Source organism: Rattus rattus, chromosome 7 (assembly GCF_011064425.1).
Source record: "Rattus rattus isolate New Zealand chromosome 7, Rrattus_CSIRO_v1, whole genome shotgun sequence".
Classification (NCBI taxonomy): domain Eukaryota; kingdom Metazoa; phylum Chordata; class Mammalia; order Rodentia; family Muridae; genus Rattus; species Rattus rattus.
Window position 1 is genome coordinate 74092463 of NC_046160.1, and position 72089 is coordinate 74164551.

A 72089-nucleotide genomic window follows, 5' to 3' on the forward strand; every position below is an offset into this window, starting at 1 on the left:
TCCCAGACTCAAAAGGGAAGGGAACTGAAATTTCAAAAATAAAACACACTTTTTGAAAGAAGCAAATTAGGAAAATAGGTTATCGTGTTTATTATCAAGTTTAGAAAGAAGTTAGTTTAAAATTCCTAAGAGAGAATATATAATCCCAGGAATTGAATTTATATTTTACTATACTTCTGCATTCAGGCTGCAAACAAAATTAGGTCCAAAGTAAATTAATATTAAAATTTTATAAAAACCTTCTGCTTAGTGATGAGTACAAGAAATAAAGTATCTTACATAATTAAAAATTGAATAAGAAAAATTGGCAAGTGGCTTAATGAAGAAAATACTTTGAGTCAATTCTCTAACTATCTTACACTGATTTAAATCTGCAGTAATGGAAATTCAGAAGTGTCTCAGCCTGTTTATAATAATACAAATAAATGCAAACTAAATCTTTTGCTTCATTAGGATGTGAAAATTGATTTTGTAAGATCACAGAAGAGGGAATGTCCTGGGAATTTCAATTTCAGAAACGTTATAATTGAATATGAAATCAATTTTATCATGTAACCTTTAAGTGTATAAACATTTGTAGTAATCTTACAAGGTGTTATGAAATAAGTACAAAACGAGAAACGATGAGTCTGGAGAAATGTTAGAATTTTCTTTTAAAGTGAAAGAAAGGACATATATTTAACTTATCCGTGTGATAATCAATGCTTGTGAATCATTTCTTTTTCTCTGGGCTCCAGTTCTGTTGCTCTTTGTTGGCTTCTACCTCATAGCATCTAGTAAAGGGCACAAGCTATAAAAGTGGTTTCAGGTTTTCTAAAAATTATGATAATGTATACAAAGTAGAAAATCACTATTTTATCTGTTTTAAGTTTGTATGATTACATTCCTATAGTGTAACCATCGACACTATCCATCTCTAGAGCTCGTCCATGTTCCCTTCCCATTATGGCAATACCAATGTTACCTCTGTACCCATTTGATCTTAATGCTCAACCATCCTTCAACCATTTTTAAGTATAGCTTTTATAAGAATCATAACTGGATATATGCCTTAAAATTCAATCATTTGGGAGTTGTTGTAATGGCTCCATGGTTAAGAACTGTAGCTGGTCTTGCTATAGGACACTGGTTCAGATTCCAATACCTGTACAGGACTTACAAACATCTGTAATTCTGGTCCCAGGGTGATTCAGTATCTTCACATAGGCTCTGTGATTAGCAGGCACACTCACAGTGTATTTTTATGCATGCAGGAAAAACATTCATGCACATAAAATACAAATAAATTAATTGTTAAAAAGTCCTTTTCGTGTCTTTCTCTCTTATTACTAGAACTCCTCGTGTGGTCTTCCTCTTCTCAAATTCAAAACTTTTAATTATTGCTATACATGTACATACATACATACATACATACACACACACACACACACACACACACTTATCCTACTGAGTCCATTTAGTGTTGTTTATATTTTGTTTATAAATCTTAAAAAATAAATTAAAGTTAAAATTTTAATTTAAAAATCAAATGAATTCAACATACGATCAAATGAACAGTAGCTTATATTGCTTATATTATTGTTATAAATTGGGTTAAATAATGAAATCAGTCATGGATTCAAAATGATCATTGTAACTATGACAACAAAAGGAAATAAACATGAATATGTATGTATGTTTATGTGGGTATTCTTACACATGTTCATGTACATATTACTTATTTGATATTTGCATAAATATCAAAGCAATATAAATATGACTTAAATATTAATATCTCCTTTTTGCAATAGTGAAACTTTATGGGAAATTCATTGACTAAGGAACAGTTTTGGATTAATTATACATTGGGAACATTATTCTTTCAGATTTAAAAAGACTGAAGTTATGTTCTATATGCTCATTTGTTAATTGCCTGTTTTTAGAAACAGCAAAATCATCTTTCTTTAATGTATATAGATTAAGCCTTCTTTTTCAGATTTAAACTATTAAAACACATTTATCATTTTGGCAGTTTATTAAAATTACAGAGTAGTGTGAAGTTCATAAACATCTGAACAATTCACTCATAAATTATGTTCATTTTAAATATTAAAGTACTGAACAAATAGGTGGACTTCTATAGAAATACTTTTTGCTTAAAAATGAACAACAGCATATGTTATTCTTTTATCGGGCTTATTTCCTTTAACAGAATGAGTTTCAAGTTCATTTGTCAAATGCATTAATTCACATCATCAAATAATTAAATTATTATCCTTCCTTATTTTTTAATATGATGGATCGCATTTACAGGTTTTAAACTTTAATCTCTGGGCTAGCATCATTAGTGATGATGGTAGTGACTCCAATGCTGTACTTGATGTCTTCATGAAAGTGGAGACCACAGTAGACCTGAGAGATACCCTTCTGCCTGTGGCTTTCCTAGAGCATCCGGGCTTCCCAAGTTTTGGTTGGTAATGCAGCTGGAAACTTATCCAGATGAAGTCACACCATGAAATATAAAAATCTCTCTCTCTCTCTCTCTCTCTCTCTCTCTCTCTCTCTCTCTCTCTCTCTCTCTCTGTCACACACACACACACACACAGTTCTTATTCATAATCATAAACTTAACTCTGCAATACATTTAGACTTGGAGAGAAATGAAAATATAAAACCCAAAGAACTTCAGTAAGAGCAGAAATTATGGGTTTTGTGAGCAGATGGGGTGGGAGCACTCTATGCCAGCAACTCAAAAGAATTACAATTCTCCTCAGTTAGAAATGGTGATTTTCTTGCTGGTCTTGTCATTCCTAGACCCAAAACACTCTATGGTTTCCACAATGCTCATTCCTTCTTTCTACCTCCCAAATTCCTCATGTTTCTCATCTAGCCACTCAGTCTTGGCAGTACAAATAAAAAATGGGAACCATTTGATTTTGTTCCAGCATTTGCCATTTGCAAGATGACAGGACCTGTATGCTTCAGAAGGATGTTCTCATCTTCAAATTTCTACCCATAGATTGACCTTCCACCAAGGTCATTATGGTGTGTGAAGTCACCCACTCCGACCCCAGGCACATGGTTCCTAGAATAATTCTGTAAAAGGAGGAACCTTTATATCTAGATCCTTTTCCTCAAGTACTCAGAGCACCAAAGTTTTCTGCTGTCTTTGGAACGTTTTATGAAAAAAATGTAAGCAGATTTGGCCCAAGCACTTGCCATTGACCAAGATGTCAAAGAACCAGTGAGATTGACCATGGCAGAAGCAAGCAACAAGAGCAAGACAGCAGTGTTTGAAAAGCTGAAAAGTATCTCTTAAGCTAGTAAAAACTCACTGCTCTGTGCCTACATTTTCGGTTTGAATTGTCATGTTACAATGTCTCCAGTATATTAGCTGAGCTCCATAAAGGAAAGCTTTTAAAATTGCAACCCTTAGAATATGGTACAAGTATCTTTTCCAATGTATTCAAATAATAAATAAATAAAAGATGAAGATACATTGCTAGGATGCTGTCATTTGAAGTTAACCTGTGAAAGATAAAAAAAGATGATTTTTGTTATTTCTATCCATTCAAGACAGAAATTTATTTTGAATTATCAAGTATAAAAAATTTCAGCTTGGGAATGAAGTTTGGATCCAAAATACATGTGCATTATAGATTTTATTGCTAGTAATATTATTAAAATATAATGCTATCATTTTCTAGCCAATTTATTTGATTTCAAAAAATAACACATAAAAAAACAAATAAAAGTTCTAAAACCCCAATGTTGCTGATATTTTCTATTTTTCTGATATGCTTTCTCTACATTGTCATAAATAATCTGTCTTTTCCATAACCTATTTTGAAGATGCAATGGATAAATGGGCCAGGGTACTGTACTGCCTTAGACAAGGCTTTTCCTCAGAATGAATGAGGTATATATGAATTATTCTTCAGTGAAATAAATCGTTTATGTAACTTTGTCTTTCATGATATATAGAGCTCCTACAGAGAAGAGATATGACTTTTGTCAGAATTTACTCTGGTTTAATTAACGGAAATTATGTGGAGAATATTGGCTAAACAATGATTGCAAAAAATTGAATTAATTAAAATATGACACCATATTTCTGAATATTATAATTAGCTATAGCTGGTATACATATCTTGACATTTAAATCAAGTATTGACTGCTGGAAAATTACTGAAATTATGAAAAATGAATTTAATTAATTTTTCTTCTTTAGGTTTACAAACAAGGAAAGTCGTGGGTATGCCACTGCTTAGTTTTCTGTAGGGCAGTGGACTGTGTCACCAGACAGAAAACTGATAAAGTGCAGCAGATTCAGGAACTCCAGCAATTCTTATTATTGAGTATGAAAGGTGTTTAAATCTACTCCCTACCAAAACAAATGACCAAGACACCCCACTGAGAGGACTGGAATGAACACTGGCAAAAGGGACAACACCTGAATTCCTTCCTCCTGCAGATGAGGCATCCCTAACATCTCAGACTAAGCCAATAGAAGGCATCTGCTTCTAGATCCCACCAAACCCCAAAATGTTTATGAGGTTCTATCCACAGAAATAAAGTGCATGAATTATTTCACCAAAGATCTGAAGGTGCCTCTCTTATTGAGCAGCAACACTCCAGGGAAGAATTTTCTCTTCTGAAGCTTTCATTGATGGACCTTGACCTGGCCCACCAGGCTTGTGAGCCTGGAGCTCGCACTTGACCACAACCACTTTCTGCTCTGTGGCCCTGATTTCGGAGTCTAGCTGTCTGCGGTTTTCTGGCCACCTGTCACCAATACTGGGCCAGAGGAGACCATGGAAAAGGCCCGTCAGCTTGTCTTGCTCCTGTCTTTCTCTTGTCTTCACCTAGGAGAGCTGTAACACTTTGGTCATTTGGGCCACTTTCTAGCCCAGAGAGATATTTTGTTCCCAAAAGCTGGGCAAAGCATTCCCTGTTAGCTGTGGCCCAGAAAGCAGACCTATGCAGACTGGCAGACCAATGGGCAGACACATTCATATCTTTTTGTAAAAAAATAAGAAAGAAAAAAACTTGTATATAGGAAACATTTTGATCATGCTTTTCTCTTTCTCCATCTCTTCCCAGATCTTCCTAAATCTAGACTTCCCTAAATCTATGCCTTTTTTCTGTCTTTGTTAAAAAAACAACCAAAAATATATCAAATAAATAAACAAATAAATAAAAATCTAAAAATCAAGAATCACACGAGCACAGAAATAAAACTCACATAAATAACATACAAACAAGAAATCATTAGACAAAAATGTCAAAAAGGCAGTATGAGACAAAATGTCTACAAAATCACCACTGAGTCCATTCTGTGTTGGTCATTTACTTCTGGGCATTGGATGGGGTCCATGTGATATGAATACCCAATGAGAATTCATTGGAGAAAAAACTAATTTTTCTTTTACAAGTGTGTATCAGTGGGTGATAGCTTCTTGGCCAGGGTTTGGGTTCGTGTCTGCTTCCTCCTCTCAGCACTAGGACTCCATTTGTGTTGAAGTTCTTCTGGCCCTGTGCATGCTGCTGAATTTCAAGGGAGTTCATATATTGATCACTCCTGCTGTGCCTGAAGCACATTGTTTCCTTGGCGTCATTCATCCCCTCTGGCTCTTACAATAGTCTGCCTCCTCTTCTACATAGCTCCCTGACTCTTCAGGGGAAAAGTTTGACAAAGACATCCCATTTAGGACTGACTGTTTCAAGGACTCTCATTTTTTATACATTGTCCAGTTATGGGTCTCTGTGTTAGATCCCATATATTCTAGAAGAAAACTTTATTTTGATGGTACCTGAATCAGAAACTAATTCACAGGCATAAGAGAATATTAGGAAATGTCATCCTGAGTGAGGTAACTCAGACCCAAAGGACATGCATAGTATGTTCTCACTAATAAGTGGATATTAGCATAAATAAATGAATGAATGAATTAACTAATAAATAAATAAATAAATAAACAAACAAACACACAAACAAATGAATGTACAGAATACCCAAGATACAGTACACAGAACTCAAAAATGTCAGCAAATTGTAAGGCCCTAGTGAGGATACCTTAGTTCTTCCACTTGGAAAGGAGAAGAAAGCAACCACAAGGGAGGAGGGGGAAGGGACAAGGAGGGAAAAGGGATGAGGGTGTGGGAGAGGGGAACATGATCTGGTATTGGGTGGGGGAAAAGAACTAAAGCTCTGAGGGCCAGCAGAAAGAATGGAAACAGGTGACCTCCGGAGAAGGTAGGTTGGGAAGACCTGGAAAGTGAGAGACTTTCAGGAATCGGGGGGGGGAGGCCCTAAATCAAAGGGCCTACAGTAGGGAGAGAGATCTTACTGAATCCACCTCCAGCATAAAGACAGGGCATCACGTGAGGGATGGGGTTGCTAGCCCACAGCCAAAGCTCTGACCCATAATTGGTCCTGTCTGAAAGAAATGCAGGTATGGAAATGGAGAAGAACATGAGGAAAAGAAGGTCCAGAGACAGGACCAAAGTAGGTTCCAGCTCAAGCGAAGACTGCAAGACCTAACATCATTACTGAAACTATGGGGCATTCACAAAAAGGGACCTATCATGAATGTTCCCTGAAATGCTCAACCAGCAGCTGAGTCAGATGCAGATATGTGCACCTACCCCATGAACAGAAGCTGCTGACTCCTCTGGTTGAATTAGGGAAAAGCTGGAGGAAGCTGAGGAGGAGGGCAACCCTGTAGGAGAACCAGCAGTCTCAATTAACCTGGACCTCTGTGATCTCTCAGACACTGGATCACCAACCAGGCAGCATACACCATCTGAGATGAGGCCTCCAACACATATACATACAGCAAATAGCTCCTGTGTCTGGGTTCAGTCAGCGAAGATGCACCTAATCCTCAAGGGATTGGATGCCCCAGGAAGTTTAGAGGTGTGGTGTGGTGGGTGGGGTGAGGACATCCTTGTGAAGAAGAGGTGGGGAGTGCAGGGGGGCGGAGATAAGGTATGGTATGTTGGACCAGGAGGGGAATAAAAATCTAGAGTGTAAAAATAAATAAATAAACACATAAATTAAAAAAAAATCTCATTGCTCTACATCCCTCAAGCAAAAACCAGTATTTGGTTTTACTTCGGTTCCAAGAACCATGTAGTGTCAGGTTCTTGGCCTCCTGAACGGTGTTATACAATCAAACTTGTGATGTGAGCCTTAAATCCAATTAGAGGTTGGCTGATAATTCTCATAATGTACATTCCTCTATTGCATGAGTATATTTTGGAGGTCACGGTTGTGGATCACTGGACTTGTAGCTGCATGGTAGTTATCTTTTTCCTTTGGTTTTATGCAGACTTGCTTGCAGTTTCACAAACAGACAGTAGGGGTGAAAACTCTCTCTGGTTAGGCATTTGCCCAAATTCTTCATGTTTAGTGAGATACTTAAGTGTTTGCTTTAGCAATAGCATATTGCCATCAGTTTGTGGAGAATAATCAATACCCTGTGTGATAGCATGAAATTTTAGGGGTTGTCCATGAGTTTCCTTTGGCCAACAACTCAACTAGATGTAACTCTTCTTTGATATTTAAGCTTTTTCTTGGTGGCATAAAACATCGGGTTGAGTCATTATCTTCCTTGTTATTTGGTCACTATGTTTAGTTGAGTTCAGATTTTAAAGTATGTCCTTTTGATTCTATAGGTTTCTTCAATGTTTATTTCGACGTTCCCTCTTTCATCTTTAATTTTATTATTTTAGATCTTCTGTCTCTTGTGAATCCAGTTTATATTTTGTCAATCTTACTGATTTTCTCAACTATTGGTTTCCATGATTTTTGTTTTGTTTTGTTTGTTATTTATTTGTTTCTACTTCATTCATTTCAGCCATGAGCTTGATTATTTCTTACTATCTACATAGTTTTTGGGTGTTATTTCTTTTTCTATTTGTAGAAATTTTAAGCCAACTTTTAGATTAAGTTTCAGATATGAGATTTTTCCAATTTTTTTTTAATGTAGGAGTCTTCCCTTTTAAAACTCCATTTCTTGAATCTTATGTTTGATATTTTTCATGGCTCATGTTGTGATCTATTTTTTTCATCCAGTAATAAGGTTTTCTGGATTCTATTTGTTTATATACTTTCTGTTGCTTCTGTTATCTAGCTTTAATTCATACTGGACAAATTGGATGCAGGATTCCAGTTTTCTTATATCTGTTGAGTCTTGCTTTATATTTAGTCAATTTTGTTGAAGGTCCCTCTGCCTACTGAGGAAAAGGATACTCGTTTTTGCTTGGGTAAAATCTTTTGTAATTATCTAATTGATCTATGATGCTATATAACTCTGGATTTTCTCTATTTAGTTTTGTCTGAATGAACTGTCTATTGGCAAGGTGTGTATATTTAAGATACCCATTAGCACAAGTGTGAGAATCAACATGTGGTTTTAGCTATATTTGTGTTTGTTTTATGAACTTAGTTGCCAGTATGTTTGGTACATTTTTGTTTAGAATTACAGTATACTACTGGGAAATTTTTGCTTTGATGAGTATTGCAATGACTTTTTCTACTTTTTCTGATTAGTCATGGTTTGAAGTCTATTATTTCAGATATAAAGTGACTATACCTGCCTATTGGATATATTTGCTCAGTCTATCTTTTTCTGTCCTCTTACCTGATATGTTATCTATCAGTCATGTTAAAATGGGGTTTTAGTTAGAGCAGAAAAATGGATTGGATATGCTCATTCAATATGTTGGCCTCTGTTTGGTTGGGGAATCGTGACAACTGACATGGAGAGTCAAATTATTACATACTTATTACATATTTATATAAATATTACATATTTATTGATCCTTTGTGATTTGCTATGGTATATATTTTATTCCTTCTCTTTTTAATTACTATCTTGATACTATTCCTTGTATCTTGTGTATGGTTAACGTCTTCAGACTGAAGTTTTTCTTCTCGTGTCATCTTTAGATCTAGCCTGTTGTGTAGACATTGTCTAAATGTTATTTCATTGTGGAATATTTTTCTTTCTCAGTCAATTATAATTGATAGTTTTTTCCAGGTATGTTAGTCTGGGCTGATATTTGCTGGTATCTGAGAATTTGTAGACAATCCATCCAGGACCTTCTGACTTTCAGAATTTCCATTGAGGAATCAGGTGCTATTCTAATGAACCAGTCTTTTTATGTTACTTGAGCTTATTCCGTTTCTACTTTTAATACCCTTTTTTTGTTCCGTGTACTTAGTGTTTTGTTTTGTTTGGTTTTGGTTTTGTTTTTTTTTTTTTTTGCACAGCTATTTGGTGTCTCTATGCTTCTTGACCCTTGACAAATATGTCATTGTTGGATTAGGCAGATTTTTCTTTATGATTGTGTTAAAGGAGCTGAAGGGGTTTGTAACCCTATAGGAAGAATAACAATATCAACCAACCAGACACCCCCAGAGCTCCCAGGGACTAAACCACCATTCAAGGTGTACACATGGAGCAACCCATGGCTCCAGCTGCATATGTAATAGAGGACGGCCTTGTGGGGAATCAATTGGAGGGCCTTTGGTCCTGTGAAGGCTCAATGCCCCAGTGTATCTGAATGCCAGGGTGGGGAGGCAGGAGGATGGGGGAGCATCCTCACTGAAGCAGGGGGAGGCAGATTGGATAGGGGATTTCTGGAGGGGAAACCAGGAATGGGGATAACATTTGAAATGCAAATAAAGAAAATATCCAATAAAAGAAAAATATTTTCTATGATTTTGACCTTTGTTTCTTCTGCTTCCCCCATACTTATTACTCATAGATTTTTTTATCTTATCATAGTATCCCAGTGTGATGGTTTGTATATGCTTGGCCCAAGGAGTAGCACTATTGGAATGTGTGACTTTGTGGAATAGGTATGTCACTGTGGGGCTGGGCTTAAGATCTTCATCTTAGTTGCCTGGAAGTCATTCTTCAACCAGCAGCCTTCACATGAAGATGTAGAACTCTCAGTTCTGCCTGCACCATGCCTGTCTAGATGCTGCCATGTTCTTGCCTTGACAATTATGGACTGAACCTCTGAACCTGTAAGCCAGCCACAAATATATGTTGTCCTTGGTCATGGTGTCTGTTCACAGGAGTAAAATCCTAATTAAGACACCCAGATTTTATGGATGTATTATATCTGGATGATTTACAAATAACAATTTTCTTTGACTGAAGTATCCATTTATTCTACCATCTTGAAATCCTAAAATTGTCTTTCATACCATGAACCCTTGGTGCAGCTTACCTCTGAAATTTCTTTGATAATTCTATTTCCACTTTCATGTCCACTTTCATTTTCTCACTCAACTGTTTCTTTATACTTTCATAGGGGTTAATGCTTATCTTTAAGATGCTCGAATATGTATAAAACTGCTACTTTGAAATTCTTGTCCCCTGTTTCATCTAAACTGCATTTCTTAGAACCTACTATCATAGGACTATTGGTTCCTTGTAGAGGTTATTGATTGTTCATACTTATATTTTGTGTCTAGGCATTTGGGGTTACAATGTTCAATGTATACTGAGATCTGGTCTTGACTTTGCTGGTTTGGCATTTAATTTTCCATTTTCGTTGTTTTTGTTGTTGCTGCTGCTGTTGCTGATCACCCTTCTTCATCTTAGACAAGTATGGATGCTGTGCTATCTTTGACACTAAGATTTTTTGAGTCCCAGCCGAGTGTGCTCTTTATGAAAGCCTGTTAGAAACCAAAATGCGAATGCTTCACTCCTTCTTTTAAAGGGGAACAAAAATACCCTTGGGAGGGAATAGGGAGGCAAAGTTTAGAACAGAGGCTGAAGAAATGCCCATTCAGAGCCTGCTCCACATGTGGCCCATAATTATACAGCCACCCCATTAGATAAGATGGATGAAGCAAAGAAGTGCAGGCCGACAGGAACTGGATGTAGATCTCTCCTGAGAGACACAGCCAGAATACAGCAAATACATAGGCTAATGCCAGCAGCAAACCACTGAACTGAGGACGGGACCCCCATTGAAGGAATCTTAGAAAGGACTGAAAGAGCTTGAAGTGGCTTGAGACCCCGTATGAACAACAATGCCAACCAACCAGAGCTTCCAGGGACTAAGCCACTACCCAAAGACTATACATGGACTGACCCTGGGCTCATAGGTAGTAATGAATAGCCTAGTAAGGGCACCAGTGGAAGGGGAAGCCCTTGGTCCTGCCAAGACTGAACCCCCAGTGAATGTGATTATTGGGGGGAGGTCAGTAATGGAAGAAGAATGGGGAAGGGAACACCCATATAGAAGGGGAGGGGAAGTGATTAGGGGGATGTTGGCCGAGAAACAGGGAAAGGTAATAACAATTGAAATGTAAATAAGAAATACCCAGTTTACTAAAGATGGAGCAAAAAAAGAAATAGTTTCTATATATCAGTGACTGAAATAAAGGAATAAAGATGAGCTAGATGGAAAAGACAAAATACCCCCCCCAAAAGAATCTTCACAATTTTTGTGTTATTGGCCTAAACATTGGTTTCCTGTTCCCTATTTTACACTGTGTACAATAGCATTTGCTACCTTAAAAAACATTAACTGATATTTTACTTCCCTTTCTTTTTACAATTTAAGATATAACTGTACAGGGTTCATTCTCTGATTATCTGGGTAGTTGGGTTGATTGCTGGTACTGGTCACAATTTCCCTATTGTTGAGCAGGCATGAAGTCATTCAGAGATCTGTTAGTTAATGCCAGGGTATGCATGTGACTACTTCACCATTAGGATTATTATGTCATGCTGTTCACTGCTGTGCATACAGGTGTCATGACAGGGTAGAACTACACTTTTTTCCCTTATAAAGCTTGTTTTGCATGTTCTAGTACCACAGAAGTTTATCCTCGAGAAGAAGGCATTGTAAACCTACATACAGATAATACTCTGCAGGCTCAGTATATTGTGTTTGTCTGTTTAGAAAGATATACACATACACATATAAAACAATTAATTAAAAAAGAGATCATGAATTTGAAATAGGGTAGAGAGGAATATATAGGAGGATTTAGAGTGATAAAATGAAAGGGGAAATGATGTAAATATAATCTCCCAAAGTTATATCAATAATTTTGAAAATATTGTATTATATTCACCGTTTAAAAGTTTTATGGATAACAAAATGACACAAAATATCCCCTACTAGTATTTTATTTAGCTAAATGTTTTCCGTGTATATTTTTAACACTGCTTAGACAAAATTGACAACCAATGAGTGTTTTTTTCCTTTTTTTTTACATTGAAAAACAGTACAAATTAGCAATAATTTGGTTAGTTTAGATGACATAATTATAATTACTTGGTTAAACTGTATATTCATTTAAATGTTTTATCCGTGTGTTCATTTTCCTTAAGAATATTTATATTTTAATTAGTCCACAAAAGAGTAGTCAGAAGACAATTTTATGTTATGTTTATTTGTCCATTTAATACATGACATAAAACGTTTCAGTCACATAGAACCTTAGATTTTGCCACACATAAGACTGAACCAAATGTTTTCATGAAGATGATTCAATAGGTAAGAAAATATCTATATTGTTTACTGATTCTTCTTTATCCCCTTAGATTATATTCTGCTATCAATGGCTGCTAATGTCTTGCATGAAGTAGTTTCTCAGTAACCTCATTGAATGATTGAAATGTGTCATTCATCTTAAGAATAATGCTCCATGGATAACTGCCATCAAACATACTGGCTGGATGATAGAACATTTTGTAAAATTTCCTTTGTATCAAGCTTACAGGCTTTGAGTGTCTTTTTTTATGCTGAAGTGCTAATATTTTACATGAGATATTTTCTGTGATCCTAACATATATGAATTATACAGTGTTTTTAAAAATATTTAATTTTTATAAACATGTCATGTTTCTTGTACTTCAAATATAAACTGTTTCTAGGACACTTTGTCAAAATATTTCAAGGGTCATTTTTTTCATGTCACACATTTATCATTAAAATTACTTTGGCACTGGAAAATATTTAAAGTCATCAATGGGAAGGATCCATGATAGATGGCCCCTTGTGATGGCAATGTACATATTTAGCTAGGTTTTAAAATACTGAGAATTGACAATTTCTGACTTATCTGGGGAAGAAATATGTCAAACCCATCAGAGGAGTAGTGTCACAAAGCACATCTTTATATTTGTTAATTAGTAGTGAAGGAAATAGTGACTAGTTCATTACTAAGATGTTATTTATGAGATGAAGCCTGGGGTTAGTTAATTCATAGCCAAAAAGACAAGAATTTCTGGAACCGATTGACTATATAAAAATATATATATTATAAAGTACTCATGAATAAAATTTCCTCCAAGTTCTTGTGTGACGTAAGCAAAGTTTCCGTAATAATTTATTCAGTGTGACACTGGATGCCTGAAAATTATTTTAATCTCATTTCCCCAAATTAGTGATATTATGTGGAAATTGACTTTCTAAGATAGACAGAACAATTAAGCTGTTTTGAAAGGCAAGCATAGTTATGATTTATTTAGAAACACTGTGAAGTTAAACTTTTCAGAAGCTAAAATCCCATATTCTGCAAACCTGTTGGAACCCAAAAACTACAGGTGCTTCTTTGAAAAGTGACATTTCCATCACTTACCTGACAAACTCAGTTAAAATACCAAAGTTATAACATTCTGCTTCACATTGCCAGTCGCTGTTTCCATGGAAACAACCTAAGTGACAAAAGTGAGGTACATGCACTTAAAATTGTGAGGTTTTGAGTATTTTACAGGGAGTGCTTAAATAGCTTTGATATTATTGAAGATGACTAGTTTTATTTTATTTGTGCATATTAGTTTATATGAGGCCATATAAATAGCACATGTGTTATATAAAATTAGGCATAATCATCTTTTTAATTTATAAAGTGATAGAATTTTTTACAAATTATTTAGCATATTCAAAAAGACAAGATCCATGCTTAATATGATTAACAAAGCCAAATACAGACCAAATATCTTATAAATCCAGGGGGTGGACTCTAATAGTATTATTTGTTTAAATGTACATATCAACAAATTGTCCTATAATTTTTTATCTTTGTATAAGTAAGTTAATATGTCTCTCAATCTTTGTCAGAAAAGCAACTTTTAAAAAATTGAAATCCATTTATTATAGAATTTACAACTACTAAACAAGTAGAGAACAAGTAATGATGGCATTTTCAACTCCAAGTGAGACAACTGTATCACACCCCTTCTCTCAACAATGAAAGATCATTGTGGAAGATGGTATGCAAAGGTTGTAAGAACTAGAAGTATGGAAAGTTTTCAAAGAAACAGTATGTGTTAAAAAAAAAAACTCATGACTATTATGTACACAAAATCACAGGGACTAAACATATGGGTCATAAAGACTTCATGGGATAATGCCAGCCCAAGTCCCAAAAGGGATAGGGCAAGGACTCTTGAAGTCACCTCTGCCCCTATAGATGAGAAGGAACTGACAATTCATGGTTGTTTGGAAAGACAATGTCAACACTGCTCAAAGATGTCACCTTTGGCATACTTTAGTATATATTTCTATGTGCAGGTACATACAGGGAGCACTAAGTAAACTCAGTGGGTTTTTAAAAGCCCAGGGCTCCAACTGCATATGTAGCAGAGAATAGCCTTGTTGGGGCACCAGTGGAAGTGAAGCCCTTAGTGCTGCCAAGGATGGACCCCCAGTGCAGGGGAATGTCGGGGGTAGGGGAATGAATAGAGGGAAACATCCTTATGGGGAAGGGGAGGGGATGATGGCTTATGGACAGGAAACTGGGAAGGAAATAATATTTGAAATGTAAATAAAGAAATATATCTATTAAAAATAAAAAAAAATTATAAAATGAGTACATGAAGTTTTGAAAGAAAAGTGGTAGAGGGGCTAGGAAATGAACTAGAGCATATTGAAGAGAGAATCAATTTCATTCAAATACATGTATTATGGAATTATCAAAAATTAAAAAGATTAAATAATATACATGCATTCACACAGTGTGTAAGCAATAAAGTTTCTTTTTAACTTTTCAAATTCCTCTTAAACATACCCAGAGATGAATTTACTTTTTGTATAATTTTAAATATAACATAATTAAAATCCTGTAATTCACTCTAGATTATAATAAAACTTTATCATTAACAATAAATAAAGTCACATAAGTTTGATACAGTTTCTATACTTGGAACTCATAAAACAATAGTAATTTTAAAGCCAAGAAATATTACAATATAATTTTATCTTGTACTTTTATTATCAGATTCTATTGTGTCTAAAATAGACATTTATTTGACTCTAGTGATATTAGATTATGCTATTGTGTTTATTTCTAAAGAAATAAGACAACTGAAAGGATCAAGGTGATTTTTTTATTCCCTCCCGCCCCATTACTAGGACCAAGGTGATTTATCTTGGAATGAAAAGTCCAAATATTTTTATTTTTAAAAATATATGATAGTATAAATAAGTAACACCTAAATTCTAACAGGGAAATCCTACCACTAATAAACACTTTCAGGGAAGTCAAGAAAAGACAGGAGTTGTATGATAAAAAACTTCAAGTATTGGAAGAAAGAAATTGAAGAAAATATCAGAAGATGGAAAGATATTCCATGCTTATGGATTGGTACATATATGAATGGAAGCATATAGTAATAAAGGACATCCTACCAAGAGCAACAGATTCAATGAGATTCTCATAAAATTCCACCACAACTCTTCACAACTTGAAAGCACAATTCTTAACCTCAAAACACAAATAACCAAAATAGCTCAATCAATCTTGAACAATAAAGGACCTCATGAAGGAATCACCACTCTCAATATTACATGTCACTGCAGAGCTGTCATAATAAAAATGCTAGGTATCGGCATGTTTATTTTTGCAATTGAAGTGAAGACCCAGGCTCAGATAAACAAGCAATGTCCAGACAGCTATGGACACCTAATTTTTTTAAAAAAATAAAATAGAAATGCATATCAGAACAAAGACAGGATCTTCAAAAAATGGTATTTGTCAAAAAGGATGTCTACATATAGTAGAAAACAAATAGACACAAAGCTCAACTCCAAATAGATAAACATAAAACCATGTATACTGGACTTAATAGAGAGAAGACAGGAAGTAATCTTGAACTCATTGGCACAGAAAAAAGCTTCCTTAACATTGTTAGTTCAGTGACGAACAGCAACAATTAATCAGTGGGACCTCATGAAAAGGAAAGGCTTCCTTCAACAAAGGACACTGACAATTGAAGAAAAAAGAAAGCCTATAGAAAAGATTTTTATCAACTCGACATCTGATAGAGCATTTATATCTAAAGTATACAAAGATTCAAAAACTGGATACAAAATTATTCCAATAAAAATAGGAAAGACACCTAAATATAATTTTCAATAGAGAAAATGCAAGTGCTTGAGAAACAATTAAAGAAATTTTTTTAGTTTTCAGAAAATTCAATAAAAGTTATTTGATTTTTCATCTTTTTCTGTTATAATGGCTAAGATCATTAACACAAATAACAGCTTATGATGGTGAAGATGTGGAGTAAAGTGATTATTCCTCCATTCCAAGTGGGAATGTCAACATGTACAGACACAATGAAAATTAATATTCTGCAAGAGAATAGAAATTGAACTACGTAAAAATGCAGCTATACCACTACTGGGATTATACCCAAAGAACCTTCATACTATCACTAGAATACATGCTCAAAAATGTCCATAGTTGCTATACTCATAATAAACAGGAATACAAACAACCTAGATGTCCTTCAAAAGATGAGTAGATGAAGAATATTTGGAACATTTCCAAAATAGAATAATATTCACCTCCTTAAAAAAAATTGACCTCAGAGGACATTTTCAGTTTCTGCCTGTATCTAGAGCTGAACCACTCCCACAACTCTTTGTACCCAAATGCTGTAGGGGAGAAAGATGGACTCTCAAAAGTGCAGACAATCCTGAAAGCTCAGTGGAGACTACCACATGGGCTCACATTTGTGGGCAAAGAGGAACATGCCTAATACCCTCTAGATACAGGAACCTGTGAGCAGTCAGGGGCAGTCCCTTCCCAGTTTCTGCCTGAGCCCAGAACTGAAAGCCTGTTGCCCAGAGCTCTGCCACACCTAAGAGTAGAGGTAAGACTAACTCTTCTACTCCAAACGACCTGCCTGGAAGCTTCAGGACACACAAACCCAGAAGCAGCTCTCTGTTCCCAGATCCATTAGAAAGAAAAGAAAGTTCTACAGGAGTGCTGACACAGGCTCACACAGAGGTCAAGCCACTGTCAGAGATAGCAAGACAAGCTATGAGAAACAACCTGATGGTAAGAGGCAAGTGCAGGAACCTAAGCAACAGAAACCAAGACTACTTAGTATCCATCATCAGAGTTCAGTTCTCCCATCAAAGCAAATACTAGATATGAAAATACACCAGAAAAGCAAGATTTGGATTTAAATTTGCATCTCATAATGATGATAGAAGATTTTAAAAAGGACATAAATAACTCCCATAGAGAAATACAGGGCAACACAGGTAAAAAAGTAGAAGCCCTTAAAGAGGAAAGACAAAAATCCCTTAAAGAATGACAGGAAAACACATCCAAACAGATGAAGGAATTGAACAAAACCATCCAGGATTTAAAGATGGAAATAGAAACAATACAGAAATCACAAAGGGAGACAACCTCTGGGGATGGAAAACCTAGGAAAGAAATCAAAGGTTATAGACATAAATATCACCAACAGAATAGAAGAGATAGAAAACAAAATTTCATGGGCAGTAGATACCATAGAAAGCATTGACACAACCATCAAAAAATGTAAAATGTAAAAAGCTCATAACACAAAACATCCAGGAAATCCAGGACACAATGAGAAGATCAAACCTAATGATAATAGGTATAGAAGACAGCAAAGACTCCCAACTTAAAGGGCCAGTAAATATCTTCAACAAAATCATAGAAGAAAACTTCCTTAACTTAAAGAAAGAGAAGCCCATATACCTGTAAGAAGCCTAGAGAACTCCAAATAGATTGGACCAGCAAAGAAATTCTTCCCATCACATAATAGTCAAAAATTCAAATGCACAAAACAAAGAAAGATTATTAAAAGCAGTAAGGGAAAAAAAGGTAAAGTAAAATATAAAGGAAAACCTATAAGTAGTACAACAGATTTCTCATCAGAGACTATGAAAGCCAGAAGGTCCTGTGCAGATGTCATACAGACCCTAAAATAACACAAATGCCATCCCAGGCTATTATATCCAACAGAACTCTCAATTAACATAGCTGGAGAAACCAAGATATTCCATGACAAAACCAAATTTACACAATATATTTTCATAAATCCAGCCCCACAAAGGATAATAGATAGAAAACTTCAACCCAAAGAGGGAAACTATACCCTAGAAAGAGCAAGAAAATAATCTCTATGCAGCAAAACCAAAAGAAGATAGCCACACAAACATAATTCCACCTTTAACAACAAAAATAAGAGGAAACAACAATCCCTAATCCTTAATATCTCTTAGCATCAATGGACTCGATTCCCCAATAAGAAGAGAAAAACTAACAGACTGTATATATATAGAAGACCCAGCATTTTGGTGCATACAGGAAACGTACCTCAGTGACAAAGAAAGACACTACCTCAGAGTAAAGAGCTGGAAAACAATTTTCCAAGCAAATTGTTCTAAGAAACAAGCTAGTGTAGCCATTGTAATATTGAATAAATTGATTTTCAACCAAAGGTAATCAAAAAAGATAAGGAAGGACACTTCATATTTATCAAAGGAAAAATCCACCAAGATGAACTCTCAATCCTGAATAACTATGTTCCAAATGCAAAAAGAAACCTTACTAAAACTCAAAGCACACATTATACCTCACACAGTAAAAGTGGGAGTTTTTATCATCTGTAAAATAGTACATTCAAATCAAGGCTTCCATCGGCACAATAAGAGAAAGAAGAATCTAACTTTTCATTGTTTAGAGAATGATCATTGCAGATTTTAATGACATAATTCTTGTGTTCATTCTTGAGGTAATATGAATTATCTCAGCTAATATTTTCTGCAGAGTATATTTAACAACAAAAGTCTGCTAAAATGTGCCAGAGTATGCTTCACGTTGTTTTCCTTTGGTGAGAATTTCTGTATCTTGTTTTCTGTACATGACTCAAGACTGTTTCAGAAAATTAAAAGTGGTATAATTTTCCTATTGTTAATGAATAGAATCAGGTTAGTATAAAACGTAGCAAAGTTATTTTTTCTCACTCACATAATAATGTCTATAAATCAAGCCTATGAGATTTCAAGTGTTTAACCCACTAAGTACCACTGACACCTGACTTGGTGACTTGGATCCTGGTATCACTGGTGAAAGGAAAGGAATCACTCTCCAGAGTTGGCCTCTGACTGCCATACATGTCATGTGAAGGCCTACACTCATATATATTATATTCCCTTATAATAATTAATTAAGAAATCTGAGAAGGAGAATCAGTTTCTTCTAGGGGAAAAGTCTTATATTGGTTGTCTAAACCCAACCATTTGTCAGTCTTGAAATCATTTGCATATAGCACTGTTAAATTGCCTGAGTATGCTGCATGTACACACACACACACACACATATGTATACACACATACAAGAATATGTACACATACATATACACAAATGTGTGTGACAATAACAAGACAAAAAGAGGTCACAGATTTGGCATGGGAAGGAGAGACCACGGAGTAGTTCGAGGTATGACAGAAGTGAAAGTTATGAAAACGTAGTACACATTTAGATATGGCATTCTCAAAACAAAATTAAATTAATGTTAAGTCTGCAAATGCATGCATTTTAAGTACAATTAATATAAAACGTGACAGTATGCAGAAGAGATAAATATATGAGCTTAAGAAATTTCAGAAAAATGTCACTGTTTAGGCCTGAGGGTGCATTTTAAAATTAAAGTTGTAAATATAAACTTCTTACACAAATTTCTAATAGCATGGATATGCTAAATCAAGAGTGAGCAAAGTAGACAAGAACCATAATATGGATTTCAATAGACAGCATACCAACTATCTAGCCATTTAGATGGAAAAGTCAGTCAAACATCACATAAACACAAGTATAAAATGACACTATTTATGAGATTACCATAAAATAAAAGATAGTTGGAAAAATACTTTTGTCATCCCCTTCCTCTGTTTATTTACAACTCTTGCTTATATAGGAAGCTGAAAAAGAGAACAACAATGTTTCATTATTCAACAGAAAAGACACATAATATTTTCTACTAAAGACTCTTCCCTTAACATTAAATTAATTAAAAATAGATAATTGATAGTGTCCTGAAAAACATGTCAATGGATATATAAACATTGGGCTTTTTCTTAGGGGACACAGTTTCAATTCCCAGTACCTATATGGGCTTTAACCTCTGTAGGTGGAGTTGTAGGGACTCCTATGAGCTTTTCCTGCCTCCTCTGGACACAGTGCATAGGAGATACACAGATATACATGTAAGCAATGCACATACAGGTAATCTCATATATATATATATACATATATATAATGAAAAAATTAAACCTGTTTAAAAGGAACATATAGGTATAGTTTTCCTTTACATTTAGAAGTTTAAGGTGAAAAAAATCTCTTTAAAGATTTCTAGAACATTAAATTTATTACCATATTGATTATAAGCAAAAGCAGGCTAGACTGCTAATTTTTTTCTAAGTAATAAAGTATGTTTGAAATCAATTTATCACTATAATTAGAAATGTATTTTCTCATCTATAATTTAATATGTAGACAAAATATTTCAAATATAAAGAGAAACATAATTAGATAGACTATCTAGTAACATGGAAAGTGTATGATTGGCCATTAAGTACATGAGGAAAGCCCACTAGTATACATAATGAAATAATTAGTCAACAAAATAAGCAGAAAAAGAAAGATGGGTGTATAGGAAAACGAAAGATTAAAAATATTAAAAGTTATTGTCATATTTATTTGTGTATAATTGTCTTTTTACTGTATAAAAAAGTACATAAAAAATCCATGAAATAACTCTGAACCTCTATAACATCTGAATCGAGTCTTCCCCTACTTCAGTCTTTGTGTCTTTATGGGTGGGAAAAAGAGCAAGAAGAAAATAACTGGAAAATAGGTATGCAGAAAATTTCACAGCTGAATGTCAGAGTAAAATAGAAATAAAAATAATATCAATAGTAAAATATTAATTTAGAATGCATCTCAGATAAAAGGTAAAATATGAAGCTAAAACTTCTCAAAAATATATATAGGAAAATATTCATAGATGTGTATGTTTGGTGAAGTATCAGATAAAATAACTATTTGATTCTATGAAGTTTTGCTAAAAATTTTTCAATAATATTTTAGCTCTGAAAAGGACTAAGAGAATAAAAGTCATATCATAAATTGAAAAAATATTAGTAAAATATTAAAAACATACTGGGAATATATAGAAAAATTAGATGTCTAAATTCTCATAGCTCAAATCAAAATAGAATAGGAGATCAGAATATATATGTGTGTATATATATATATATATATATGCACACAGAAAGCAATTAAGCACATGACTACTGTTTAGATGATGATTGACATCAGAGAGACACAAATTTAAACAAGACACTACCACATATACTTTAGAATATCTAAATAACTTTAATTAAAAATACTGTTTACCTGTACGTTTGTAAAGTCAAAGAAACTCTTATTACTTTCTAGTAAGAATGAGAAAGCTGACATTACTTAAGAGTATCACTTAACAATCCATCAGAAAGTAAATCATATATATTCCATGTGGAGCAAAAAAAAATGTATACTTAGTTTCTACTCAACTGATTTGAAAACTTGCCTGTAAGTGTATTTATCACTTTTGTTTTAATTGTCAAAATCATAAATAATCAAGGTTCCCCTTGAGAAGTGAATGAATATAAAGTTAATAATATTTTTGATACTTTTACAAAGTAATCCCATGACCATACATAAATAAGGTTTAAAGGATTTTCCCCAAATTAATTAGTTCCCTATAAATCATACATTGTTAAAAATGTTGCATACTGCAATAGTCTATATAATATCCTGGAAGGGGAACTATAAAGATAAAAGACAGAACGTTGTTGAAAGGCATTTAGTTGGTAAAGAACATTAGTTTCACTGTGTGGTGAAAAGATTTCATAAATCTATAATGCTAGACACAAACCACTTTTGTCAAAATCCATTTAATTATATAGCAAAAATAATGAGTCAGTTATTTAAATGAAACACAGGCTGAGTTATCTATCATAAGGTAATCATTGTTTTACTATATTACATACTCATACTATTACCTGTTTTACAAGGATTTGGATAAAAGTTCCTTTTCTTAACAACTTCAGAATTAAGTGGAAACTAAGAACAAAAGAAAATTTAAAAGCCAACGAACTCTTGGTAGAGTTGTACTCTATGGAAGCTAGCATATCCAAGATCAAGGTGCTATTATAAATATCTTGGTCAGATATAGGAACAAATGCAAAAGATGCAGTATAGGAACAAATACACAGACTCACAGCTGTACCATGTGCAGAGATTCGGAGACTTTGGAAGATACAGACCTAAGTGGGATGTCATCACCAAATCCCTCCAATCAGAGATCAGGGGACACTTCAGAAGAGGCAGAAGGCCTCCACATAAAACCAGACACGTTGAAACTAATAAAAGAGGAAGTGGGGAAGAGCCTTGAACACATAGGCAGACAGGAAAATTTCCTGAACAGAATACTAATGACTTATGCGCTAAGATCAAGAATTTACAAATGGGACCTCATAAAATTACAAAGCTTCTGTATGGCAAAGGACACTGACAATAGGACAAAACTGCAACCAAAAGATTGGGAAGAGATCTTTACCAATCTTGCATCTGGTAGAGGACTAATATCTAATATAAAGAAAGAACTCAAGAAGTTAGATTCCATAGAATCAAATAACACTATTAAATATGGGCTACAGAACGAAACAAAAGATTCTCAAATGAGGAATAATAAATGGCTGAGAATCACCCAAAGAAATGTTCGACATCCTTAGTCATCAGGGAAATGCAAATCAAAACAGCCCTGAGATTCCACCTCATACCAGTAAGAATGGCTAAGATAAAATCTCAGATGACGGCAGATGCTGGCGAGGATGTGGAGAAAGAGGAACACTCCTCCATTGTTGGGATTGCAGACTGGTACAACTGCTTTGGAAATCAGTCTGGTAATTTCTCAGAAAATTAGACATATTACTCTTTGAAGACCAAGCTATACCACTCTTGGGCATATACCCAAAAGATGCTTCATCATATAATAAGGAAATATGCTACACTATGTTCATAGCAACTTTATTCATAATAGCCAGAAGCTGGAAAGAACCCAGATGTCCTTCGATGGAGAAATGGCTACAGATAATGTGGTACATCTACACAATAAGTACTACTCACCTACTAAAAACAATGACTTCATGAATTTTTTTTAGAGAAATGGATGGAACTAGAAAATATCCAAATTGAGGTAACCTAGTCACAAAAGACCATACACATATTATATGTACTTAAAGAATAATGGATTTTAGCCCAAAAGCTCGGAATACCCCAAATACAATTCACAGACCACATGAAGCTCAAGAAGAAGGAAGACAAAGATGTGGATCTTTAGTTCTTCTTAGAAGGGGGAACAAAATATTCTTTGAAGGAAATACAGGTAAAAAGGGGTAGAGCAGGGACTGAAGGAAAGGCCATCCAGAGACTGTCCTACCTGGGGATCTATCCCATATGCAGCCACCAAACACAGTCACTATTGCTGATGCGAAGAAGTGCTTGCTGACAGGAACTTGATATAACTGGCTCCTGAGAGCCAGACCCTGAAGTATACAGAGGTGGATGTTCACAAGCAACCATTGGAGTGAGACCAGGGTCTGTACTGGAGGATTTAGAGAAAGAACAAAAGGAGCTGAAGGAGTTGGCAACCCTAAAGGATAAACAACAGCATCAACCAAGCAGACACCTCAGAGCTCCCGGGGACCAAATCACCAACAAAAGAGTACATATGGAGCAACCTATGGCTCCAGCCATATATGTAGCGGAGGATGGACTTGTTGGGCATCAATGGGAGAAGAAGCCCTGTTCCTGTGTATGCTTGATGCGCCACTGTAGGGAAATGTCAGAGGGGGTGACGGGGGATGGGTAGGGTGGGGGGAAGCACCCTTATAGAAGCAGTGGGAGGGGGATGGGATAGGGGGTTTCCAGAGAGGAAACCTGGAAAATGGATAACATTTGAAATGTAAATAAAGAAAATATCCAATAAAAGAAAAAAAGAAAAGGCAGTAGAAAGCATGTAAGAGGAGACAGAATGGAAGTCACCAAGGAAATGAGGCCTTAGACAGCCTGGGACTGACTGATGCACATATGAGCCCACGGAGACCCAGCAGCAAGCATGGGCACTGACAGATCCGTGCAAGGTAAGGTCCCAGTGCTGTGAGAGGAAGTGAACACAAGGTCCAGTTCCCGGCATAGAAGCTGCCTCCTACTAATACCAGCTCACCCAGGAGAAACATTTCCTCCAGCAGAGTCTCACTGAGTATTCAAATCACACTTAAGGGCAGGCTCCGTGCCAGCAATACATGGCCAACACAGATCTAACTCAATGCTACATTTGGCACAGTTTTCATCTCACAATAATTCACCGGCCTTTTATTTTCCCCTATAGATGTTTTGCCTATATATTATGCTATCCAATTTTGTTTTTAATGGTTTTTCTCTGGGCGTGAATGTGTGTGCCTCAGTCCCCTGCATGTGTATTCTGTGGTTTTTCTGTGGCTTGTTTGATCTATTTGTTTATCTTGTCTTATTCTGGACTGTTTGGTATTTATTTCATCTTATTTTACTTTCTTATTAATGTGTTTTAGGTGCTGGTTAGTATTACTGTGAACAGTGGGAAGGGGAAGGAAGGAAGGAAGGAGGGAAGGAGGGAGGGGTAGAGGAAGGAAGGAAGGAGGATGGGAAGGAGGAAGAATTTGAGTGGTTGGGGAAGTGGGGAGGATCTAAGGAGACTGAAGAGGGAAAACTTTAATCAGAATATGTGAATGAAAAGTCAGTTTCTAATAAAAAAGATAAAAAAATCATATTACTTGCTGGGGCCTATTATGCTGCAGAATAAGAGAAAAGTTAATGGAGAGAAATAGAGACTTCTATCATTTTCCTATATGTTTCTCTCTGCCTTTTTTAACATTCTGTCTCACTTTGAGAAAAGTGAATTCTTTGGCAAAAGCCAATAATGATGCAGTGGTCAAAGCAATAATGTACACAACATCTTCATGAGACTTAAACATTTAGTCAATGTATGGATAATTTCCTTTCCCTTTTCAGAAATTTAAGCCATTAGAGAAACCGTGAACTCCAAAGCATTTTCTATTTCAGCGAGCACTAATCACTTTCTCTTTGTTGTTCAGCTTATGTGTAACTCCCATGACCAAGCAAAAGCATGGCTGAGAGAGAGGCTGACCTTCAGACACCCTGTCATTTCGGCCCCTGTTTAAGAGTGATCTCTTCAGTTCCACTATTCTTTTGAAGTATTGTCATAAGGCACAGGCATACTTAATATAAATGTGGGTCAGTACACCACATTCTTAAGCCTAACCAAGAATTTTATAATAACATTCTCTCTGTATTGTGAGTCTTAACTCTAGCACTTCCCCACTGTTTAAGAAGCAATGTAGTTACAGAATTGTTATTATTTGTCTTTCTAAGCAAAATGGCAAGACTGATGATTGCCTGGAAAGTTTTTCTGTAAGAATGTTGATTTAGAGTTTTCCCTGTGAGGGGCATTAGTATTGCTCATGTCCACTACCGTGTTTTTCCAAATTATTCATCTTGAATTATTTATAAATCAGGTTAAATCTTATCTTCGGTGTAGTAGCTATGAAGAAAATCTCCATGGACCATAAATGATGAGAGAAAGAGACGGTAGTGCAAAGGTACTACAAATCAGAGAAACCTGGGGGCTTTCAAATGCAATTCGTGCTTTCAGCAAATGAGCTTATACAAACTCCTATTGAAGACTGAAAAGTATAGCTAGCAAACACAAATGGAACTCGGTGGTATTTCTGAAGACAGGTCTCATATTGCTGTGCCTGTTTACCTTTTCACCTTACCAGGTTTTTTTTTTTTTTTTTGCTTTTATGTTATGGTTTCTCACTTTGTGTTTTTATGAGTTTTGTGTGGGTGTGAGTAATGTTTCGTATGATGTTTTTTCTTTGTTTTCACTTTTCAAGTGATTTTATTTTTGTTTTTGTTTGTTTATACATATGGTCTGCCTGTTTTTTAAATAGAAAAATTAAATAGGTTTTGAGTTGCAAATGTGGAAAGATGGGGGGGAGGAATAGAAACTGTGGAAGGAGAAATGTTTTAACTAAAGGGATACGAACAGAAACTAAAGACATTACACAGTGCTGTTAGAGTATGTTGTGAATCTGAAGAAATGTTTTAAACTAAAAAGTGGATAAGTTTTTTTCTAAGTTCACAAAGAAGCATATTTGAATTCTAAATTCCCTTCCTGCTTTCCGGCAAACATCTCCTCCAGTATGGAAATTCCCTCCCACCCTCCCCCCATTGCTGCCCATTCCCCAACAGTCTAGTTCAGGGGTTCAGTTGTAATGTTTTAGATGAATCTAAAACTGCCAAGAATAGAAGAGAAATATTTAAATGGCAGCTAAATTAGTGGCCAAATATCAAGTTTCATCTTCTAAGAAGTTCACAAAGAAGCAGGGTGATATTTGATTTTTTAATAGGACAAAACTATGCAAAAAAAAAGGATGATGTAAACCTCCTCTCAAATTACAAGTCTGGACTATGATTTACCTGTGGGTCTTTGACCTCATTCCTCTTCATGTACTACATCAATAACACTGTGTCCTCTTTTTCAAATGGGCAAATGGCAGAGGACCTGCATAGCAGCCTGGAGTCAATGTAGAACTAATTTTTGCATTGAAATTAAAGCTGGCACACCAGGAGCTTTATATGGACTGAGTAGATTATAATTAGAAATGTGTATGTGCATATTTACATTTATATATGCATGTAATAACATATAAATATCAATGGATAAAAGATACCACAAATTTGAAAGTGAGCAGGAATGGGTATCAGGAGGGTTTGGAAGAGGAGGGGGAAAGGAGAAAAGTTGTGATCATATTATAATCTCAAAAATGAAATGATTCCTTTAAAGAAAGGGAAATAATTCAAAGCTAAAACGAATTTAGCTTGCTAGGCAAATGGATGGAATTTTATATTCAAATGAAATATATATTTATTATAAAATGGTATTTCCTGTTTAAGAGTGAGGAATATTATCAAATATGTAATCTTAGCATGTGATTTATTTTGAAAACAATACTAAAAAGTATACAAAATAAGTCATCTCTTTTTACCAATAAAAATGCCCTAATTTTATAATTAGTCCCCACTGATATTCTTCGTAATGGCCTTACTGATATTCTCTTTAATGTCCTTCCAGCTTATATCCAATAACTGACTGACAGTTGATGGCATATATCCATACCTGTGTCATCATATTGGCCTGTTTCTCTGTTGTTATCTGTTGAAGTCATTAACACTCACGGTATAGCCCATTCCAGAACTTACTAAATCAAATAGCAATGACTTTATTTTATAGAGTACTTCTGTTTGTTATTAGAATTCAGTTGGAGAATTCTTTTCTTTCCTGTCTTTGCCATCTATTAACTATAATCCATGGAATAGTGAAGATATTTTTTAGATATTTCTAGTCATTTTGGATGTTGCTTGATTGACAATTTGGGAGTTGAAAGGACCAGGAGCTCTCATCAATGCTTCCTTTTCTTATGGTTTGGTTTTAGTGCTTAGATGACAAGGGAGTATCAGAGACAAGTGAGTGGAGCTTCAGTTCCTCTAAGGACCGTGTCTGGCGGTTGCACAGTGCTTTCAGCTTTATTAAACAAGTGCTGCTGTTCAGTAAGTAGGGGGAGATTCAATAGGAAGGGTGGAAACAATATGTGTGGTTATGGTTGTCATTCATATAAAACCCTGCATGTCAAAATGTCTTCCTTGAGGATATGTATCCTTAGCACTACTAGATTCCTCACCTTCAAAGCTGCAACATGTTCTGATTATCATTTTTTGAGTTCTTATTTTAAATAGCTTCTAGAACACTCTGTATAAACACAAAGCATGCATGTTTCCACTGCTTAATATATTTCACTGGCTATCCTCAGATTTTAAAATAAAATAAACTCATCATATCTGAAAGTGCTTTATAAATGCAGCCATTGCCATGGGAGTGCGCACATCCTTCATAAGGCAGTTTCGTGAATCAAAGAATTAAATAACCTGTAGTGCATCTCATCTGTAAATTAATTTTTAAATTTTTTTTCAATTTAATGGTTGACTCAATGCTTTTTTTATTGGTATTTTTATTTGCATTTTAAATGTTATCCTCTTTCCCAGTTTCACATCCATAAACCCCTATCCCATTCCCCCTCCCCCTTCTTCTATGAGAAATTTCCATCCTCTAAAATAAATAAGCATAGTCAGAATGGTCAAAACATTCAAAATACTGTGGATATATCATAGAAAGCACGTTTCAAAACTTATATTGCATATTTTTCCATACAATTCTGGTTTTGGTTTTTATTCACACAGCTTCTCCAAGATTCCCCCCATCCCCTCTCCCTTCTGAATCTGCACCCTTCTTGCCTCTTCTTAGGAAACAAGCAGACATGTTAAAAGTAAGAAAATTAGAGAAAAGACAAACAAACAAACAAACAAACAAGCAAACAGAATGGGACAAAGCCAAAGAAAAATAGCCAAAGAAAAAGTAAGAGACAACAAAAACAGGTCAAAAAGATAAAAAATGTAAAGGAAGAAGACAAAATATCACTATTTGCAGATGATATGATAGTATGTTTAAGTGGCCACAAAAATTCCACAAGAGAACTCCTAATACTAACAAACAACTTCAGCAAAGTAGCTGGATATAAGATTAATTCAAACAAATCAGTAACCTTCCTCTACTCAAAGGATAAGCAGCCTGAAAAAAAATTAGGTAAATGACATTCTTCATGATAGTCACAAATAATATAAAATACATTGGTGCTACTCTAACCAAGCAAATGAGAGATCTGTAGGATAAAAATTTCAAGTCTCCGAAGAAAGAAACTGAAGATCCTAAAAGATGGATAGATCTCCTATGCTCATGGATTGGCAGGATTGATGTAGTAAAAGTGGTCATCTTACTGAAAGCAATCTACAGAGTCAACGCAATCCCCATCAAAATACCAACTCCATACAGTTTTCAGGACTATTCCTCTGTAATACTGCTTGAAGTCAGGGATGGAGATTCCCCCAGAAGATATTTTATTGTTGAGGATAGTGTTTGCTATTCTGGTTTTTTGTTGTTCCAAGTGAATTTGCAAATTGCTTTTTCTATCACTATAAATAATTGAGTAGGAATTTTGAAGGGGATTGCATTGACTCTGTAGATTGCTTTTGGCAAAATGGCCATCTTTACTATATTAATCGTGCCAATCCATGAGCATGGAAGATCTTTCCATCTTCTGAGATCTTCCCCAATTTCTTTCTTCACATATTTGAAGTTCTTGTCATACAGATCTTTCACTTCCTTAGTTAAAGTCACACCAAGATATTTTATATTAGTTGGGACTACTATGAAGGGTGTCATTTCCCTAATTTCTTTCTCACCCTGTTTAGCATTTGAGTAGAGGTAGGATACGGATTTGTTTGAGTTAATTTTATACCCCGAAACTTTGCTGAAGTTATTTATCGGGTTAAGTAGTTCTTTGGGATCACTTAAGTACACTATCATATCATCTGCAAATAGTGATATTTTGATTTCTTCTCTTCCAATTTGTATCCCTTTGACCTCTTTTCACTGTCTGAATGCACTGGCTAGAACTTCGAGTACTATATTGAATAAGTAGGAAGAGAGCGGGCAGCCTTGTCTAGTCCCTGATTTTAGCGGGATTGCGTTAAATTTCTCTCCATTTAGTTTGATGTTAGCTACTGGATTGCTGCATATTGCTTTTACTATGTTTAGATATGGACCTTAAATTCCTGATCTTTCCAGGACTTTTATCATGAAGGGCTGTTGAATTTTGTCAAATGCTTTCTTAGCATCTAACAAAATGATCATGTGGTTCTTATCTTGGAGTTTGTTTATATAGTGGACTACATTGATGGATTTTAATATATTAAACCATCCCTGCATCCCTGGGATGAAGCCCACTTGATCATGATGGGTGATAGTTTTGATGTGTTCTTGAATTTGGTTTGCAAGAATTTTACTGAGTATTTTTATATCAATGTTATTCATAAGGGAAATTGGTTTGAAGTTCTCTTTCTTTGTTGGGTCTTTGTGTGGTTTTGGTATAAGAGTAATTGTGGCTACGTAGAAGCAATTTGGTAGTGCTCCATTTGTTTCTATTCTGTGGAATAGTTTGGACAGGATTGGTATGAGGTCTTCTATGAAGGATTGGTAGAATTCTGCACTAAACCCATCTGGTTCTGGGCTCTTTTTGGTTGAGAGACTTTTAATAACTATGTCTATTTCTTCCTAATTTAACTTTGTTACCTGGTATCTTTCTAGAAAATTGTCCATTTCCTCCAGATTTTCCAGTTTTGTTGAATATAGGTTTTTGTAGTAGGGTCTGATGATTTTTTAAATGTCTTAAGATTCTGTTGCTATATCTCCCTTTTCATGAACCTACACACCTATGGTCACTTGATCTTTGACAAAGGAGCTAAAACAATCCAATGGCATTTTCAACAAATGCTGCTGGTTTAACAGGAGGTCAGCATGTAGAAGAATGCAAATCGACCTATTCTTATCACCATGTAGAAAGCTTAAGTCCAAGTGGATCAAGGACCTCCACATCAAACCAGATACACTCAAACTAATAGAAGAAACAGTGGGGAAGATTTTTGAACACATGGGCACTGGGGAAAATTTCCTGAACAAAAGATCAACGGTTTATGCTCTACTATCAAGAATCAACAAATGGGACCTCATGAAGCTGCAAAGCTTCTGTAAGGCAAAAGACACTGTCATTAGGAAAAAAATGGCAACCAACAGATTGGAAGAAGATCTTTACCAATCCTATATCTGATAGAGGGCTAATATCCAAAATATACAAAGAACTCAAGTAGTTTGACTCCAGAGAGCCAAATAACCTTATTAAAAATGGGGTACAGAGCTAAATAAAACATTCTCAGCTGAGGATCATCGATCGGCCAAAAAGCACCTAAAGAAATGTTCAACATCCTTACTCATCAGAGAAATGCAAATCAACACAACCCTGAGATTCCACCTCACACCAGTCAGAATGGCTAAGATAAAAAATTCAGGTGACAGCAGATGCTGGCAAAGATGTGGAGAAAGAAAAACACTCCTTTATTGTTGGTGGGATTGCAAACTGGTACAACCACTCTGGAAATCAGTCTGGAGGCTCCTCAGAAAATTGGACATTGAACTACCTTAGGACCCAGCTATACCTCTCTTGGGCATATACCCAAAAGATGCCCCAACATATCAAAAAGACACATGCTCCACTATGTTCATAGCAGCCTTATTTATAATAGCCAGAAGCTGGAAAGAACCCAGATCCCCTTCAACAGAGGAATGGATTAAAAAACTGTGGTACACCTACACAATGGAGTACTACTCAGCTATTGAAAACAATGACTTCAAGAAATTTATAGGCAAATGGAATGAACTAGAAAATATCATCCTGAGTGAGGTAACTCTGTCCGAGAAAAACACACTTGGTATGCATTCATTGATAAGTTGATATTAGCCAAAAAACTCAAATAACCCAAGAGGCAGTCCATAGACCACAGGAGGCTCAAGAAGAAGGATGACCAAAATGTGGATGCTCCCACCCCTTCTTAAAAGGGAAAAAAATATCCATAGGAGGGGATATGGAAGCAAAGTTTAGAAAACAGGAATGAAGGAAACAGCATTAAGAGCCTGCCCCACATGTGGCCCATATATATACAGCCACCAAAACTAGATAAGATTGATGAAGCTAAAAAATGCATGCTGAAGGGACCAGATATAGGTCTCTACTGAGAGACACATCAAGAGCATGTCCAATAGAGTGATCAATCCTAGCAGCAAACCACTGAACTGAGAACAGGACCCCCTTGGGCAGAATTAGAGGAAGATTAAAAGAGTTGAAGAAGCTTGCAACCCCATAAGAACAACAATGCCTATGAACCAGAGCTTCCAGGGACTAAACAAATACTGAAAAGACTATACATGGACTGACCCAGGTTCCAAACTGTATGTAGCAGAGAATAGCCTTTGTTGGTGCCAGTGGGAAAGGGAAGTCCTTGTTCCCAAGCAAGGTTGGACCACCAGTACAGAGGATATATGGGGGGAATACCCGTATCAGAGCAATAGATGGGAGGGGATGGGGGCTTATGGACAGGAAACCATGAAAGGGAATAACTTTTGAAATGTAAGTAAAGAAATATACCTAATAAAAAATACAAAAAACAAAATGATAACTCAATTCTTCATAGCTTTAGGAAAAGAAATTTTCAAATCCATTTGCAATAACAAAAAACCCAGGATAGGGAAAACTCTTTTCAATAAGAAAAGAACTTCTAGGGAAATCACCATCCCTGACCTCAAGTCGCATTATAGAAATAGTGATAAAAACTTTATGATATGTTACAGAGGTAGGCAGGTAGATCAATAGAATAGAATTGGAGACTCAGAAATTAACCTACATATCTATGATCACTTGATATTTGACAAGGGATCTTAGGCCATCCTGTTGAAGAAAGACAGTAGTAGTTTTAACAAATGCTGCTGGTTCAACTGGTGGTCAGTATATATGGCAAAGGACACTGTCAATAGGACAAAATGGCAACCAACATACTGGGAAAAGATCTTTACCAATCCTATATCCAACAGAGGTTAATATCCAATATATACAAAGGACTCAAGAAGAGAATTACACAATCCTAAGATCTCAGGGGAGATCAATACTTCTGCTCACATTCCTGGCCCAAGAGGCACCTGCCTGCTGCCCTCTGGACACAGGAAATGAGGAGCAGTAAGGACAGAAAACTTCTGTTCTCTACCTGTGCACAGAACTGAAAGACAGTTGCCAGGAGCACTGACATACCTGAGAGCATAGTTAAAACCAGCACTTCTGCTCCACGACACTCTCATGGAGCCCTCAGAATACAGGAACACAGGAGCAGTCTGGGACAGAATTCTTCTGACTTCCGCTTGCGCCTGGAGCTGACCAGTTGCACAGATCTCTGTACAAAGATCCGCTGAGGAGAGAGCTGGACTCTCAGAAGTGCAGACAATCCTGAGAATTCAGGGAAGACCACCACTTCTGCTTACAATCCTGACCCAAGAGCAACCCTGATGGAGCCATCTGGACACTGTAACCGAGGAGCAGTCAGGGACAGAATCCTTCCAGTTTCCACCTGCGCCCAGAGCTGACCCTGTGGCACAGCTTTCTGTACCCAGATCCTACTGGGAGAATGCCAGTCTACAGGAGTGCTGACACAGAGGCTTTAAAGGAGTCACTGTAAGGGACAGCAAGACTAAATAACACCAGAGAAAACCAGATGGCGAGAGGGAAGGGCAGTAACTTAAGCAATAGAAACCAAGACTACTTGGAATCATCAGAGCCCAGTTCTCCCAAAAAAGCAAATAATGGATATACCAACATAACAGAAAGGCAATATTTGGAATTAAAATCACATCTCATGATGGTGATAGAAGATATTATAAGAAGGACATAAATAACTCCCTCAAAAAATACAGGACAAGACAGGTAAATGAGTAGAAGCCGTTAAAGAGGAAACACAAAAATCCCTTAAAGAATTACATGAAAACACAACTAAACAGGTGAAGGAATTGAACAAAACCACGCAGGATCTAAAAATTGAAATAGAAACAATAAAGAAAGCACACAGGGGGACAACACTAGAGAGAGTAAATCTAGAAAAGAGATCAGGAGATATAGATGCAAGTATCACCAACAGAATATAAGAGATAGAAGAGAGAGTCTCAGGCTCAGAAGACACCATGAAAACCTTGACATAATAGAAAAAGATTATACAAAAGCAAAAAAGCTCCTAATGCAAACATCCAGGTAATCCAGAACAATGTGAAGGCCAAAACCTAAGGATAATAGGTATAGAACACATCAAAGATTCCCAACCTAAACGGCCAGTAAATATCTTCAACAAAATTTTAGAAAAAAAATTTTCCTAACCTAAATAAAAAGATGCCCATATATATGCAAGAAGCCTACAGAACTCGAAATAGATTGGCCCAGAAAAGAATTTCTTACCATCACAAAATAATTAAAACACCAAATGAACAAAACAAAGAAAGAATATTAAAAGCAGTAAGGGAAAATGGTCAAATAACATATAAAGGCAAACCTATAATAATAATACCAGACTTCTCACCAGAGACTATGAAAGTCAGAAGATCCTGGGCAGATGTCATACAGACCCTAAAAGAACAGAAATGCCAGCCCGGACTATTATATCCAGCAAAACTCTCAATTAGCATAGATTGAGAAAACAAGATATTCCATAAAGAACCCAAATTTGTGCAAATATCTTTCCACAAATCCAGCATTACAAAGGGTAATAGATGGGAAACTCCAACAGAAGGAGGGAAACTGCACCCTAGAAAAAACAAGAAAGTAATGCTCTTGTGAAAAAAAAAAACAAAAACAAAAGAAGAGACCCACAGAAACATAATTCCACCTCTAACAACAAAAATAACAGGAAACAATAATCACTATTCCTCAATATCCCTTAACATCAATGAACTCAATTCCACAATAAAAAGACATAGAATAACAGACTGAATACAGAAAGAGGACCCAGGATTTTGTTGCATATAGGAAACATATCTCAGTGACAAAGACAGACACTACCTCCGAGTAAAGTGTTGGAAAACAATTTTCTAAGCAAATGGCTGAAGGAACAAGCTGAACTAGTCTTTCTAATATTGAATAAAATCAAATTTCAACTAAAAGTTATGAAAAATAGGGAAAGACACCATATTCATCAAAGGAAAAATCCACCAAGATGAACTCTTAATCCTGATTATCTATGGTCCAAATGCAAGGGCACCTACATTCATAAAAGAAACCTTAGTAAAGCTCAAAGCACCATTGCATCTTACACAATAATAGTGGGAGAATTAAATACCACATTGGCAGCAATGGAAATATCATACAAACAGAAACTAAACAGAGACACTGGGAAACTAACAGAAGTTATGCACAAATTAGATTTAACAGATATCTATGGAATAAATCATCTTAAAACAAAAAAATATACCATTCTCTCAGCACCTCATAGTACCTTCTCCAAAACTGACCATATAATTGGTCACAAAACAGGCCACAACTGATATAAGAAGATTGATATAACCCCATGTATCCTATCAGATCACCACAGACTAAGGGTGATCTTCAATAACAACAAAAATGACAGAAACCCCACAAACACATGGAAGTTGAACAATGCTCCACTGAATGATAACTTAGTCAAGAAAAAAATAAAGAAAGATAGTAAAGACTTTTTAGAATTCAATGAAAATGAAGGCACAACATACACAAACTTATGGGAAACAATGAAAGCAATGATAAGAGGAAAACTCCTAGCTCTGAGTGCCTCCAATGGAGAGCACATACACTAACAGCTTGACACTATGCCTAAAAGCTCTAGAACAAAAAGCAGCAAATACACCCAAAAGGAGTAGATGGCAGGAAATAATTAAACTCAGAACTGAAATCAATCAAGTAGAAACAAAAATATCTATACAAAGATTCAAAAATACCAGGAACTGGTACTTTGACAAAATAAACAAGACTGATAAACACTCACAGACTAACCAGAGGGCACAAGGAGAGTATCCAAATCAACAAAATCAGAAATGAAAAAGGAGACATAACGACAGAATCTGAGGAAGATCAAAAAATAATCAGATACTACTATAAAACCCTATGTCCAACAAAATTGAAAAATGTTTATGAAACAAACAAATTTCAACACAGATACAAGGTATCAAAATTAAATCAGGATCAGATAAACCATCTAAACAGTCCCATAACTCCTAAAGAAATAGAAGCAGTTCTTCAAAGTCTCACAACCAAAAAAGGCCTAGGAACAGATGTGTTTCATAGAGATTTCTACCAGAACTTCATAGAAGACCTAATACCAACACTGTTCAAACTATTCCACAAAATAGAAACAGTAGGAACACTATCCAATTCCTTCTATGAAGTCACAATTAGGTTTATACCACAGAAAGACCCAACATAGTAAGAACCTCAGAACAATTTCTTTTATGAAAATAGGCACAAAAATGTTCAATAAATTTCTCACACCAAATGCAAGAACACAGCAAACAACCATCTATCATGGTCAAGAAGACTTCATTCTATAGATGTAGGAATTCAATATATGTAAATCCATCTATGTAATGCACTATATAAACAAACTCAAAGAAACTCCCACATGATCATCTCATTAGATGCTGAGAAAGCATTTGGCAAAATTCAACACTCCTTCATGTTAAAAATCTTGAAAAGATCAGGAATTCAAGGCCCTTGCCTAAATATAGTAAAAGCAACATACAACAAACCATTAGCAAACATCAAACTAAATGGAGATAAACTTGAAGCAATCCCATTAATATCATGGACTAGAAGACAGTCCACTCTCTCCATACCTATTCAATACAGTACTTGAATACTAGCCAGAACATTTAGACAACAAAAGGAGGTCACAGGAATACAAATAGAAAAAGGAAGAAGTCAAAATATTACCATTTGATGATGATATGTTAATATACTTAGTGACCACAAAGTTCTACCAAGGAACTGCTAAGCCTGATAAAGAACTTTAGCACAGTGACTGGGTATAAAACTAACTCACTGGGTATAAAATTAACTCAAATAAATCAGTAGTCTTCCTCTACTCAAAATATAAACAGGCTGAGAAACAAATAAGAGACATGACACCCTTCACAATAGTCACAAATAATATAAAATACCCAAGCAAGTGAAAGATCTGTATGACAAGAACTTCAAGTCTCTGAATAAAGAAATTGAAGAAGATCTCAGAAGATGGAAAGAACTCCTATGCTCATGTTTTAGTAGGATTAATTTTGTAAAAATTGCCATCTTGCCAAAAACAATTTACAGATTCAATGCAATCACCATCAAATTTCTAACTCAATTCTTCAAAGAATTAGAAAGAGTAATTTGTAAATTCATTTGGAATAACAAAAAATCCAGAATAATGAAAGCTATCCTCAACAATAAACAATCTTCTGAATCACCGTCCCTGACCTCAAGCTGTATTACAGAGAGATAAGGATAAAAAACTGTATGGTATTGGTACAGAGACAGGCAGGTAGATCAATGGAATAGAACTGAAGTCCCAAAAGTACAACCACACACCTATGGTCCATTGACCTTTGACAAAGGAGCTAAAACCATCCAGTGGAAGAAAGATAGCAGTTTGAACAAAAAAGTGCTGGTTCAAGTGGAGGTCAGCATGTAGAAGAATGCAAATCGATTCATTCTTATTGCCCTGTACAAAGCTAAAGTTCAAGTGGTTCAAGGACCTCCACATCAAACCAGATAAACTCAAACTAATAGAAGAAAAATAGGGAAAAGTCTCAAACACATGGGCACTTGAGGAAATTTCCTGAACAAAACACCAATGGCTTATGTTCTAAGATCAAGAGGCAAATGGGACCTCAGTAAACTGTAAAGCTTCTGTAAGACAAAAGAAACTGTCATTAGAACATAATGACATCCATTAGATTGGGAAAAGATCTTTACAAATCCTACATCCAATAAAGGGATAATATCAAATATATACAAAGAACTCAAGAAGTTTGACTCCAGAGAATCAAATTAACCCTATTGAAAATTTGGGTCCAGAGCTAAACAAAGAATTCTCAGTTGTGGAATATCTAAAGGTTTTGAAGTACCTAAAGAAATGTTCAACATCCTTTGTCATCAGGGAAATACAAAGCAAAACAAATCTGAGATTCCACCTGACACCAATCAAAATGGTTAAGATAAAAATCTCAGGTGACAATAGATGCTGGTGAGGATGTGGAAAGAGAGGAATACTCCTCCATTTCTTGTGGAATTGCATGCTGGCTCAACCACTCTGGAAGACTGTCTGGAGGTTCCTTAGAAAATTGGACATAGTACTACCTGAGGACACAGCTTTACCCCTCTGGGGCATATACCCAAAAGGTGCTCCAACACATAACAAGGACACATGCTCCACTATGTTCATAGCAACCTCATTTATAATAGCCAAAAACTGGAAATAACCCAGATGCCCTTCAATAAAGGAATGGATGCAGAAAATGTTGTACATCTACACAATGGTGAACTATTCAGCCATTAAAAACAATGACCTAGTGAAATTCATAGGCACGTGGATGGAACTAGAAAATATCCTGAGTGAGGTAACACAACCACAAAAGAACACACATGATATGCACTCACTGATAAGTGGATATTAGCTCAAAACTCAGATAACCCAAGATACAATCCATGGACTTCATGAAGCTCAAGAAGTGACCAAGGTGTGGATGCTTCAGTCCTTATTAGAAGTGGGGGATGAAAGTATTCATAGCAGGAGCTATTCAGACAAAGTTTGGAGCAGAGACTAAAGGAATGGTCATTTAGCGCATGCATCACTTGGGGATCTAGCCCATATAGATACAGCCACCAAACATAGACAATATTGATGAAGCCAAGAAGTGCATGCTGACAGGAGACTGATATAGCTGTCTCCTGAGATGTCTGCCAGAACATGACATATACAAAGGTGAACGCTGGCAGCCAACCATTGAACTGAGAACAAGGTCCCCACTGGAGGAGTTAGAGAAAGGATTGAAAGACCTGAAGGGGTTTACAACTGCATAAGAAGAACAGTACCAACCAACTAGAGCTCTCAACCACCAACCAAAGAGTACAATTGGAGTGACCCATGGCTCTAGCTACATATGTAGCAGAGGATGGCATTGTAAGAAGGAGGGACCTATGGTTCTGTGAAGGCTCATTGCCCCAGTGTTGGGGATTGACATGGTTGGGAGGCTGGAAGGAGTGGGTGAGTGGGTGGGAGAGCACCCTCATAGAAGTAGGGGGAGGGGAGATTGAATATGGAGTTTCTGGAGGAAAACCAGGAAAGGGGATAACATTTGAAATGTAAATAAAAAAATCTCCAATTTAAAAAAAAACACAGAAGCCTATGTATAATAATGAATTCAATAATAAACAGTGTTTTTGTTGATCTACTGCTGGGCTTAGAACTTTCCTTTAAGAATGGTTTATATCTTCAAGGAAACTCTGTTGAAGAAAAATAACTTTTCTGTCAGCAGTTATCAGTTGGAAATAACATTTGTGTTAGGATGAGGCTTATGTCAACTTTTCTTCTCAGTACTGGAACCCCATCTAGGTCAAGGCCATGCAGGCCTTGTGTTTATGCTAAAATCTCTGTGAATTCGTATGTGCATTGCTCCCTTTATGTCCAGGAGACCTTGTTTTCGCAGGGCCTCCATGCTCTATGGCTTTTGTAATCTATTTTTACTTCTCTTCTATAATGCTACCTGCATCTTGAGGGGTTTAGTAATTTTATAATAAACTAAAGAGTTGGCATTTTTCTTATGACAGTCCACTAAATGCTTGTCCGTATCTTGTTAGTTATTTCTTCATATTGTTTATAGTACTTGCTGCTTAATGAAAAAAATAGAAATAATTGCCACATTGCAGGCAAGGCATAGACATATTATTCAAGATACATTTAGGACGATTTGCATTCATGTTAACTGCATAAAATATTTTCATCACCATTATTATTATTCTCTCATACATTATTACTTCCTGACCAACCACCGTATTCTCCAGATCCATTGCTTTTTTGTTTCCTTTAAGAAGAAAAAGAAGAAGAAGAAGAAGAAGAAGAAGAAGAAGAAGAAGAAGAAGAAGAAGAAGAAGAAGAAGAAGAAGAAGAAGAAGAAGAAGAAGAAGAAAAGGCTTCCCAAGACTATTCACAGAGCATGACTTAACAAGTAAAAAAAGTAAAAATAAGAGTAGGCCCTCATATCAAGGCTGGACTAGGCAACCAAATAGGAAGAAATGGGTCTGAAGCACATTTAAGAGATTCAGAGACAAACCTCCACTTCCACTGTGAGTTCCATAAGAACACCAAAAGTACACATTCATAACGGAGAACCTGTCTCAGACCCACATAGGGTCTGTATTTATTGCTTTTAGCCTTGATGAGTCCTCACAAACTTTCTGTGTTCTACAAGCCGTCCTTCCCTTTTTCTGTGAGAATTTCCTGGCTCTGTCTAGTAATTGACTTTAGGTCTCTGCATTTGCTCCCATAAATTGCTGGGTGATTCCTTTCAGGACACAGCTCTATGAAAATAGCAAGATATCATTAGGAATCATTGCATCGACTTTATTTTTCCAGTCTTAGGTCTCAGGGCTATTCAGTCTCTTGTGCCTGATCCTCCATGTAATGTCAAACATGGGCTTTCACTAGCAGCATGGGCCTCAAGTTGGACCAATAATTGGTTGACCACTTCTAGAGCTGCACCACCATTTCCATAGTACATCAGTATAGATTCGAGGTTAAAGTTTGTGTGCCTTGGTTGAAGGCCTAGTCCCACTGCAGAGAGCCTTGCTGATGTAGATGGCCAGTACTGGGTCCATATCCCCTATTATTGGAAGACTTCGTTAGGGTCATTCTCATAGATTCTGGGGAGTTTCTGCTGCACTAGATTTCTACATCATTCCCCAAATGGCTCCTAAATCCAGTCATCTGTCCCAGTACTCTTTCCTCCAGTCTCTCCCAACCCCTGCCTGATTCCTCCTGTATCATCCCCACCCTCCCCCAGTCACCTGCAAAAGTCTATTCTATTTCCATATCCCACAGAAATCCATATATCCCCTTCACTACCTGAGCCTTTCTTGATACTTAGCCATCCTGCAAATTGTAGCATGAATATCCTAAGTGATTAGCAACTAATCTTCATTTATGAGCGAATACTTACCATGGTTGTCTTTTGGGGTCTGGGTTATCTCACTCAGGAAGATTTTTTTCTTCTAGTTCTATCTATTTGCCTGAAAACTTCATGATTTTTTTTGTTTGTTTATTTGGTTGGTTGGATTTTTGTTTGTTTTTTTATTTTTGTTTTTTTTAACAAGTAAGTGATACTCCATTGCATAAATTTCCCACACTTTCTGTATCCATTTTTCAGTTGAGGGACATGTAGGTTTTTTCATTTTCTGAATACTGTGAATAAATCTGCCTTGTTTATAGTAGAGTAAGTGTCCTTGTGATAGGATGCAGAATCCTTTGGATATATGTCCAGTAGTGGTATAGTTGGGTCTTGAGGTAGATTTATTCCCAACTTTCTGAAAAAATGGTCATATTAATTTCCATAATGACTGTACAAGTATACCTTCCTATGGTGCTGTGGACCATGAAAGGCAGCCTGGTAAGAATGAGCTAAATGATTGAAGCTGCAGAGACCCTGAAGGGACAGTAGGAGCTTTGCTTATTCCCAGCACCAGGCCCCTTTCATATTGCTGCATCCTCTCCCACAGAGATATTTCTGGCCATCAGCCATGTATGGGTAATGCCCCAAGCTCTTCTACATGTAGATGAAGCATCCTAACATCTCAGACCAAGACAATAGGAAAGGCAAAATGACCACAGACAAGTAGCTCGAAACAGTGTTCTCAATGCTATTGAGATACCTAGGGGTCTAGAGGACATGCAAATAAGCTTCCCTCCCCAGACCTTCCCCCCCCCCGCAAAAGGTATTTAATCTCAGGCCCACCCCAAGAAGTAGGGTATGGTTTTACATATCCACTCTCCACAATATGGCAATAAACTGCTTAGAACCACACACTGTCTTTTCTCATTGAGATCTGCTATGGGGGTCATGTAAAAGGTCTTCACCTATAGAGTTGCAGTCTAGTCTCCAGGAGAAGTCCTTGCTGTAGTTCCAGATACAACTGCCAACCAATCTTGCCAAGAACAATCACAGCTGGGACCAGCTGGGGTTCTCCCCTCCACACCCCCTATAACCTGAGCATGAGAACCTAATGGACCTGGCCTCATCACAGACCCAGGGACCCCAGAGTTAGCTTTGCTTTCCAACATCCCAGATTGAGCTTTCCTACCCTGGAGCATTGTCAGCACTTCCCGATGGCCCAACATACATCCAGCCACCCAACTGCAGTGTGGAATAAGTGCAGTCAAACTCCCCTCTTTCTGCCTCCCCAAGTGGCCATGCCCAGTGGTGAAGCAGATGTGACTCACAACCTTACATGAGTAATGAAGAAATAACATCCCACTTCATGTCCTCACCAGCATGAACTGTCATAATTTTGATCTTTGCCATTCTAACCAGTGAATGGTGGAATCTCACCTTAGTTTTAGTTTGCATTTCCCTATGGCTAAGGATGTTGAACAGTTTAAGTATTTTTAGCCATTTGAGAATCCTTCATTCATATTATGCTTAGATCTGTACCCCTTATTGAGGTGGATTATTTTCTTTATTGATGTTTAGTTTCTCAAAAAAATTTTAATGTACTTTAGATATTAGTCCCCCAGTTAGATGTGGAATTGGTGAAATTCTTTTTTTTCCCCATTCTGTGCACTTCTGTTTTGACAGTGCCCTTTGACTTACAGAACCTTTCCAGTTTCATGAGGTTTCATTTATTAATTGTTAATATTAGTCCCTGAATTATTGTTGTTTTCTTCAGAAAGTTGTCTCCTGTACCAAAGCATTCAAGGATGTTCCTCACTTTCTCTTTTTAGGTTCAATGTATCTTGTTTTATGTTGAGATCTTTGACTCACTTGAACTTCTCTATTATGAAGGATGATAGATATGGATCTATTTGTATTCTTCTTCATTATGAAATCCAGTTAAACCAGCACCATTTGTTGTAGTGCTTTGTTGTATCCATTATGTATCCCTGGCTTTCTTTTTTTTTTTAGCAAAAATCAGGAGTTCATAGGAGTGTGAATATTGATGTTGGTCTTTGATTCTAGTCCATTGATCACAATGTGTCTACTTTTATTTGATATAATTTGCCAATACTGTGTGGTATTTATTATTACAAATTTGTAGAATAGCTTGAGAACAGGGAAGATGATACATTTGGAATTTTTTATTGTATAATGTTGTTTCGGCTATTCTGGCTCTATTTTCTTTCTTATCAATAGGAAGATAAGTAGGTATATATTCTTTCAGTGTCTGTAAAGAATTGTATTTAAAGTTGAGTGAATTGTTAGTGATTTTTTTTGCAGCCACATCAGCCGAGTTCTTAGAAACCTAGCCAGAAATGAGAAATTTTGTGGTCAGTGATTTAAGTTTTTTCTTATACTCAGAACGAAAGTGTGTAGGGTCTTTAGCAATGGTATCTCAATATCAAGTTCTTGGGAACAATCAGGAGGAATGTTAATACACTGTATTACCTTGGAAGTTTCCAGGACAACCCTTACTATCTACTGAACAGAAGTATCTCAAGCCAAGTACTGATCATTTTATCTGGGGGCCCATGATTTTAAGGAATACACACACACACACACACACACACACATACACACACACACACACACACACACATATATGTTATAGATATGGTGTATAATATATTATGTATAATGTATGGTATATGACATGACATATGGTATATCATATACCCTTTGTTGATTGTGAAAGATGCCCATGACCACAGTTAAGATTAGTACAATTGACTCAGAACTCATAATATAAACCATGAGACATTTATTAGGAGCTTCCATGGTTAAGAAAGTTTTTTTAATGTTCAATTTACTAATACATGAGAATAACTATTCACTTTAACACTTATTTTTAATCTAATTCATTATAGCAACATTTAAGATTTAAGAAAAAGAAATCTTCACATGTCCTGTTCCTAGGTTATAGGGAGGTAAATTATACTGTCAATAATATATTCCATGTCTCTGATTCAAGAAAACAACTTAAATATTTGGCATAATTCTCTACTTGTTGTTATCAGAAGGAACATATTAATGTCAAATGATTGGCATATTTGAGGAAAGTAAGAAAAATAACAGATATAGTTCCACAGCACTGTGAGGGATTAGTCCGGATGCCAAGATTTGAGCAGCATACACTACATTAGCACTGATCATCAGTGTCTTGCAACTTCTTTCATCAAAGCTAAATCACAGTCACATCTGGAGTCTTTAATTGTGCCTTACAATTAGTTCAGAATAGTGTAAGTGCCAATTACAAGAGCTGGAAAAGGCAACCTGAGGGTAAGCAATTCCACAAAATAATATATTTCTCTTAAACTACCACCTGCATACAAAAATAGTTATGGAATCTCACTTTATTTTTCAATCTCCTATACCTAGCAACTTTAGGTGCAGATGCACTCTGGAAATAAAAATAGATATGTGCTCACTCCTCCTTTTTCATCTTCTGTCTCATTGGCTTTCACACTCTTTTCCTTTAAACTTAGAATCTTTATCTCCATTGCACCTTTTACATTGATTGTTATTTCTTACTCAGAATGAAGTTGGCAATTGTGTTGCTTGGATATACTTGTATCATACCTAAGAAAGCAACTATCTCCTATAAATTATCATTTTTTAATTTTACTTTTTATGGAAATTTTATGTATTTACATTTCAAATGTTATGCCTTTTTCATGTGGTGGGGTTTGGTTGGTTGATATTGTTGTTCTTCCTATGGTGTTGCATATCCCTTTAGCTCCTTCAGTCTTTTCTCTAACTCCTCCACTGGGGTCCCCTTGTTCAGTCCAATGGTTAGCTGCAATCATCCTCAGCTGTATCAGTACAGCTCTAGCAGAGTGTCTCGGGAGACATCCATATCTGGCTCCTGTCAGCATGTACTTCTTGGCATCAGCAATAGTGACTGGGTTTGGTGGCTGCATATGAAATGTGTCCCCGAGTGGCATAGGCTCTGGATGACATTTTCTTCAGTCCCTGCACCACTCTTTGTCCTTATATTTTGTCCCAAGACTATTTTGTTCTTCCTTCTAAGAAGGGATGAAACATCCACACTTTGGTCTTCCTTCTTCTTGGGTTTCATATGATTTGTGAATTTTGTCTTAGGTATTCCAAGCTTTTGGGCTAATACCCATTTATCAGTAAGTGCATATCATATGTGATCTTTTGTGACTGGGTTACCTCACTCAGGTTGATATTTTCTAGTTCCATCCATTTGCCTAAGAATTTCATGAAGTCATTGTTTTTAAAAGCTGAGTAGTACTCCATTGTGTAAATGTACTACATTTTCTGTATCCATTTCTCTGTTGAAGGACATTTAAAAAACTACCAAGGAGAGAATGTTCATGTTCAGTAGAGCAGAGTAGTAAGATAGGAAATGTATTTAAAATCCAGCTTGTTTCATCCAGCATGTTTGTTTGTCTATTTATTTATTTGTTAGATATATTTCTTTACTTACATTTCAAATGTTATTCCCTTTGCCAGTTTCCTGTCCATCAGCCCCCTATCCCCTCCTCCCCCATAAAGATGTTCCCCCCATTTATCCCTCCCTTATCACCACCACACATACCCCTGCTGACATTCCCCTACACTGGGAGTCCAGCCTTGGCAGGACCAAGGGCTTCCCCTTCAACTGGTGCCCAGCAAGGCTATTCAGATTGTAAGTCCCCACCATAGATGTTTAATTCCATGATTGAAGAGAAGCATCAAAAACCCAAAGTGTACTAACTTGGTGAATGATTCCAATGGTTTGATAATAGAAATTGATTCACCTACCAAAAATCTCAGAATATGAGAACAGAATCTTATCACACTCTCCTTGGTTGGTCAGGTTTCTTTGCAGAAATGTCTAATGCTGGACCATAAGATTCCTTAAATTCCCCTGGGTTGCATTCTGGGTTATGGAAAACTTGTTTCTTACTGTTACCTCAGTAGTGACAGAAATATTCATCCATCTCTTGCCAGTAATTCCAGTATTCTCTACTAATCTGTCTTGAATTCCTTTACCTCTAGAAAGTCTCCACAAGACTGGTGCTATCAAGCTTGCCCAAAGCAGGAAAGCAAGAGCCTAATCTTGTCTACAAGGGGTTGACACATTCAGGTTGAAGGTTGAAGTCTACTGGAAGCAAAAAGATAAGATCACTTTTTTCCCTTATACACCAACCATCCATTTTGTATATAGCACTGCTTGGAATGTATACTTAATGGTAATCAAATCAATATATTGTATTTAATTATGTTATAGACTTCTCAAACCTTACCTAATGTACTTTTCTTTTTGTGAAATGCAATTTTAATAAAGAAAGAAACAAGTATTTGTCTTAGGTTGACATTATCTTAATATAATCAATGTTCCTAAGATATGGACTTTACAATGAGAGTTTTTAACCTGTTTGATTAATCACATGTATTAATTAATAATTTAATCATTTTAATATTATATTATACTATATATTAAAATGCATACTAATTAATAATGTAGACAATATTTTTCCATTTACTTAGCTGAGATTCGGTGAATAGAGGATCCAATAACCATAAGAGGAAATTTTCTATTAAATGATATTTCTCAGAATGCTTCAAAAAGTCTTCCATGCATCTTAAATATAAAAGGCACCATTTTAAAAATAATCTAAAACTTTTTAATGTTGAAACTGGGAATTTAGAAGGTATATTCATAGTATAAAGATAGACTTTATTAAATGTACTATGAGACTTCCAAAATGATGTTATGTACTATAATTGCGTAGTGTTTTTTACTGAATTAGACAATATATCTTTAAGATATTGTGTAGCTATTTATTCAATTAATGTGACTTATAATTATTATACTTTAGTCTACCTCATTGGTTACAATGTATCAGGGAAAGTGTTAGGTAGAGGAAAACCTACTTTTTAAAATTATTTGAGATTCTCTTGTAAGAGACCTTCTCTAACAGCCACAGCCACTGGAAATCCTAAGAAGCAAAATGGATTCAGGACCCATGAGCCCACAACCCCACACTTCACCCCACCTCCCTAATTCTACTTCTCTTCTGGCCCGCACCTTCGCTGGGGCAGATCACCAGCTTGTGTGCTTCTCTGAAGACACTAGAGTCTCAAGGCCTTCCGGAAGTCTGCTGCCCGCAGGGCAACTGTTCTGCAGCATACAGGGCGACGGACCCCACAGTCTGAAGGTGACCCAGGAGAACAGCTTCAGGCAGGTGCAACAGCTTGACTGCTTCTCTGAAGATCTAACATTCTGAAGGTCTCCCAGGAGATCTGCTGCAGCCAGGGCAAGAAATCAGCAGCTTGTCTGCCACTCTGAAGACCCCACAGTTCTAAGGACTCACAGGGGGTCTGTAACGGCCAGGGCCACAGGCCTACCAGGAGACATTCAGCAAGTCAGAGACGCAAGAGACAGGCACTAGATAGAGACGCCCAGACCAGCTAACACATCAGGGATAACCATATTGTGAAAGGCAAATGCAAGTCGATAAGAACAGAAGCCAATATACTTTGGCATCATCAGAAGCCGGTTTTCCCACTGCAGCAAGCCCTGAATGCACTAACACGCCTGAAAATCGGAAAGCTGACTTAAAATCTTATCACAGGAAGATAATAGAGTCCTTTAAATAGGATAAATAACTCACTATAGAAATACGGGGGAAACACAAGATTCTCTCAATAGAAGCAACAGATAAGACTTGAGAGAGAGTAAGACAGGAAGATTGCAATGTTTTTCATGAAAGCCTGATCTACAGAATAAGAAACATCATTAAGTCTATATCCAGTTCTCATTAATTTTCACAGAGAAATGTCATTGATAGAAATCCAGTATCATCCTTTACCTATTTCCTTTTCTTATCTTTTCTCTAGTTTCTTTTGACTTGAGCCCTCTTGTTTTATGAAATTGAGGTTTTTGAATAGAGTAGAGTAGCTGTAAATTAAGAATACTGAGCCTTAGTTTAGACTGCCGGGTATTTCAGATACCATTGTTGTCGTCTTTACTTACTGCATGGTTAAAGTGTGATGATCTGATTAATTTGGTGACCAACAAATTCCCATATATTTGCCATTGCTTCTTTTTGAAGTAATATGTGGAATTTTCAAGGCATTAATATTCTGTTATTCATTTATTCAGTCATATTTATTTCTTTTTATGAAAATTGATATGATCCTTGATAAATTATGATTTCATAACTGTTATTCCACATTTACTGTTTGCCAATTTACTACTTAAAAATAGATATTTGTTTCCTGACTCTATCATCTCTAAATACAGCTAAAATGTTGTCAATTTATTTAATGAGATCTATACCCCATTAATATTTATATTGATGCTCAAATTATCTGTTATTGATCTCTTAGTGGGCTTACTTTATTGATTGTTACTACTTACAAATAATACCTCTTTCCTGACTCTGATTGTTCTGATGTAAACAAAATTGATCCTGTGTCCTTACACTTGATAGGTAAGGGGAAAATGAAAGCACCATTTATTTAGACCCCAGATGGTAATGCTTCCCATCCAGACCCAGTGCTAAAGTTTCCTTTGTGTTTCTCAATTCTATGCTTTATTTTCTTTTTCAGATGGAGATGGCCCTGGGTATTTATACAACTGAATGGAGTTAGAATATGTATTCTGGAAGGAACTTCACACTAAACTTTAAATTTTCAGAATTAGAAATATTTTTCTTCACTTATTCATCAGCATAACCAAATAAAAATAATCCATGGCAGAATTAGAACTGGAAAAGCAAATGGGTTTATATTCTTTCATAACCGATACCCTCTAACTGCATATGTTTACAAATGTAGCTAAAATATTATTGGGTTAAACTTATTTTTGAATATATTAAATATCAGTATATTTTTATAAATGATACTATGCAACAGAAATCTATCTACAATAATACTTTATTTTTTAACTATTCTTCTTTTATTCAAACCTTTTAATAGACAATACATTCTGTATTTCTCATTAACCTTTTTGTATCTCTGTTTGAAAATGAAAAACTTGACAGTTTTTTATTTCCATTCCTTTTAAACACACACACACACACACACACACATCAACATCTATCTATCTATCTATCTATCTATCTATCTATCTATCTATCTATCTATCTATCTATCCATCCATCCATCTATCTACCTACCGATCTACCTACATATCTGTCATCTATCTAACTATTACCTATCTCTCATACCTATCCTGTAGACAAGAAAAAATGTAGGTTGAAGGTTTTTCAGTTGAGTTGGTGTCCAAAGTCCTCCACTTGAGGCTGGTCACACTTCACTGGTTATAGAAAATGGCCAGTTCAGGCTTTGAATCTCATGTTACTAGGAGTTTTAAGTAGTTGATATCTTGTCTCTAAATTCGCTCTGACTCCAGTCATTTCTCAGTATTCTTTCGCTCTATTCCCTGCACCAGGTCTCTCCTCTTTCTATTCACATCCACCATAATCTATCCATGAAATCTCTTCTATTTCCTTATTTAGGGAAGATTCATGTATGCTCTTGAACCCTGCTTGTTACAGAATATCACATGGGGCTGTATATTGTGCCATGATTATGTTTTACTTACAGCCAATATTTATATATAAATGAGTACATACCATGTGTGTCTTTCTTGGTCTGGATTACCTATCTAGAAATGATTCTTTCTGGTGAGTTCTTAAACTATTAATGAGTTCTATAGTTCTGCAAAATAAATTTAGTAGTTGTGATATTTGTCTCTGTAAAATAAAGTTTACATTTGTGAAAATAAAAGCTAAAAAGCCAACTTTTATTGATCCTGGAATTAATATGCTAATAGATTTGATTTGTTTGTGCTGTGTTTTTGAGAATCACTTGCATTTTATGTGGCATGCAGCATTTACTGGTTCGTGGGTATTAAAGAATGTCTGGATAGGAGCAAAGATCAATTTAGATCTTTCTATTTTGGAATATATTATAGAGTATAAGAGCAAAAGAAAACTTTCATGAAAGCATCATCCTAAATCAAAAGGGAAAGTATGTCCATATTGAAAATTCTCATTAATTTGCTTCATATTCAAGAAAATAGCTCATCATTCTTCTAAGATCCAGGTGTCCAACATATGGTCTGAAATTAATCGGCAGATTACTTAAAAACATTAGTTATAGCACTTCTGAAACTGTAAGCAAATACAAAAAAGTACCCAATTTGTTAACCTACATGCATATGCAAATCAGAGAGTTCTCTAACACTACCTGCTACTGTTTATTGCTTCCAGCATTTAAGCTTACTTTGCAGGAATTAAATCAAGTATTAACTGAATTTCTATTTGCAATTAACTCACGATACAATGATGTTTCACCGTTTTTTCTACTAATGAGCTAAAGCAAAAAAGGCTTTTAATGTTTATTAAAAGGTGACATTTGAATATATTGGTCATTCATACATATAATATGCATTACCTGATACTTATAACATGTCACACTTCATTGCCACACTACTATTTCAAAATTTTCTGGAGTAGGAAAAGAAATAATAAGAGGGACTCTAACTGTGGAAGAGGGAGGCAGTTCATTACAGAAGGAAGAGGTATGAGGTACATATACCCCTAAGAGAGTTTAGTAAATCCTCAAGGAATCATATGTTAATTTATCTAAATTATATATAAAATGTAAATATCTGTATGTGTATATAATACAGCACACACACACACACACACACACACACACACACACACACACACACACACACACACACACACACACACACACATATATATGGAAGTGAAGCCACTTCGACTGACAGTGCCAAACTCAAGACCCACACAACAAAAACCTAACACCTGGCAAAAGGAAATTCACTTTGAATGGCTGCCTACAATACTTCAAGGGATTTTTCTAAACAGTGTAGATTATTATTATAGCCCTTGATTGTCTCTCAAGTGTTGAGAGTGAACCCCCATTGATGAAGACACCATGCAGTAAGGCTGTAGGTCTCAGATGTATCAAGCTCTATCTGACATGAAGCCCTCATTCTTGGTGCCGAGATTCCACGCTTCCAGAAAATATTACACAAGCTGGTGAGGGAGATAAGCTCCTAATAGTCCTACCCAGGACTACACTTATGAATTGAGACAGTTACCAGCATCTTAAAATACTCATAAAGGTGGAAGAAGTGATACTGACATAATGTTGGCAATAAACTGCTGTCTCTTTGAACCTGAGGCCCACACAGCAACGTGGAAATTATACTAGTTCCTGGAAATGTGACCAGATATCTGGGGATACTGAGATCATGAATGAAACCTTGAGAATGTAAACCATGGAACAAAAACTAGTATCTGAATCACCAGAAAAATTACAGAAAAAATGAGAATGTATGATAGATAAATAAAACTGACACATTTAAAAAGTAAAAATACATTACTGTTTAATACAAACACACACACACACACACACACACGCACATAGACACACAGACACACCACATACACACACTATATATACATATATATATATACATATATATATATATATATATATATATATAGTTGAAATTTTAACTTTGATCTGTTTTTATGCTCTTACCTCCTCCATGATTTGGGCATTATAAAAAGACGGGATATCATAACAGAAACACAAAAATGAGTGTGCTTTATTATATAAATATGTTAACAAGGAGAAGGGTTTCAGATTCTGATATTTCCTTCAAAATCTCATATCACAATAATCTATATTCCTTCCACTAAGCTCTGTTTCCTAAGTCTTCCATTACCTCCTAGTTACTTACACTAGTCATTCAGGGCCCAGATTGTAACATATGACTTCACAGAAACATTTAAGATCCAAGCTACTACAGATTTATTGTTCGTATTGTAATAGCTATGGAAACTGAAATCAACTGTGAAGACTTAGGTAGAGTAGTTATATTGATATATTTTATTGGTCCTCTCTGTTTCCAAAATGGTATCATGTTGTTCTTCTTTACAGTGAGAGATAAAAACCATGTTCCCATATAAAAGAAAAAAATGAAAGTATACCAAATGATACAAGAAACATACTTACCTCTTCCCCAATCCCTTTAGATAGACACTAATATTACCCACAAGTGTGAAATTCTGCAGGGCATATCACTTCCTAAAGTTTCTATCATTTAATTCAGTTGCCTTGGAATATAAATGCACAATGACTTTTACAGAGACTCAAATATTCAAGCTATGGAACATGAGGAACCTGATACGGTCATTCATGGACCAAATTTTTTGTACCTTGAGTACTGTTTAGTGGTCTATTAGCATCCAAATACCATAGCAATAAACTCCTTACTATAGGTTGTATTAATTCTTGATATTTTATCTGATGCTATCTTAGTTTTTCTGTTTATTTTTCTAATAAAACACCCTGACAAAACAAAGCTAGAATTGTTCTGACTCACAGTTCAAGCATCAGTTCACAATAAAGGGAGAAATCAAGGCATAAGAAGATTGAAGTGACTGGTTACAATGAACTCAGAATTAGGAAGAAGAGAAGATTAACTAACACTAATGCTTGACACCATTTATAATGTCCAGGATCTTAATACAGGAATGGCACTACCCAAAGTAGTGAGTCATCCACCATCAGTTAACATAATCAAGGTAATCCTCCACAGTCTTGGCCAAATGCCTATCTCGCTAGTGAGTCTAGATCTTGTCAAACTGATAACACCCATCTGGGATGGTGTATCATCCCTAATTTGTTTTTGTAAAAACTTGATTTGCCTTTTTGAGATATTCATAATTTTGCATGCAATTCCAAATCTTCCAAAACTAAAAAGTTCCCTGATTTAGCTCATATTGCACTTACAGATTAATTTAGAAATACAAGTTTTACTCTATTAGACCTCTCACTATAGTAATGAGGAGTAGATATTAAGGGATTTAGATCTTCAGTTTTATATTATATATAAAAATTGTTTATAATATTATATTTTGAAACATGAAGTCTACCTAAGTCATTGTTGATTGACATTTCATTTTATTTTTATTAGAAGTGATATTTTAAGATAATATTTTCATTATCTTATATTAATATATTAGAATGTCCATCTTATTTTATAGTCTTTTAATTCAATACCTATGGTATGTTCACTTATAATTTGAATTATGTATTATGTTTAATGCTCTTTTGGGCAGTGACATATCACAAAATCATATTCATTTCATTTCTATAAATTTAAAGATTTTAAGTACTTCTGAAACATTTTAGATTCATGAAAAAATTTAGCAAGATGTTAGAGCAGTTTCTTTCTCCTAAGAACATATTTCATTGCTTTTGTTGTCTTTATTAATTTATTTTTTTGCATTTATTTTTGGAAATTTTGAACAATTCATTCTGATCTTATTCATTTCCTTTCTCCACTCCTTCCAGGTTTATTTATTTATTTATTTTGAAAAAAAAGTTTTATTAGATATATTTATTTACATTTAAAATGTTATTCCCTTTCCTGGTTTCCTGTCTATGAAGCTCTATCCCCTCCCCCTCCCCCATACAGGTGTTTCCCCCCATCCATTACCCCTTACCACCCCCCCACCGAAATTCCCCTGCACTGGGGATCCAGCCTTGGCAGGACCAAATGCTTCCTCTTCCTCTGGTGCCTCAACAAGGCTATTCTCTGCTACCTATGCAGTTGGAGCCTTGGGTCAGTCCATGTATAGTCTTTTGTTAGTGGGTTAGTCCTTGGAAGTTCTGGTTGGTTGGCATTGTTGTTCTTATGGGGTTGGTTGCAAGCCCCTTCAGCTCTTTCAATCCTCCCAGGTTTATTTCCCCCACATTTCCATACAATTCTAATTTTTATCCTGTTTTTTTCTTTTTGAAGATCCATCAAGCATTAATTTTACCCCTATATCACTGTATGTGTGGTATCAGTTGGAAGAGGTCAACCTACCAGGGGTCACATCTTAAAAAAATTAACCAATATTCCTGTTCCAACGACTATTAACTACTGATAGCTTCTTGGGGATAGGACTTCATGATCATATCCTGTCACCTTTGGGTATATTCCCATATTTTTTCTTCCTGACAGTTTATGGAGTACTTTTTCAAAAATTTCAGTTACTATTTGACAGTTATTCATGAAGAGTTCTAGGAAGATTACCATGTTCACTGCAAATAATAGTATTCCTCCTAGAATTCTATACTTCTTAATAAAGTCTTTTATTACTTTACTTTGCTTATAAACTATTGCTTATAAAATATAAAACTGAAACTCTAAATATAAAATCAACATATTTTGCTGAGTTTAAAAAGTTCTCAAATTTACTGTATGTAATAAGCAAACTGACTAAAAAGCATATTATAATTGTAAGTATATATTTGCATATGTATATGTATATCTGTATATATATAATCTATTTATTCATCTCTCTATATATATGTACAGTATATTGTGTTAACATATAATATATATGTACACAATATAAAACAAAAGTATACATATGTATGTGATTAAAATATGGTTTAATATTATTTTCATGTAAGGATGAATATTCTCGTGCAGTTTAGAGTCTAGGTGAGAAAATAAAACAGCAGTATGTTTGTTCACTTGGGCTATGTGTACATAAGTGAAGTTCCGGTTACTGCTTTTCCTGGAGTTAAAGAATGAGACAAGGAGGAAAAGAATGACTTAGTCTCAGATGGATACATTATTACAAGCTTATTATACATATTTGAAGAATTTACCACATCCCCTATTTTGCTATGGCGATGTTTCTGCACTCTGTTTTAGACTCTATGTAAAAATCTAATTATGAAACACCTCCTTGTATTTTATCCACAATGAGGTGTAAATTACTCAGTGTAAATTGGGGTTTTTAATGAAACCAGATAGTGTGTGTGACATCCCTTTTTATTGGTTATTTTATTTATTTACATTTCAACTGTTCTCACCCTTCCTTCTTTTCCCTAGGATGGGAGGCATATGTACCTAGAGATTATTATATACCTAGTACACAATCCTGTGTTGGATTCACAAAGGTTTCTTGAGTGAATTAATTTAGACTTGAACCAGGGCTTTGCTTACCCAAGTCTCCTGTAAGAGTATGCTCATTATATCCTGTAGTTCTACTCTTCTATCCTTCCAACTTAGCTGCTGAAGTGAAGTATCAGACTGAAACCAGCCTTTCACTTATTGACATCATCCTCCTCCTGAACCACAGCCTGAAGCCTGGAGCTCTTTATTATTTTAATTTCACTCTGAACATGTTAGAGCTGTTGAGATCGGTCTTATGCTGGCAATTACCCTATATAAAGGATAGAGTCCTTCTCTGTTGAAAGGAGTCCATTTTTGTTTATATTACAGAGAGCAAAACAAGGCTTTGAAAGTGTTATCTTTAATTTACCATCATGGCAAATTCATCACTGTGAGACCCGTCTGTGAATCTACATGGATTGGATAAAAGAAAATCGTCAGTGACATTGGGTATGGCAGTCAGAATGTCCATTCCCCTCCCATGTGGACCAGACTGGTCTTTCCTGATAAATACAGACACAAAAATTCTCTGTAAAGTATTTGCAAACAAAGCTCACAATCATAGCAAAAAGATCATTTATCAGCAACTTGGCTTCACTCCAGGGATGCAGGGATGGCTCACATGAGTGAATTAGATAGATATAATTCTCATTGATCACATAAAGAGAGAAACCACATGATCATCTCAATAGGTATATTAAAGACCTTTGACAAAAAATATCTGGTGATAAAATTCATGGAAAAATAAGGATATAGAGACCACATCTTAACATAATAAAAGCTACATAAGAGAAAACAACAGTCAATTTCAGACTAAATGGGAAAAAACTTCAAAGCTTTCCCACAAAGATCTGGAAAACAACTGGGGTGTTTAGTCTTCTCATTTCTATTCAATGTTAGGGGTAAGACTTAGAATAAAATGACAAGAAAAGAAAGTAAAAGGGATCAAAATAAGAAGGATGAACTAAAGTGTTCCTATTTGTATATGATATGATTTTGTACATGAGACCCCATGAGCTTCACTAAGACTCTTAGAAACTGGTACATACATTGAGCAAGGATACCAGATGACAAAATGAACACATGAAAATTAGTGACTTTCTTATGTATCGATACAAGCATACTGAAAAATAAAATAGGGAAATTATGTCACTCACAATAACTACCAAAATAAATAGTAAGTTTAGTAATAAATTAATAAATAAATGAATAAATAGATAAATAAAAACCTGAGAATAAAGTAATAAAATACCAAGGAAACAAAGATCTCTACAGTGAAAATTTCAATATACTAAAGGAAGAAACTGAAAGAAGACATTAGCAGATAGAAGGACCAGCTCTCATGCTCATGGATCAAAAGAGATTAATGTGAAAATAGCCATCCTACAAAAAACAAGCTACTGTAATTCCAATACCAGCCCATTAAAAAATCAGGGAACTTCACAAAAGAATTTAAGAGTCAGAGAAAGGGGCAGGGCTATGAAACTTTTATCTTCTGGGCAGGATATAGTCATGGTCACCTGGCATTCAGATTGGCTCAGCCAACAGTCACTGTTGGAAGGAGGCATGGGCCCCTATCGCTTACTGGCGACCTACTGGTCATGGATAGATTCTGGGAAAGAAGAAAACAAGATTTTCAGTTGTGTATACTTTGTTGAGTCCACCAGGCTCCTGCAAATAGTTCCAAACCCATGCTCGCACAGATGAGCGTCATTAAACTCAGTGGGTCACAAAACAAAACCGAAAGTTCCAAATGTAGGATAGTCTAGGGGGCTAAGAGGGTGGGAAGGAGATGGGAAGGTAGAACAGGGAATAATCAGAATGTACCATATGCATGTATAAAATTGTAAGTGAATAAAATTAATTAAAAGTAGAGAAATCACTTTCTAAGAGTTGTCAGAAAAATAAAGATGAATATTCAGTACTGAAATAAAAATAACTATATATATATGTATATATATATATATACATATATATATATTCTATTCATCAAACTCTTGCTGATTGTGGCTACCATTTTCATCTAATAGGTGTTAAATTGAGTCATTATTTTAATATAAGTTTGAAGCTATTTTATTTTCAAATTTATAAAAAGGGGATTTCCATACTGCTGTGGGCTGGTGTACATGTCACATAAGTATTAAATATTTGAAGACTGAAGTTGTTTTGAGGCTATTATATTTGTCAAACTACTTCATTAGTAATGCCAGGTATGATAAATAATTTGTTCCACTGTGAACTTACTTTGTTGAGCTTTAATAGTTCTCAAATTTACAGTATATAACAAAAAATGAATAAAATGCATGTTTAAAATTATTACATTCTTATAGCAAGTAAGAACCCTTGTTTCATTTCTAATATTGTTAATTTCTTTGTATATTTGTTGAGTAGGAATACTGGGTTAATAAGCTATTTAAGACATGCATGTTATATTCTATTTCATGCACTAAAACAAGGTTATTGTATCAGTTACAGCTGTACATTTTCCTCTTTCTCACCCACTTTATTAAGTTATATATATTTTGTTCAGTCAACAGGAAAATATGTTTCATTTCTACTTTTCTGGCTGATTTCTTCTATCTCTTTAAGAATTTTAAAATATGAAATTTCTGAGTTGCTAAAATCAATTTTCTCTCATATTTACATTGAATGAATTTTTCTGCACTTCTTTAAATTCTACATTCTTAATCTAAATAAACCTGTTTAATTTTAACATTCAATATATGCTTAGCATATTCATTATGTTTTTATTTGCTTATGGCAATCAATTCCAATTAAGCTGAATATAAAAATAAAAATCATTATAAACTATTAAACATTATATAACATCATGACTGAACACATAAGTACATATTTATGCAATTGTTTCATGGTTTAGTGTTATTTTAAAACTAATTGTAAGTAGTTTATGATACATGCAACAATATAATGCAAAAATTAACTTTGGTTTATTTCACCTCTTATGTAATATGCATGATTTTTAATCAAGACCTTTCAGCAACTTGTGAATACAAAGTTTGATACTCATTATAAGAGTATCTGTAGTGAACATTTCAACACCTGCAGTGAATTATGATAATTAAGTTCTATATCGTTCCGTTCTTACCTTTCCTTCCCATCCCCTACTGTGAAAATTCAATTTCCAGATGCTTTTGATGTTTCTGGTTTAGAGGTGTGAAAGAGATTTGCCTCTTCTTAGTGTTCAGGTTTGTCATATTAGAAATCATTCTGCAGCACTATTTCCGTGCCGGCTTATGTTTCCAGTCAAAATAGGACGTCCGTTTTTGTAAAAAGGACAGAACAGCTTCAGCATGAGAGGATAGAATTCAGTTAGCAGATCTTAATGCTTCAATTCATTCTACTTAATAATTATGGGAAGACAAGAAGTTCCACTGAACTTTAGTAAAACTCACATTGAAGTATCTGTCTGACACATGAAAAAAATTCAAGTAGTCTCATTTTCTTATGTAAATGATTGAGAAAACCTCTTCCTTACATAAACAAAATTGTTATTTAACAAGATAAACAATATGATGTTATATCAATTATACCTATAACCATATAGCTGTATTAAATAGTAGTATTACAGTAGTGGTAAAAATTTCTATTATAGAAATATCTAGATAAAGGTATTGGAGTACATTATCTTTGTAAAATAGATAAAGGTAATTATGTGTGGAAAATATAGAGAAGTAATGTGTAAAATATTTCCAGGTTTTTAATTAGCTTAGTAGTGTTATCTAGTTGTTGTGGTTGCCTGATCTGATCATTTTACTGACATGTCAATTTTAAGGGAAATTTAATAATGTTTTTATTTAACAGTACAAAAATTTTGAGTTCATTCAAATGAAACTGTAAATACAGATGCATAATAAATATTGGGAAAAAAATTAATTTCCATATCAGTTTTTCCTTATCAATTGAATAACTAATGTACTTTGTCTTAATTTGTTTATCTTAGAGTTGGCAAGTATTTTTTTTTCTGAATGAAAAACAACAACAACAACAACAACAACAACAAAATCCCTCTAAATTAGGCATTTAAGAAGTGTGTGATTTGGGGATAGGAGAGAACACGCAGTGGTTGGACTAGTTGCAGTTCTAGAGCGCCTGGGTTCAATTCACAATACCAATATAGTAGCTAATAGCCAACTTTAACGTTAGTTGTATGGAATCCAATGCCATTTCTGCACTCTGTGGCTTACCAGACACAGATGTGGTAAAGAGAATTACACACAGGTGAAACATTCATTCACAAAAGTAAAATAATAATAATAATAATAATAATAGTAGTAGTAGTAATAGTAGTAGTAGTAGTAGTAATAGTAGTAGTAGGAGTAATATAGTAGTAGTAGTAGTAGTAGTAGTAGTAGTAGTAGTAGTAGTAGTAATTTTTTTTAAGTTTGTGGTTTCAAGCATTCCAAACTGTTTAAAATGTTTCATACAAGATTAGGTGAGAGGCAGGTAGTCACTACTATAGTCATTTTTTTTTATTTTTTTTATTTTTTATTATTATTAACTTGAGTATTTCTTATATACATTTAGTGTTATTCCCTTTCCGGTTTCGGGTAAACATCCCCTCCCCCTCCCATTCCTTATGGGTGTCCTCCCAACCCTCCCCCATTGCTGCCCCTCTCCCCAACAGTCTAGTTCACTGGGGTTCAGTCTTAGCAGGACCCAGGGCTTCCCCCTTCCACTGGTGCTCTTACTAGGATATTCATTGCTACCTACGAGGTCAGAGTCCAGGGTCAGTCCATGTATAGTCTTTGGGTAGTGGCTTAGTCCCTGGAAGCTCTGGTTGGTTGGCATTGCTGTACATATGGGGTCACGAGCTCCTTCAAGCTCTTCCAGTTCTTTCTCTGATTCCTTCAACAGGGGTCCTGTTCTCAGTTCAGTGGTTTCCTGCTGGCATACGCCTCTGTATTTGCTGTATTCTGGCTGTGTCTCTCAGGAGCGATCTGCATTCACATTTTGATCATCCGTCTTGTTTCATTTGTTCTAGGCATCTAGGGTAATTCAAGCATTTGGGCTAATAGCCACTTATCAATGAGTACATACCATGTATGTCTTTCTGTGATTGGGTTAGCTCACTCAGGATGATATTTTCCAGTTCCAACCATTTGCCTACGAATTTCATATAAAGTCATTGTTTTTGATAGCTGAGTAATATTCCATTGTGTAGATGTACCACATTTTCTGTATCCATTCCTCTGTTGAAGGGCATCTGGGTTCTTTCCAGCTTCTGGCTATTATAAATAAGGCTGCGATGAACATAGTGGAGCACGTGTCTTTTTTATATGTTGGGGCATCTTTTGGGTATATGCCCAAGAGAGGTATAGCTGGATCCTCAGGCAGTTCAATGTCCAATTTTCTGAGGAACCTCAGACTGATTTCCAGAATGGTTGTACCAGTCTGCAATCCCACCAACAATGGAGGAGTGTTCCCCTTTCTCCACATCCTCGCCAGCATTTGCTGTCACCTGAGTTTTTGATCTTAGCCATTCTCACTGGTGTGAGGTGAAATCTCAGGTTGTTTTGATTTGCATTTCCCTTATGACTAACGATGTTGAACATTTCTTTAGGTGTTTCTCGGCCATTTGGCATTCCTCAGCTGTGAATTCTTTGTTTAGCTCTGAACCCCATTTTTTAATAGGGTTATTTGTCTCCCTGCTGTCTAACTTCTTGAGTTCTTTGTATATTTTGGATAAAAGCCCTCTATCTGTTGTAGGATTGGTAAAGATCTTTTCCCAATCTGTTGGTTGCCGTTTTGTCCTAACCACAGTGTCCTTTGCCTTACAGAAGCTTTGCAGTTTTATGAGATCCCATTTGTCGATTCTTGATCTTAGAGCATAAGCCATTGGTGTTTTGTTCAGGAAATTTTTTCCAGTGCCCATATGTTCCAAATGCTTCCCTAGTTTTTCTTCTATTAGTTTGAGTATATCTGGTTTGATGTGGAGGTCCTTTATCCACTTGGACTTAAGCTTTGTACAGGGTGATAAGCATGGATCGATCTGCATTCTTCTACATGTTGACCTCCAGTTGAACCAGCACCATTTGCTGAAAATGCTATCTTTTTTTTCCATTGGATGGTTTTGGCTCCTTTGTCAAAAATCAAGTGCCCATAGGTGTGTGGGTTCATTTCTGGGTCTTCAATTCTGTTCCATTGGTCTATCTGTCTGTCTCTGTACCAATACCATGCAGTTTTTATCACTATTGCTCTGTAATACTGCTTGAGTTCTGGGATAGTGATTCCCCTGAAGTCCTTTTTTTTTATTGTTGAGGATAGTTTTAGCTATCCTGGGTTTTTGTTATTCCAGATGAATTTGCAAATTGTTCTGTCTAACTCTTTGAAGAATTGGATTGGTATTTTGATGGGGATTGCATTGAATCTGTAGATCACTTTTGGCAGAATGGCCATTTTTACTATATTAATCCTGCCAATCCATGAGCATGGGAGATCTTTCCATCTTCTGAGATCTTCTTCAATTTCTTTCTTCAGAGTCTTGAAGTTCTTATTGTACAGATCTTTCCCTTGCTTGGTTAAAGTCACACCGAGGTACTTTATATTATTTGGATCTATTATGAAGGGTGTCGTTTCCCTAATTTCTTTCTCGGCTTGTTTCTCTTTTGTATAGAGGAAGGCAACTGATTTATTTGAGTTAATTTTATACCCAGCCACTTTGCTGAAGTTGTTTATCAGCTTTAGTAGTTCTCTGGTGGAACTTTTGGGATCACTTAAATGTACTATCATATCATCTGCAAATAGTGATATTTTGACTTCTTCTTTTCCGATCTGTATCCCTTGACCTCCTTTTTGTTGTCTGATTGCTCTGGCTAGAACTTCAAGAACTATATTGAATAAGTAGGGAGAGAGTGGGCAGCCTTGTCTAGTCCCTGATTTTAGTGGGATTGCTTCAAGTTTCTCTCCATTTAGTTTAATGTTAGCCACTGGTTTGCTGTATATGGCTTTTACTATGTTTAGGTATGGGCCTTGGATTCCTATTCTTTCCAGGACTTTTATCATGAAGGGGTGTTGAATTTTGTCAAATGCTTTCTCAGCATCTAATGAAATGATCATGTGGTTTTGTTCTTTCAGTTTGTTTATATAATGGATCACGTTGATGGTTTTCCGTCAGATATTAAACCATCCCTGCATGCCTGGGATGAAACCTACTTGATCATGGTGGATGATTGTTTTGATGTGCTCTTGGATTCGGTTTTGCCAGAATTTTATTGAGTATTTTTGCATCGATATTCATAAGGGAAATTGGTCTGAAGTTCTCTTTCTTTGTTGGGTCTTTGTGTGGTTTAGGTATAAGAGTAATTGTGGCTTCATAGAAGGAAATCGGTAGTGCTCCATCTGTTTCAATTTTGTGGAATAGTTTGGATAATATTGGTACGAGGTCTTCTATGAAGGTCTGATAGAATTCTGCACTAAACCCGTCTGGACCTGGGCTCTTTTTGGTTGGGAGACCTTTAATGACTTCTTCTATTTCCTTAGGAGTTATGGGGTTGTTTAACTGGTTTATCTGTTCCTGATTTAACTTGGGTACCTGGTATCTGTCTAGGAAATTGTCCATTTCCTGCAGATTTTCAAGTTTTGTTGAATATAGGCTTTTATAGTAAGATCTGATGATTTTTTTAATTTCCTCTGAATCTGTAGTTATGTCTCCCTTTTCATTTCTGATTTTGTTAATTTGGACACACTCTCTGTGTCCTCTCGTTAGTCTGGCTAAGGGTTTATCTATCTTGTTGATTTTCTCAAAGAACCAACTTTTGGTTCTGTTGATTCTTTCTATGGTCCTTTTTGTTTCTACTTGGTTGATTTCGGCTCTGAGTTTGATTATTTCCTGCCTTCTACTCCTCCTGGGTGTATTTGCTTCTTTTTGTTCTAGAGCTTTTAGGTGTGCTGTCAAGCTGCTGACATATGCTCTTTCCTGTTTCTTTCTGCAGGCACTCAGCGCTATGAGTTTTCCTCTTAGCACAGCTTTCATTGTGTCCCATAAGTTTGGGTATGTTGTACCTTCATTTTCATTAAATTCTAAAAGTTTCTAATTTCTTTCTTTATTTCTTCCTTGACCAGGTTATCATTGAGTAGAGCATTGTTCAATTTCCACGTATATGTGGGCATTCTTCCCTTATTGTTATTGAAGACCAGCTTTAGGCCGTGGTGGTCCGATAGCACGCATGGGATTATTTCTATCTTTCTGTACCTGTTGAGGCCCATTTTTTGACCAATTATATGGTCAATTTTGGAGAAAGTACCATGAGGAGCTGAGAAGAAGGTATATCCTTTTGCTTTAGGATAGAATGTTCTATAAATATCTGTTAAGTCCATTTGGCTCATGACTTCTCTTAGTCTGTCTACGTCTCTGTTTAATTTCTGTTTCCATGATCTGTCCATTGATGAGAGTGGGGTGTTGAAATCTCCTACTATTATTGTGTGAGGTGTAATGTGTGTTTTGAGCTTTAGTAAGGTTTCTTTTACGTATGTAGGTGCCCTTGTATTTGGGGCATAGATATTTAGGATTGAGAGTTCATCTTGGTGGATTTTTCCTTTGATGAATATGAAGTGTCCTTCCTTATCTTTTTTGATGACTTTTAGTTGAAAATTGATTTTATCTGATATTAGAATGGCTACTCCAGCTTGCTTCTTCTGACCATTTGCTTGGAAAGTTGTTTTCCAGCCTTTCATTCTGAGGTAGTGTCTGTCTTTGTCTCTGAGGTGTGTTTCCTGTAGGCAGCAGAATGCAGGGTCCTCATTGCGTATCCAGTTTGTTAATCTATGTCTTTTTATTGGGGAGTTGAGGCCATTGATGTTGAGAGATATTAAGGAATAGTGATTATTGCTTCCAGTTGTATTCATATTTGGATGTGAGGTTATGTTTGTGTGCTTTTCTTCTCTTTGTTTTGTTGCCAAAACGATTAGTTTCTTGTTTCTTCTAGGGTATAGCTTGCCTCCTTATGTTGGGCTTTACCATTTATTATCCTTTGTAGTGCTGGATTTGTAGAAAGATATTGTGTAAATTTGGTTTTGTCATGGAATATCTTGGTTTCTCCATCTATGTTGATTGAGAGTTTTGCAGGATACAGTAACCTGGGCTGGCATTTGTGTTCTCTTAGGGTCTGTATGACATCAGTCCAGGATCTTCTGTCCTTCATAGTTTCTGGCGAAAAGTCTGGTGTGATTCTGATAGGTCTGCCTTTATATGTTTCTTGACCTTTTTCCCTTACTGCTTTTAATATTCTTTCTTTATTTTGTGCATTTGGTGTTTTGACTATTACGTGATCGGAGGAGTTTCTTTTCTGGTCCAATCTATTTGGAGTTCTGTAGGCTTCTTGTATGCCTATGGGTATCTCTTTTTTAGGTTAGGGAAGTTTTCTTCTATGATTTTGTTGAAGATATTTACTGGTCCTTTGAGCTGGGAGTCTTCACTCTCTTCTATACCTATTATCCTTAGGTTTGATCTTCTCATTGAGTCCTGGATTTCCTGTATGTTTTGGACCAGTAGCTTTTTCGCTTTACATTATCTTTGACAGTTGAGTCAATGATTTCTATGGAATCTTCTGCTCCTGAGATTCTCTCTTCCATCTCTTGTATTCTGTTGGTGAAGCTTGTATCTACAGCTCCTTGTCTCTTCTTTTGGTTACTATAGTCATTTAAAAACTATTATATTTAAGTATTTTCAGGCTGTCAATATGTCACATTAGTTCAGAAATTGAGTACACTTAAAATGAACGAGTCATAGAAAGGACTGAAAGAGCTGAAGGGATTTGCAAACCTATAAGAACAACAATATCAACCAACCAGAACTCCCAGGGACTAAACCACCATCCAAAGAGTACACATGGACAGACCCATGGCTCCAGCTGCATATGTAGCAGAGGATGGACTTGTTGGGCATCAATGGGAGGAGAAACCCTTAGCCCTGCCAAGGTTCAACCAGCCCAGTGTAGGGGAGTGTCAGGGCAGGGAGACGGGAAGGCTTGGGGGAGAACACAACAAGCAGTGGGAGAGGGTATGGGATAGGGGATTTATGGACCGGAAAGTGGGAAAGGGGATAACATTTAAAATGTAAGTTTAAAAAAAAGGAAGCCCCAAAAACCAAACAACAAAAACAAAAACAAACAAACAAACAAACAAAAGAAGCTATTAATGAGGAGTGCCCCTGTGGCATGGTGGGGCATCTTTTGGGTATATTCCCAAGCGTGCAAGAGTGGTATTGGTGGATCTTCAGGTAGATCTATTTCCAATTTTCTGAGGAAACTACAGATTGGTTTGAAGAGTGACTGTACCCGTTTGCAATCCCACCAATAGAGTATTGTTCCTCTTTCTCCAGATCCTTGCCGACATGTCACCTGAGGTTTTTATCCTAGCCATTCTGAGTGCTAATTCTCATGCTCATTTTGATTTGCATTTCTCTGATCACTAAAATCTTTGGGCATTTCTTTACCTGCTTCTCAACCACTCGAGATTCCTCTATTGTACATTATCAGTTTAGTTTCTACTCCATTTTTTGATTGGGTTGTTTAGTTTTTTTGGTGGCTAGCTTATTGTTTTCTTTATATATTTTGAATATTAACCTCTATCAAATATGGGGGTTAGTGAAGATTTTTTCCAATCTGTAGGTTGCCAATTTGTGTGACTGATCATGTCCTTTCCTTGCAGAACCTTTCCAGTTTCACGAGATCCCCTATGTCAATTCTTGATCTTAAAGCATGAGCCATTGGAGTTCTGTTTAGGAAATTTCCTCCTGTGCCAATGAGTTCAAGGCTATTTCCCACCTTCTCTTCTACTAGATTCAGTGTATCTGGTTTTATGTTGAAGTCCTTGATCCACTTGGACTTGAGCTTTGTGCAAAGTGACAAATATGGGTCTATTTTCATTTTCTACATACAGTCAGTTAGACCAGCACTATTTATTGAGATGATTTCTTTTTTCCAGTGTATATTTTTGGCTTCTTTGTCAAATATCAAGTGCATGTGTGTGTGTGTGTGTGTGTGTGTGTACATGATTTTCTTTCTGTGTCTTCAATTCTATTCCATTGATCAACCTGTCTATCTCTGTACCAATACCATGCAATTTTTATCATGATTGCTCTGTAATACAGCTTGAGGTCAAAGAAGGTGATTTCCCCTAGAAGTTCTTTTATTGTTGAGTATAGTTTTTGCTACTCTGGATTTCTTGCTTTGCCAAATGAATTTCCTATTTGCTCTTTCTAATTCTATGAAGAACTGAGTTGGAGTTTTGATGGGGGATTACATTGAATCTTTAGATTGCCTTTGGTAGGATGGTCATTTTAACTATGTTAATTCTGCCAATCCATGGGTATGGAAGATCCCTCCATTTTCGGAGATCTTTAATTTTTTTTCTTGAGAGACTCGAAGTTATTGCCATACAGATCTTTCACTTGTTTTGTTGGCTATTGGGAAGGAAGTTGTTTCCCTTATTTCTTTCTCAGTCTGTTTATCATTTGCATAAAGAAGGCTATTGATTTATTTGAGTTAATTTTATATACGTGACATTGCTGAAGTTGTTTATCAGCTGAAGAAGTTCTTTGGTAGAATTTTGGTGTTGCTTATGAATACTATTATATCACAGTGATACCTTTATTTCTCCTTTGCCAATTTGTATCCACTGGATCTTTTTTGTTGTGTTATTGTTCTATCAAGTATTGAATAGATATGGGGAGAGAGGGCATCCTTCCCTTGTCCCTAATTTTAGGATGCTTCAAGTATCTCTCTATTTAATTTGATATTGGCTGTTGTTTTGCAGATAATTGCTTTTATTATGTTTAGGTATGGGCCTTTTTAATGATTTCTTCTATTTCATTATGGAATATAGTCCTCTTTAGAAAGTTTCCTTGCTCCTGATTTAACCTTGTTATGTGGCATTTGTCTAGAAAACCATCCATTTCATCTAGATTTTGTAATTTTGTTGAGTATAGGCTTTTGTAGTAGGATCTGATGATCTTTTGAATTTCTTCTGCTTCTCTTGTTTTGTCTCCCATTTCATTTCTGATTTTGTTAATTTGGATACTGCCTCTGGGCCCTTTAGTTAGATTGACTAGGAGTTTATCTATCTCACTGATTGTCTCAAAGTACCAGCTTTTTGTTGTGTTGATTTCTTGTATTTTTCTCTTTGTTTTTGATTGACTTCAGCCCTGAGTTTGACTATTTCTGGCTGTCTACTCCTCTTGAGTAAGTTTGCTTATTTTTGTTCTGGAGTTCTTAGGTGTGCTATTATTTTGCTAGTATAAGGTTTCTCTAGTTTCTTTACCAGAGCACTAAGTGCTATGAATTTTCCTTTTGTACTGCTTTCATTGTGTTCCATAAGTTTGGGTATGATGTGTCAACATTTTCACTAAATTTAAGGAAATCTTTAATTTCTTTATTTCTTCCCTGTCCAAGTTATCATTGCACAGAGATTTATTAAGTTTCCATGTATATGTGGGCTTTTCCTTGCTTTTGCTGTTATCGAAGACCAGCTTTAGGCCATGGTGGTATTATAGGATGCATGGGATTATTTCAATCTTCTTGTATTGGTTGAGGGTTGTTTTATGATCAATTATATGATCGATTTATGAGAAGCTACCATGAGGTGCTGAGAAGAAGGTGTATTCTTTTGTTTTAGGGTGAAATGTTCGGTAGATAATCTGTTAGATCCACTTGGCTCATAGCCTCTATTAGTTTTACTGTGTCTCTGTTTTGTATCTGTTTCAATGACTGTTCAGTGGTGAGAGTGGGGTGTTGAAGTATCCCACTATTATCATATGCGGTTCAATGTATGTTTTGAGCTTTAATGAAGTGTTTTGGGGTTTTTTTGTTTTTTTTTAATTTTTATTTATTTATTTTTTTATGAATGTGGGTGCCCTTGAATTTGGGGCATAGATGTTCAGAATTGAGACTCTCTTGGTGAATTTTCCCCTTTGATAAGTATAAAGTGTCCTTTCTCATCATGCATGATAACTTTTGGTTGAAATTCTATTTTATTGGATATTAGGATGGCAACTCCAGCTTGTTTCTTGAGACTATTTTCTTGGAAGACCCTTTTCCATCCTTTTACTTTGAGACAGTGTTTATGAGATGTGTTTCTTGTGTGCAGCAAAATGTTGGATCTTGTTTGGATATCTAGTCTGTTAGCTTATGTCTTTTTATGGAGTTGAGTCCATTAATACTGAAAGATATAAAGGACGGATGAATGTTGGGTCCTGCTATGTTTGTTTTTGTAGGTGGTTTTATATGCTTGTGTTTCTCTCCTTTTGTCTTTGTTGTGAGATTCTTAAATTAATCTTGTCTTTTTTTGGTGTAGGTACCTTCTTTGTTTTGGAACTTTCCTTTTAGGATCCTGTGTTTGGCTGGATTGGTAGATAGATACTGTTGGAATTTGATTTTGAACTCTAATATTGATTTCAGAAATATCCAGAATCTTGTGTGCTCAGAAATATCCAGAATCTTGTGTGTGAAAGCATCAGAAATTTTGAATTTGGTTTTTAATGAGGAATAATTATAAATGAGGGATGTAGAGTAGAGTATAATTCTCTAAAAGCAAGAATGACTTCAACTTCCTGATATGGCCTGTTTCCTTTTACTTTCAATTTGAGTGAAAAAAAAAATATGTGATCCAAACTTTGAGGATAAGGTCTGGTAGAACTATTAGATTTTTGATGGGAGCCTTTTAAAGGACATTGAGACTACTTATTGATGAATAAGAAATCCTTGAGAAGATTTGTTAATGCTATGTATAGATAGACAGAGATTTAAAGCTTAGAGAAGCTCTAAGGAGAGGTAAGACTCATTCATGTTCCTGACAAAAACAGCCTTGGAAGAGTCTAGGACACAGGGCAGCTTTCTCAATACAAACCTAAGTCCAAATTTCTGATTCACTGGCAGGAAGCTGGAAAGAGTCTAGGGAACACATATGTCATGCTAATACATTCTTTGATGTTAACTTGTTTCCATATGGAGAAATTGTAGTCTTGGAATATCTGTTTGGAGGAATTTCAGAGAATATTTCAGTAAGATGCTGTTCACATCTCTTAAAAGAAGGAATCTCAGCGTGCCGGCTAAATTCTAATATTTCATTTCACAGTAGTGGGATTGGATTCAGGCATGTATTTTCCCTCGAATGTTGCTATTAGCACACAATTCATTTTCAGGATACTTGTACCTCAATATATTTTATTATTGTTTGATCTCAGCTTAATAAGTTCCATCTTTAATTCTTTTACTTAAAACTAGTCAATGAATTAAGGAGTTATAACTTGATTTCTGTGTTTTAATCTTTTATTTTTCTTTCAGATGGGAATATAATGTATAGTAAAATATATTATAATCATAAAATGTTCTTTAAATCATCACCCAAATATTTGATTTATCTTTTATTGATCACTAAATTAAATGCTGAAAACTGATGTCAAAAATAGTAGTATTGCCAAATTAAAAATGGAAACTTAAATTTACTATAAAGATATTAGCTGTCCACCACATATTCCTAGTAACATGCTCTTAATATATACATCTAAAAATTTAATGAGACTAAGGAAATTACTTCTCATTTACGATAACTTCCTGAACTGGTACAAGACATAGTTTTGGCTCACAGAACTAACATGGTGGTTCACAACCATCTTCAAATACAATTCTGACAATTCTGGTCTCCACAGGTACTAGGTATATACATAGCACACATATATACATTATGTACATACATGCAGACACAATACTCACACACATAAATAAAATAATGTTTTATAACTTGAGAAGGATATTTTAGAAAATAAATATACTTTTAAGGATTTTTATATGCTTTCTCAGCAACTGATACAGAAAACAAACAACATATTTGAAACAAAGCTTATGAATACCAAATTTCATTTAACCACAAACATTGACTAGTTTCTTGAATGAATAATATAAATTACTCATTATTTACTAAGATACATGTCATTTATATAAATATTGATGTTAACAAAAAGGCTTCCATTCTCATGAGGAGAGAGAATTCCATCTACCTGGCTGTCTTGGATCAAAGATGTTCTTAGTACGTGTGCTTGAAATGAAAGCATAATATCTGACTTTCTGAAACTCACTTGACCACTCTAGATTCTGGGATAACTGGCTGCTCTAATTCTGTAATTCTATCAACTTCCTTTAAGCAGTCTCAATTTCTCTCTCTCTCTCTCTCTCTCTCTCTCTCTCTCTCTCTGTCTCTCTCTGTCTCTCTCTGTCTCTGTCTCTCTCTCTCTCTCTCTCTGTCTCTCTCTCTTTCTGTGTATAGTGAAATTTTTCTACGAAGAAACTTAATACAAAATTTGAATGTTATTTCTATTTGAAAAATTAACAGAAAAACAAACATATGAATGAAGAAGTTCATTAAAATAAAACAAACATAGATGGAGAAAATAAGAGACCATATAGGTACATTAGTATATACATAGTACATACATTAGTAGATACATAGATTTTTTTCCTATAGTACACATGCATAAAAAGAAATATGTAAATGTACAGTTTGACTTAACGTTTCCTAAAAATAACTAAGTTGTGTGAAGAGATCAATAAATGGTAATAATTATTACACTTTAAATGAGTGATTAAATAACTGAAAATTCAAGCTCATAATTCTCACCAAGATATAAAGGCTAGTCCTACCAGACAATTCAGAAATACAGTGAGTAATTTTTTTTTACTCATTAATTAAGGAGTGACATAAAAACTGTTTACTCTGACATTATTTGATGAGTTTAATATTAATTAATTTTCACAATGAGATAAGGACAAATATCAAAATGAAAATATTTTATAAACAACTTTGTCAATTCAAATGTGAACGTAATAAGATATGAACTATGTCACTTAAACAATAACAATTAAACTAGTTGCTGTGGGAATCTGGCATTGAATCATGATTCTTACCATAATAAATCATCTATTATATTGACTAATTAGAGAATCATGACAATAACTACTAAAGTTTTTAGTTATTTAAATACTAATGTTTAAATAAGAACTTTTAATTAATTAAATTTGATGGGAACTTTCTCAGTACATGAAAGTACCCATTAAACACAGTGCTCAATTACAATAAAAAATAAACAGTAGCACAGTGCCAGCCAGTACCAAAATAAAGATATATATATATATACATATATATATATATATATACTATTCAATTATTTTTCAGTGTTTATTATTGCAAAAATGCAGTCTGCTGCATTGAGAGAATTAGATTGAGTCTACATGTTTGTGTGTGTGCTTTTTTAATCCTCCAAGTACAAAGCCACCTAAACCAAAGACATAGCAAAAATATGTTGCTTCGTGTTGCTAGAAAATCAAAATAGACTGACAAGATATTTATAGCAAAGCAATCATCATAAAATAGACAAAAAAGTTATAAACATACAGAAAGAAATGTAAGGAATATGCAGTTGAGTAGTAAGTTTCAAAAAACATGTCCTAAAAGCTACGTAAGAGATAGATTTCTGGAAATTTTCTTAAAATCAATTAGCAGTTACCTGTCTATTTGAAAACATTAATGATAGCCTCACAGTAGTCAAAGTGTGTCAGTTTCCCATTAAGGAAAATAAGCTATAAAGCATATTCGCTTGGGGTAATTTATCTAAGGTGAAGTCTGGCTTTGAGCTTTTCTCCACTTCTTCCCTGTCTCTTCTCACCATCTGTTGTTTAAGTCTGAATTTGTTCTTGACTGAAGACCTTTCTTGTAAATCTGTTTTCCCTGAATATATGTCTGTGTCTCCTTACCGAAAAAAAAAAAAGTGTTTGCTCTGTGTTTATTGAATAGCACAGAATCACATGGAGAATGGGCAAGGGATACTTGACAAAAATATTTAAATGGTTTAGACAATGGATTAGGTCACCGAGTCCAACTAACTTCAACTAACCCAGATAATAAAGAAAAAGACATGAACAAGCAATATGGAATGTTGCTTCCAGTATTTATAATGGATA

At 35.5% G+C, this 72089-nt stretch overlaps 1 pseudogene; it reads right to left on the minus strand.

Annotated features, from left to right (window-relative positions):
* Positions 1-2737: 2737 nt before the first annotated feature.
* LOC116906100 lies at positions 2738-44656 on the minus strand (annotated as a pseudogene).
* Between the last annotated feature and the right edge of the window lie 27433 nt (positions 44657-72089).